At 41.7% G+C, this 72,089-nt stretch overlaps 3 protein-coding genes across 5 annotated transcripts in view; 2 read left to right on the top strand and 1 right to left on the bottom strand.

The window, feature by feature from the left end:
- The window catches only part of CDK19 (cyclin dependent kinase 19), a 121,069-nt gene extending 114,979 nt beyond the window's left edge, over positions 1–6,090 (bottom strand). Inside the window, exon 1 of the mRNA XM_035321388.1 lies at positions 5,817–6,090. Coding sequence (XP_035177279.1) covers positions 5,817–5,944 — 128 coding nt within the window. The 5' untranslated portion in view covers positions 5,945–6,090. The remainder of the gene's footprint in view (positions 1–5,816) is intronic.
- Positions 6,091–34,598: 28,508 nt separating this feature from the next.
- AMD1 (adenosylmethionine decarboxylase 1) lies at positions 34,599–51,493 on the top strand. The gene is made up of 9 exons (XM_035321413.1): positions 34,599–35,051; positions 44,127–44,213; positions 45,693–45,819; positions 46,306–46,408; positions 47,216–47,258; positions 47,347–47,491; positions 48,494–48,586; positions 48,670–48,825; positions 49,343–51,493. The coding sequence occupies exons 1-9, from the start codon at positions 34,921–34,923 to the stop codon at positions 49,481–49,483; spliced, it is 1,026 nt and encodes a 341-aa protein (XP_035177304.1). The 5' UTR covers positions 34,599–34,920; the 3' UTR covers positions 49,484–51,493.
- Positions 51,494–71,046: 19,553 nt separating this feature from the next.
- Positions 71,047–72,089, top strand: part of GTF3C6 (general transcription factor IIIC subunit 6) — a 7,370-nt gene continuing 6,327 nt past the window's right edge. For all 3 annotated transcript variants that reach the window (XM_035322017.1, XM_035322016.1, XM_035322015.1), the window contains exons 1-2: positions 71,047–71,189; positions 72,021–72,089. The exon at positions 72,021–72,089 is cut by the window's right edge and continues 12 nt beyond it. In XM_035322017.1, the coding sequence (XP_035177908.1) occupies positions 71,127–71,189; positions 72,021–72,089 (132 nt within the window). In that variant the 5' untranslated portion in view covers positions 71,047–71,126. The remainder of the gene's footprint in view (positions 71,190–72,020) is intronic.

Genomic DNA, 72,089 nt, shown 5'->3' with positions numbered 1-72,089 from the left:
TTTTTATATCATGCGTGAAGTGATAATCTTGAAAGTAAGCTTATGAAAAACAACTCTACCTACAACACAACGGATTAGATAGGATGACCCAGAAATACACCTACATGTTAAATTTCCATGTGAGTTAGTTCACATGACAAATATTTAGCCCCTTTTCCATCTTGATTTGCACATTTTTACCAAGTGGGGTGCCAAAAGCAATCTCTTCTCCCTCCTCTGCTCTCACTGTCTTTTCCTGTAGTGTTATTAGAAAACTCTTAACCGTCTTCTCCCTGTAACAGAAAACTTCTTCCAAAAAAAAAAAAAAAAAAAAAGGAAAAAAAAGAAAAAAAACTAAATCTTGAGAGACTTTCCTTCATAGCTTATTCTGGGCTACCTTATGCATGAGTCCTCCTCTGCGTGGCAAAAATCTTCATCTGCTTCTCTCTCAAACCCAACCTCTTCTGCTTCTCATCACCCACACTCATCATCTCCTTTCTTCCTCAATCTCCTACCACCGCCCCAAAGCCTCTGCACTTGCCCTAGCAGAAAATGAAACACCAGATGAATGCTGTTTGCATTCTGACAGGCCATGGGCCACACAGCTCATCTCTGTGCTCAGGGCAGCAAAAGGACAAAATCGCTATGGGAGAGGCCATATGCGAGAGCCTGTGGGAAGCACTAAGAATTGCTCATCACCACTCACACTGTCCTCCTGGGCAGGAAGCAGAGCCACCAGTGTAGCTGGACTACCAGCTCTCAGCGTGGCTCAATTATGAAATACTAATGAGCTCTTCCTACTTCAGGGGAGAAGGCATTGCAGACAACTAGTTAGACAGGTTTGTTTTAATTCTCTTTCTTCTCATATATGTTAACAGCACTTGCTGCTATAAAGCGTTGTCAGGATTTGCATGTAAGCCTCGTATTTAGGCTTCCTTAGCTAGGAGAGATCATAGCAAGGCATGAACACCTTTAGCCATTCTATCTTCCCCAAGATGGCAAGTTTCGTCAAGGGGGGGTAAAAATGATGAAAGTAAGGAGCAAAACACTGCTCCTCACATATCATCCCAGGTAGAGATGTTGCTGCAGAGAAAGGTAAGTGTTCAGGATCCATCACTTTCTGACTTTGGTCAATATTCCTGTGACTGAGCCTGCCACAGGACTGTAAGAACAGCAACCACCACTGACCATTCAACTCACATAAGTTCAAGACAATGTCAAGCAAAGATACTGAAAATTAAGTAAATAACACATCACAGGCTTTCAAACATCTTACAAGCACTTACTTGCACTGGTACATAACTCTCCCGTTTCACATCCAGGAGAGTATAACACTTGCCACATCAAGGAGCTGCCTCTCTCAACAGTAGATGTAACGGCAGTATCTGAGCTCCCGGTCCCCTGTGATTTTTACCCCCAGCACTGCTCATTTGTAGCATTTAGTCAACTCAGGTGCGAGTTTCATTTCCTGACACAGTTGTGCTCTATTACTTCAGCAATTTAAATGCTGAAGAATAGCAATATGGGCAGAACTGTACACAAATTATTGCTATACTGATATTGATTTAACAGAATGAACAGACTGCCTCTGCCTGGTTTGCATTGATGTTTTCTGCCACCGCAGTGATCTCAGCCTTAAGTGTGACCAGAGGCAACCTCTGAACAATGCAACTCCGTTCGCTGATGCCACAGTGAGTCGCAGCAGGAGAAAGGCTGCTTTTCCAAGGCGGCTGTGCCTTGCAGCGTTCCTCTTCTCTCTTTATCAGTATTTTTCACTTCTGCTTCAAGCAAATAAGATTCATCATATAAATAAATAAATGAAAACGAAGGTTCCTTGGCTGGCACCAAAACCAGCATTCCTAGGTTTGATTGATTGGCTACATACACTCTTGCTATGCTCTTGCTCTGGCTACCGACTTCCCCTTCCTTTCTCTTCCCATGCCCTTTCCCTGAAGTTCACCTGACCTTGGGCAGACTTAGATGCTGTAAGTACTTCAGATCAGCTTTAAAAACTTTACGTTCATGCTTCTACACACCAACATCACACAGAAGAGAACAGGCTCCCCTTTAGTTACAAGTCTACAACCCTCAAAAATGGGGGAGGAAGGGTGAATTTATTCATTTCCCCCCTCCTATGCCTGTAATTTACAATGATGATTTTGAATCGGTGTCACTGTTCCCCAGTTTCCAAAAGTGGATTCTGTACTTGGCAGTTAAGGTGGAGCCTGTTTTATACCAATTCTCATTTGAAACTTCAGTATATTAATAACAGTACAATCTGACAACTTACAAATAGTGACTTCCTTTTAAAAAGTATATTACTCTATCAGCACATAAATCAATGCTCTTCATTCAGCAGTACACTGTATTAATCAAGAGTGATTTTATTACTGCAGCAGAGCATGGGGCAGTGCCAAAATATTTACACTTGCCAAGTATTAAATGGCAGGATGGTCATTGCCATCATTCCCTCCACTTACATGCTTTTTAAAAGATATTTTGAAACACGAGGATTAAAAATATTATATGCATTATTTAGGAAAAAAAATATATCATTCCTAACTGTATTTTAGTAACAGCTCTGTTGCCCAAACCCAGGTAGTGAGCAAAAGAACAATAACGCAGCCACAGCGTGAGTGAAAGCCAACAGCTCCGTTGTTTGCTTAAAGGTAAGCAGGAGCAGCAGTACTAGAAAGGTTTTATTCACATGGAGCACTCAGGACCAGCTTTGGCTTTTACAAGTGTTACATCTGCTACTGCAGAACTAAGAACAGAGCGGACTGTTTTCCACTTGGATCCTGAATCCCATTATTCCCGGCGTGTTCCTGAGTAGTCAGCAACGGTACCTTTTCAGCTTGCTGGCTTGTGCAAACATCCTCCTGCAGGTGAGAATTCAGATCAAGGAACAGAAATACTCTGCACTGGCCTGAACTTAGACTGATCTTTCCCAAAGGGTAAAGGGAAATAATTCAGACACATACAACAAAAAAACAGGAATTCTAACCCACACTTCATCCCAAAAATTGCCTCCCATCTGATAGAGGTACATGAAGTCAAACAACAAAACACACTGGCTGAAACCGTGACCAAAGTTCCAGCAAGGAATGTAACGGGTAGAGGTAAGACGTGAAACTAATCATACTTTCCTAGCCCTGACTGAAAATATTGCATTATTTGTTTTACTGGACAAATACGAACCAGTGTCCAAAGAAGCATTAGCAGGAATCAGCATGACGTATTTAAGGCAATACGCACACAGAAAAATAACAACAGATTTTCCAGCTACATGAAGTGCTAAGCACTTAACGTTGGCAGCTGAATTCCCATCACAAGGTTTATCCGTGTATCACTCACTATTCCCCCTCCAGTGAATTCTGAAACAAACCATGGGACAGCTTATATAGAGACTTGTTTTCTAGCCCAACTGGACTACAGAGATATTACTGTAAGTTTTGCAAACCCAAGTGCCTAATTTAGCTAAATACATAGCAAAGGTAATACTCCAGACCTTGCCAGACCACACAAACACTTCTAAAGTAAATAGAAGCTACAGGTGCTCGACATCTTAAAAAAATACGCTCATTCAGTACATGCAAATGTCAGACCAACATTGTTCAAACCTGACTGCCTATTAAAAAAAAAGTCTTTTATAACTTAACCTTCACAGGAATCAATCGGCTCACTAGAAACATGCCCACTGATACTGCATTCTAGGCTGAAAAAGCCAACTACATTGTTACTTCATTTAAAAACTGCTTTTATGCCCAGGCCATTCACTGAGATCTAAGCAATGCAACCACTTTTTTTTCTAAGCAAGCATTTTATCCAACAGCTTGCCAAGCTCCATATAAACACATTTTACTATTTCACAAAGTTTATATGCCAAGTTTTTGAAACATGAAGTGACAAGATCTCAGTGGAATTCCTGCAGAGCTACATGGTTCTTATTGCTCTCAGCCCCCTGAGACTGCAAATTGACTATGCAAAGCAAGTAGCCAGGACCTTTTCAGTTGATACAAGAATGCTTCACAAACTTGAAATACTGAAACAATCTATGATCAAGCAAAGAAGAATCCCTTTACATGTGCCTCAAAATCCCCCAGTGATCAGCACACTATAAATATGCATCACTGCTGGGTTTCTGTTGTTGCTAGCACTGGAAAGAGTTTCTCTCTGTCATTAAGAAACCCTTAAGTTTAAGAACTAATGGTAAATATGTTCTGCTGCAAAGAGATGTGTTAGGTAGTTTTATTTTGTAAAGAAATCACCTCATCTTAATTATTTAGGTCGTTCTCTACATTTTTCTAATGTCACATCTCCCTTTCACCATAGGTCCTAACATCACACAACAGCAATTGAGAGCGAACTTACTGATGCTGTAAAAAAGGGGGTAACAACCCAGTTTCCATGCTTCATGAAGTAAAACCTCTGACTACAAAGTACAGTTGCATTTGTGGCACATTATATCACATTTCAGTCAAATTGACTGCCTACTGAAACTTTTCACTTCCTTTTACCAGCAGGCCTGCTTACAGCTCAAGGTCTCTCTTAGCTAATCATTCAGAGCTGGAGATAATCTATCTTTTTGCCATGTTTACTTTTGGTTTATTACCCATTTGTATTTCTAATACTATTATTTATGGATTTTGCAGACACGTTCTTCATGGTGCTTCACAGCATCCATGCAATCCCTGCAACAACGTTCCATTACTACTGAAGGAAATGAAGCAGATAAGTTACAGACAGACATCAAACTTCTTTTTTTTTTTTTTTTGTCATAGAGTAAACTCAAAGTTCCAATTATTTTACGTTTTTCTTACAAACAGTAATTTTAGCATTACTGCATCAGAGAGCAGCAGCAAATATTTTATCAGCATTTTGGGTATTTTTTACTACTGCTTCTTCTCATATAACTTTTATATATGTAATATGTTCACATGTGAATAAATAACTTAAAATTAAAAACCAAGAGTACGAAATCCAACATTATCAGGAGAACTTGGGGGCACCTGTAATGCCCAGAAAGGCTTTAAAGTTTCTTTTTAGAGTTTGTTATGCGTAATTATTTTTTTTAGGTTGCAGAGCCAGTTACAGTCAGAACCAGAGCTCCGTTCTCAGCGTTCAGTCCTCCACCTGAGCTGGCATGCTAACTTTCAGTTACTGATCTCTTTGACACTGCTTCTTCTTAACTGAGGGCTTAAAGTCGAGACACACATGAACATAATTTACTCCTACAAAAAAGAAAAAGAAGAATATCTGGGTTTTTCTGTTAAGTTAAGGCAGCATTCCATCAATCACTTCCAGAACTTTGTAAAACAAACAGAAAAGGTTTTTTTTTTTTTTTTTCATATTGAGGGGTTTTCTCTTTCAAAGTTTCAGTTGCCTAGAGTGGAAGGCTCTTCAGCTTTCTGCCTGAAGGGTATCGTGTGAGATTTGTAAGCATGTTTTGTAAATCTTTACACAGCACGGTTGGCACACTTCTACAGACACGGCCTATGTCACCGCAACGGAGGGGAAGCGCTCAACGGCTCTTGTGGAGGAGAAGGGTCACTGCCAGCCCCTGCACCTGCACGGGTGCCTTTCCGAGGCCTCAGCACCGCTCCCAAGGACCCGGCGGTGCCGGGGAGCCGCACCCCGAGCCCGGGGCTGCCCCCGGCCGCCCAGCACATGGCCGGGAGCCCCCGCAGCACCTGCGGGAAGGGGGGCGGCAGCCGGGGGGGGGCCGTGCGGGGAAGCCGGGCACCCCGCAAACTTCGGGGGCCGCAGGAGGAGGAGGATGAAGGGGGAAGGCGTGAGGGAACCCGGCGGCGGTTGGCGGTTCCCGGCGCGGCCCTTACCCGTCCTTGCGGCGGGCCTTGTAGACGTGCCCGTAGGTGCCCCTGCCCACTTTGCAGCCCTCGTACTCGAAGAGGTCCTCCACCCGCTCGCGCTCGGCCGCCAGCTTCGACTTGAACTCGTAGTCCATGTCTCGCCCATGGGCAGGGCGGCGTGGGGGGGGGAAGGGGGGGGGCCGGATCAGCACCCCCGGCCGGCGGAGCCCCCTCCGGCCGCCGCCATTTCGTGGGGGTGCGGGGTGAGGGGAGTGTGTGGGGGGGGCGGTTTGTTTTTGTTTTGGTTCGGGGCTCTGCGGCGGGGGGGGGGGGGGGGGGCCGCGCGCCGCCGCCGCCCGCTTCAACTCGGCTCCCGGCGGCGCGGCGCGGGGGGTGCCGGGAGTCGTAGTGCGGCGGCTCGTGCCGGCCCCGGCGGCTGCGGGCGGGATTTTAAAGGGGCGGGACTACAACTCCCAGCATGCCCCGCGCCGCCTCCCTTCGCTACGCCTCGCCTCGCCTCGCCTCGCCTCGCCTCCCCTCCCACGGCCGGGCGGGCGGGCGGCGTCGGCGCACTGCGCTCCCCGGAGCCGGGCTGAGCGTGTCGGGGAGCCCGCCGAGCTGCCGGCGCTGCGGGGCGGGGGCAGGAGCGAGGGGAGCGCTGCCGAGCCCGAGGCCTCCCGCCGGGACGGCGCCGGGTAGCGCGGCCGCTTGTTTACCCCGCCGGCTGCCACTCAAGGTTTAGCCCCGCCTCCCTGCTGGATACAGGCTCCTGATTGGTCGGCCCGGCCCCGCCCCCGCTGCCTGGCCTCGGGGAAAGGCTTCGCGCCCGCAGCCGGGGCCTGGGGGGCGGGGCGGGGGGGGGGGGGGGGCGGCCGTTGGGGCCGTTACGGCAGTTGGGCCGCGCGGGGCGCACTGAGGGGATCGGAGCGGGCTCGGTGTTAGAGCAAGGGGCGCGGGGAGGGGCTCACAGGGATCACACAGTGACCCCCTCTTTGCCATGAGGTGTGGTGGTCGGGGATCCTGACAAAAAGCTTCAGTTACCAGCCAGAGAGATTTGGGGGCAAAGGTGATGCTACCTACAGGTTCACGTGTATAAATCACATTTCAGTCAATTAGCCCTTTTAAAATCACATTTCAGCCACTTATCTCTTTTAAAATAACATTTCAGTCAATTACCCCAGGATTTCTGTGTAAAAATACTACTCTCACGTCACAGAGATGAGACCTCATCCCGGGGTTATTTTCCTGGCACGCGAGCAGTGGTCCCTGCCTCGTGTGCTCAACCCTGCGTCAAGACGGGATGAAACCAAACGAATCAGATGAAGGAGATAGTAGAAAAGGAGGCTGCACATTGACAGAAACCATCCCTCGCCTGGCCAGCCTTAGCTGGTTACCTGCATGGAAAGTTTTTCCGTGCAGGACGCTGGCTGGGAGGGGTAGGGGAGCTGAAGGGGAGCTGTCGCTGCTGACGAAGCACAGGGAGGGGTCCGCTGCTCGGCGAGGCACTGTGTGATTACCAGCACATAGCTGAATCATGAGGTCCCAGCCAGGAGCTTGGTTCCCAAACAATAGCAGGAGTATCGCCGTTCTGAGGTGATTATTTCTTCCAGAAGGCAATGGCTGGTCCAACGTGCCGGGTATCTAGCAGTCAAAATTCTCAGAAAACTGTCACTCCGTCACCAAAGTAATATTTGCCACAGAACTACAAGTACTCTTTTTTTTTCAGCTGCAGATATGGATCTTTCTGAATGAGACCAGATCATGAGCTGGCAATTATCCTAAAGACAGCAGAGAGAGGGCCATTTATCTTTCAGCATCAACGTTAAAGACATTTGCTAAAATTAGAGCTAACCGTTTTAATTTTGCAAAGCTCTCACATCTTTAGTCACCTGGTAATCAAATCCAACATTGAGAAGAAAGGGACACAGACTCACAAGGCCAAGCATGTAGCTGCTGCAGAAGGTTGTGCTACCTAGGTGCATTAATCCAGTCTTAAAGTCACAAGGATTAAGGAATACCTTGCTGTCAGTAATAACAAACTCTACGAGTCCCCGTTGCCCTCAAAGTAATAATTGTTATTTCCCATTTTCATCAGTGACATTTGTTTTCTTCTCTTTCCATTACACCAGGCAATGAAAGTCTGCTTCTTGCTGTAATTCGCTGCATGCCTGCAGCCCTGGTTAAGAGGCCTGACAGCACAGCCAGGTACAGAAGGTCAGCTAGGCTGACATTTGTAAGCCAAGGCAGCTTAATTCCCCTCTAACCTGTACAGTACCCGGCTCCTAGTGCTGCAAATAGTTTTATCATTTCTTCCATAAACTGATCATGCGTTGGCAGTCAGTATTTTGCCCCTCACTGCTGCTCCTGGGAGCCTGCCTGACAGAAACCTCTCTGCCAGGTGGAAGCCTTTTTTTGAATTCCAAGCCTGCGTTTCCTTGTGACCAGCCTACGTCCATCTTTTCTTCCCATGCAAACACTGCCCTAAAGTAGCCTTTCCCTCTCTCCTGTGTGTATTCCCTGCCAAAAGTATTTATAGACAGCAATCTCATCCCCCCACAGCCTTTATTTTGCTGGACTAAACCAGCCGTGCTCTTCTTATTCCCCTCGTTAACTCCCGACCCCTCTTCTTTTGATCATCCTGTGGTATTTGCCAATCCTGCTAAGGAGGATTTACATTAAACATTTCATGTAGCAAGCACGCCATTACATCTTAAACGTACGTTTTGTTAGAATCTGAAATGACCTTATGAATTCTCATAGAAACAGTTAAATAAAATGCATTCCTTTTTATTTAGAAATTCATTTTCACTCATTTTACCCTTGAGAGGTTTGTGTCTGTTTAATAATAACACAAAACGAGACTCCCTCTGATCACTGTACCAAAAATGGGAGTTGGGCTGATTCTAAGCCAGATATGTAAAAAGCAAAATGTTATCTGTGCTCCCGTTCCTTCTCTCATGGCATAACCTTACTTCCAGTTTCTGAAACCTTCTGCTGAAAATGTAAATGAGCATTTAAAGCACAGCATCAGCTCAGCATCAGCTAAGATTAGGCCAGCTCAGAGGGCAGTAGGAACGAGGGTACCTTCTGCAGAGGTTTTATCAGTTCACGGTTAGAAGATGGGCACATTTGTCTTGTCTGGAAGTCGGGGCACACGGCAGGATTCTGCCTCAGCTCCATAAAGATGGAGAATGTCGTTGTCCGTCTGGCACAGCCGCCACGCTCGCTGCAGAGCAGCTGCTTGGCACCCCGTCCGCACTGTGCCCCGCGGCGAGCAGCCCTGAGCGCATCCTGCGGGCAGCAGCAAAGGCGCTGAGGGAGGGAGAGCGGTGCTGTGACACGGCCGCTGCTCTTCCTCATGTGATGGTGGTACGGGTCATACGCATCTTGCAGCACTCACTTTTTAAAAAAAGTCCAGCAAACCAGACTTTGGCTGAGTGGGAGATACGGGTGGGAGGTAAAAAGAATCAGATTGTATTTCTCCCCTGCTTGGACAGTCTCCAGTTACTGAACTCCACTTTGACACTGATCCTGTTCTGAGAGACTGTACTCCCGTGGAAATGGCTGTTCCTTATTCAAAAGTTTTTTCTACCCTTCTTGAATCTGGTTTATTATCATGTTATTCACTTCTAATCAGAAGACAAACGAATGTAACACTTTGAATCCATAATGCCCTACCCTTTGCTGATTGTGCTGATGCAGAAATTCTGAAAAGCCACATCAAAAATGGGAAGTGAGAGGCTTGCAGACTGCAAGCGTGATTCTGGGGGGCTGACAGCCTAACTGAAGATGCAGGCCTGTTGCTTGTTAGAATCACCATTTCTTCAGTCTCAAGCTGCTGAGGCTAAGGAGTGCCCAGGCTGCTGGACAGGAAAGGTGTTTGAAGCAAGTCTGAAAGCTGAGGAACTGCATGTTCTCACCAAGTCTCTATCCAGTTCTCCCAAACAGTAAGACATGCATTTCTAGTGAAAATAATAAAAATAAAATAAAACAAACAAAATAAAATAAAAAGCAGAATTTGTTTTTTAACCCTTCACCATCAAAAAAGTGGCACAGAGCATTTTTCTTTTATTCAGATTTTCTTTTATTCAGATTGCCTTGCACTTAAAATACTCTCCACCTTGTTTTAAATTAATTCCCTGCCTTATTTAGTTGCATTTTCTGTCTTAGCCACCCACTTACTCTTTCCTGTTTGTGTATTGGTGAGACCAAAAAAAGAATAGTTTTTAATTATTATTTTTCTAGGCTACATCTGGAAGTAGTTGCACCTTTTGTTAACTTACTCTTTGTAGATTTTACTTATTAATCCAGTAAGAAATTTTGGATTTTTAGGGATCAGGGACAGATTTTTTTTTCCAGTACATCTTGAGTAGGACATTAATAAGTGTATAGAAGCAACGTTTACTTATGTCAGTCACTTTGGAGTTGATGCTTCTCATGTGTCTCAGAGACTAAAGGAAATAAGAGTAGAGAAAATTCAAAAGGAATAGCAGTCTCACATGAACTGCATTATTATTTCTGCAGAAGCAAAGAAAAACTAATGGTTCTGCTAGAAAAAGTATGGAAATATACTTGGGAATTTTAAACATAGTGGCATGAAAGTGTGACAAGCCTAATGAGAGGCTTAGAGCATGACAGAGGATTTTTGGTAGGCATAGCTTAAAAAGTCTTTGGCTGTAAGTTTAGGTGTTTTAATTCACAGAAAAACTCTGTATTTTGGAACCTTTTATGTCAATTAACTTCAAATCACATATAATAAAAATGTTAACTTTATACATTTAGAAAATAAAGTACAGCACTAAGGTGCTCTATCAAGATTTAGCAGTAAATCTAGAGTGTGCTAGGAACGGATGATGGGAGTCCTGACTTCTTCTCCCATTATATAATTATTTGGCTAGCTCTGTGTTTTTTAAATTTGTTTTTTACAGTACCTTAATCCAAATACTACTAAAATAGAAACCTTGTATTGCTTTTCTTGAGTATAATCCAAGAAACTGGTCTCAAAATAGGCAGCGCTGCTTTTAACCTTTTTTTTTTTTTTTTTTTTTTTTTTTTTTTTTTTTTTCCTTGAGAAAAAGAGAGCCCTCACAAAAACTCACAAAAGCTGCTCCCTACCTTCTCTTTACAGACAGGCAAGACTGAACAGTTACCTCACAGAGACAAAGGAGTTCAGTGTTCAGCAGGTAAAAGAGCGGGACACAGCAAAGTAAAAGCAAAATAATTCCGCATTGCTTGGTGTGTAACGACGACTCAGCCTTATCACTGACCCACCAGTGTCTTAGCATATCCACTCACTCCCTGTGAATTGTGAAGCAAGATGCATTGGCTTATTTCAGCTGGAAAACATAGCATGAAGTATCGTGTGCTTGCTTCAGTTTGTCAGAAAAGGCAACAAGTCAGAGGATACAACTAACTAATGCCATCACGTTCACATAACGAGCCTGATAGCTGGTTTAGAGGGCCAGTCATTACTACCAGCATAAAGCAGGGATTTAGAGAAAGCCTTGAACTCTAAAAATGCAGAATCTGAACTTAATTATGGAGAAAGCATAAACTCCAATTGTGAATATAGCGGCCAAAGAATTGGAACCGGGAGCCATGCAGTCAGTATAACTGAGTTTCCTCAGCTTTTTCAACCTACTTGCATCACTGGCATTCCAGCACCACCACATCCCACCTACTACTGCTTCCCTGACGTTGGTCACAGTTTTCAGAAGCTAAAATCATTCTCAACATCCCTGTAAAATACACCATTTTTTTTCATGAACTGGGAAAGATGGTAGTGTGTAATGAAAAATGAAAGATGTTTCTTTAATTTCTAGGGGAAATACACTTGAAGACTACAGAGGAGAACACATCAAAACAGCCCAGTGGGACAGCTTTCTGAAGTCAAATCTGTTCCCACAGAAGAAACAGAACTCGGCTAAACAACATCAACCTTATCAGGTTCTAGTATTCCGACACAGTCGTAACTGTTATGTTTTCAGCTGTTTCTGCTGAGTATAGTAAGTTTTATACCAATATACCCATCCTATGGATGGACAGCTATGGCTATCGAATGGTATTTCATGACAAGTCTATAGGACAGTATTTAATTTTTGTATTCCTTTTACCTATATAGATTTTGATGCCCTTACTACAACAAATGTTCAAAAGGGCTTTAATAAATCATCAACAGACAGCAGACAGTAGACAAAAACGGACAAGACGTAACAGAATTCAGTTGTACCAAGTGAGATTTACGTATAGGAAAACGTCTGAGCAGTAAAGATATTTATATACTGGAATTTTCTGGAGATAGTCTGTAATCATTAGATTAAAATCAGGAGATATTTTTAAGAAAAGGTTAGATAAACCTCAGACAGAAATCTTGTAGGTAATGAAGGTCAATATGATGAGAGGAGAGGGGATAGAATTCTTGCCTTTTTCTTGCCTTTTTTTTTTTTTTTTTTTTTTTGTCTGGCCCTATTTTTCTATGACACTCTGATTCTATATGGCATACGAAGGAGTGTCATCTCACGGACAAAGTTAAAAGACAAAAGACAGAAGTAAACCAGAAGTTTCCATGACAGAAAGGTTATCCCATACGGGTTGCTTGAAGCTGAGTCATTCACAGCTCATAAATGAGCTGGGAAAAGGAATGAATGATGATGTGGCAACATTTGAAGAACATATATAATAATTCAAATCTAAAGCTGATTGAAAAGTGCTGCAAGAGAGACTCCCATGACACCGTGTGAGCAGTGGTAGCTGAAAAGCATTATTCCAAAGTGCAGTATAATGCACATGAGGAAAAGGAAAACTTGCATACGTGATGATGGACTCTAGAATAGCTAGTAGTAGTCAGGAAAATGTCCTGAAGTACAGAAGGGGTTATGGCTATGTGCTTGCCCTTTTCTTGTTCTCTTTCATTTTTTGCTGGACGGACCACTGCTGTGAACTTCTACAGCTGTTCTTATCATCCAGTGAGGAGAGACTAAATAAATCTGGACCAGCTAGATGGGAAAATAAATGAATAGGGGGTGATGAATGATCAAAAACTAGAAAGAGGCTGGATAAACTTGGTTAATACAATGTCATTTGTGGCTATTATATACAGTGTTTCGGAGGAAACTACCGGCTCCAAACAACTCAGCTTGGTAGAACTGGCAAAATAAACCAGCAATTCAAGAGCTGATTCCATCCTTCCTGGGTGTGATTTTGAGCTTTGTGAAACTATGGTGGAATTAGACTTAAGAAAACCAGAGAAGAACTATGTTGAGAGCCTTGATATGTTACTGAAGTTCTGTTTTTCTTCTCTAATTTTATTATTACCTAATTCTATCCATGTCTCAGTGGCAAAATCCTAAATTATCTAGGTTCCAGAACTATATTTACAGCCAAATAGGAAATGACAGAATTGGCTGCTGGCTCATTATGCTGAAGAAGTTGAGCAACTCTAAATTTTAGAAGAAAGCCAGATGGTCTAATGGGAGCAGGAGCCAGAAGTGCCATTGCCATGCATTCTTTTATTTCTTTTGGGTCCAGGCTTTCTATCTGTAATACAAGGCAGCGTACATCCCCATCTTTAGGAAAACTTCTGGATTAAAGTTCTCCCAGAACTGTCACCTAGCTTTACTATCTATGTCCATCCACCAGTAAAGAATTTGCAGTAGGCCAAATGTCAATCAGTCTGAAAAAAACAACCGACCAAACTCTTCTTACAGTTCAGACTGTGATCTTGCCACTACAACTCAGTAAAAAAAATTCTCCCGAGGCAAATGCCTATTGCTAATGCCATGGAGAGAGAAGACTAAGCACCAACTATTGGAGCAAAACTACTTCTTAAAGCCTTGCCACCAGACCCTCAAATTTTTATTGTCAAACACCTGCAGTGCTTCACACTGGGTGAGCTATCAAGGAGAAGGTGCCTGGTGACTTTGGCCTGCCAGAAGGTGCAGAAACAAAGGTTTATGCAAGAGAATGTGTATGCAATGCACATTAACAAGGGTTTATGCAAGAGAATGTGTATGCAATGCACATTAATGCTTCTCTGATGTATAACATGCCCTTGGTTCTCTATAGCCTGTGAGAGTGTTCTGCGTCTGGCTGGGATGGAGTTAATTTTCTTCACAGCCGCCCGTACAGTGCTGTGCTTCAGATCTGTGACCAAAACACGTTGATAACAAACCCAAGTTTTGGCCATTGCCGAGCAGTGTTTGCCCAGCATCAAGGCTTTCTCTGTTTCTCACTCTGCCCCCGCAGCGAGCAGGCTGACCCCAACTGTCCATGGAGATATTCTATGCTGTATAACGTTGTTCCCAGGAACAAAAATGGGGCGGGGGTGGGGGGGGAGGTTTTGCAAAGTAGCCATTGCTCACAGACTGGCTGGGCATCAGTCTGCGGGTGGGAGGTGATGAGTGAGTGCCTTTGCATCACTCGTTTCTTTTTTCTTTCTTTCCTTGACTTATTAAATGTCTTTATCTCAACTTTTATCGCACTTTTGTCCTTTTAATTCTCTTCCCTCATCCCACTTGGAGCAGTGAGCAAGCAACTGGGTGTGGGTTGAGCTGCTGGCTGGGGTCAACCCACCACAAATGTGCAAGGTCTGGGAAAGAATGAGAAGGAGGGGGATGCATCCTACCTGGCTAATTGCCTTGCCTGGCTCTTGTCTTCTGCAAGGTGTATGGGAACTACCAAGTCCCTGTTATTAGGATTGAGTGGAAGAAGTCACAATTCCTTTTCTCCTTCCTATCTGCTGTGTCAGTGAGAAGACAGTATGGATCTCAAAAGGATTCACAAACTGGTTGTTGGGTGAAACAACCAAACAAATGGGCTGCTTCTTCCAACCTCTAATGCAAGCGTAGGCAGCCTGTAACTCTTAAATCACATGAAGCTTCTGTGCAGCTTCTGCAAGAGCTACAGCATATGACAGAGAGCAGGCAGCGTAAGTACAGAAGTTCCTGCAAATTCTGTATGTCCAGCTGTTTGAAAATGCAAACACCGGAGCTGATGAATCTGAAATTACCCTGTTGCCTCGAACCTAGCTCTACTCTGCGCTGAAATGTCTGTAACAGACAAGTCTATAAAATCATTTTGCAGTTTGACCACTCCTTTGGCATTGACAAGATGCCAAGTGAACTTAAACTTTCATCTCTCATATTCCTCATCTGAGACTTTCTGCACAACCACACTCTGACCCCATGACAGCCAAACTACAGTCCTCCTCTGATGGAAGTTTTCTTATCATTAGGTAAACCTGCAGCAAAATAGGCTCCTCCACCAACTCCGTGACTCCTGATGAACTGTAGGAATTTGGATTTTATGGGTGCATGAGCTTTTCAGGACTGTCTGGAAGAAAACAACAACAACAACAACAACAAAAAGTGGAAAGTTTGGAGATCTTTGTTTGTTTGTTTGTTTGTTTGATCATTTGTTTGCTTTTTTGTTGTTTGGTTGTATATTTTTCCTCAGAGTGAACAAACTGGAGGTTTAAAGAGTGAAATTCATACAGTGAGCTTCAGTAGTAACTTCTTGGAACTGCATTTAACCAGAGTCTATTCCAAACCTCATTTTTACCATTGGAAAACTCCATTATTCATGTTTTGGTTCTTGTGTCAGTAAAGAGGAACAATAGAAATCCTTAATAGGACTATATAAATGTAATTGATAACCTTGGACAGAAAGCTCAAAGCTCAAAGTATTAAGCATTATTTTATTGCTATTACTTCATTATGGCAAAACGATAGTTGGTAGTGCAAACAGGACTTCCTTCATATAACCTCTAAGTCCAACACTTACGTTGGATTCTTTGGTCTAAAACAACACAAAAGGAACCAAAACCTTAATGTACTTGTTATAGAAACAAGCGTGGCTTGACATAGAAATCAGTGCGATATCAGTGGTAATGAACAGTAACAGCAGACAAGTATCAAGGTAGCAAATTGTTCAGATGAGAGGTCCTGAATATTGCATGTATTGAGCTGGATGCTAATGGAAAAGAAGATAAACTAATAGAAAGAAAATTTGCTTGAATGGTGACCACTGTGCTGGTTACACTAAGCGTCCTTTTTGGGTGTCAAGCCCCTTCACTCTGTTTAATTTCATTGTGCTGCTTTTGACTCGGGTCATTCCCATTCAAGTTGTGCTGTTACGAAGAGGCAGAAGCGAGGCCCTGGCTTCTCTGGATCTGCGTGCCATCCTTTGTCCCTCCCCTGTGCCACGGCTCAGGCTCCTGGCCCATCATCCATCTTCCCTTCCCCCAGTGCCCCCAGCTCCCTCCTCCTGCCTCCCAGCTCCCAGCTGGTGACAACCACTGGGACGTGGCTGCTTTCTATCCGGGCATGTGCTGGCTGGCAGAAAAATAAATACAGTAAGTTTGCAGCTCAGGCAGCAGCCTTTCCTTCACGGTAATAATTGGAAGGAAGTGATCTTTCTTTTACGTTTCACAAACATGAAGGAATTTCGGTTTCTGTTTCAAATGAAGTTTCCTGTTTCTGTATCAAATGTAACTGAAATAAGCTTGTGGGTTCAAAAGTTATTAGAGAGGGTCTGACAAGATCAGTAGGCATACGGCATTATCACTTAAACCCTGTTTCCTAAGGCTTACAGTCACGGAGAAGTGCCCTCTGATGATAAAACAAATACAATAACATTGAGGACAGGTCTGGGCAACAAGGAAAATACTGGTCTCTGGAGTTTCCAAAACATTTAGAACATTCAAGGGGGATCTCCAAAACCATTTAGAGGCATCACAGCAGAAAAACTACAGTTGCTTTTGTTTATCAGGATTAATACAGAATTTAGTAGAGACCAGGACGTCATTTCAGGAGCCAGAACTTGATTCTTTGATAAATGTCTCTGCATTATTTCCCAAACAATAAAATTGTGGTTTGTTGTCAAAACCTAGGGCTTTTTATTTGGGAAAAACAGAAAAAAAGAAAAGTGTTCATAGGTGCTGCTGTTGGGAATGTAAAGATTCATTGGGAATGAAAGATTCCCGCTGCCTTTAGAACTTCCTGCATATGAAAGATCTTCTACTTGACCATCCATAGATGAGAATCATATGCTATGTAAGGGTGTGTTCTCTGCCTTTATTAAGTGCATTCTTCTTTCACATTGACAACATCCTAGACTGTATCCAGCTTAAATTCAGATACAAAAAGAGCTAGTTTTGGCACAGCGCAGGTAACAGATGGTACCTGTTCTATAGTATGATAAAACGGAATGCTTTCTTTTGTGTTTAATCTCTTTTCCTTGGTATCACTTAAATATTGATACCACATGTCATCATTAACCCTCCCAGAACACATTAAAAGCGAGGGGGAAGAAAAGCCAAACATCAAATTCACCTTGATACGACTTTGATGGAAACAAGACAGAGAGACTACATGAACTTGGTGGCTTTAGACATTATTTTATTTTTGTCTGCCAATAATTCAGTTTCCGTTGAAAGTCCGCCAGGTCACTGAAATGGTAGAAAAAGCCATCTAGTGTCAAAAAAGACGTTTAAGAAGAACGTAATGTGTGAAAGTAGTGTCGTGGTTATACCAATTATGGATGAACTGGAAACAGAGAGGTAGATGCCATAAACTCCTGATAAGCAAACAGTACGCAGTGACTACAGCTCGTATTGGTCGGGTAGTCAGGCACATAATACACTTTCACAGGAAATTAGATAATTAAAAAGTTCTGAACATCTACATGAGAAATGCTGAAAATAAAGATAAAAGATGGAGGAAAGCCCCAGAACATGGGGAATTTAATTTCCCAATTCAGTCTGGTCATGCAAAAAAGAAGATCCTAGGGCTATGATGTGAACACCGCAGAACTTGCAGTGGGCCAAATCCTATAAAATCCCCTCCAGAAACTCTTTCCTACATCCATAAGCTATATGGAGTAAAATGAAGCAATATTAACTAAAAAAGTTCAATTGTTGTGTGTGGTTTCTCTTCTGTTGACTTTAAGCTGTTTGTATCTGTTTATTTTAGAATTACACCTTTAGGCCAGAAGCACCAAGTAAGCTTGCAGACAATTGTTCCCTTCAGAGATGCTCCCACTCCCTACCTCATCCTCACCGACCTTTTGCAAAAGGCCACCAAGTCCTGCAGCTCCGCCAGCCTGCTCCAAAACATGCCAGCCTCTGTCAGAGGAGCAGCTCCCAGTGAAGCCCCCAAGGGGACAAGCCAAGGAGCACCGACACAAGCCCAGCCACCAGCAGATGGGGATGAAGTAACCTGCTGCGGGGGTGACAGGCCACAGGATGTGTTATCTCTTCAACTGTGCCAGATACTTTGGGAAGGGAACAGCAGCCCACTGCCCCGCTGACAGCTAAACCAGTACAAACAGATCTAAACCGTGCTAAAACCTTGGCTACACACAGCTCTGTGTACTATTCTTGCCATATTGATCTGGAAAATCAATACAGCTGACCTGGTAAACCCCCCTTCTTGCATAGAATACTATAATAAAACTTATTTATGGTATTCTACAGTGATTATTTTTTGTTGTTGTTGTTTGTTTTCTTCTTTTTTCCTGATGTGATTTTCCTATAAATCTAGCTCTAATACAATGTTATTTTACCATATTCTACAGCAGGAGGTTGTGTTGCATCCTAAGCCAGTGCAGAAACATCCTAAGCCAATGCAGAAGCACAAAAGAAGATGAGTATCTTATTTTCACTCACATCTTTTTTGTATCTATCATCTTAAAAGACATTTTAAATTTAATCTTGTCTTAAATTATACTGTAACAAGTACAAATTTAAGCTGTCCTAGGAGGTCCTTATTACCCTGATGCACAAAAGGAACAGCAGGAAAGCTGCTGGGCAGGGCCAAATGAAGCTGCAGCACAGCTGGCAGGGGCTGCGGGTCGCGAGGTCGCTCCCTGCTAGGTGGCACAGAGTGTGCCCGGGTCTTCTGAATGCCCACTGGTGGCATTGGAGTGGATACAACTTGAAACCAAGTAAAACAGCAGAAAAAAATACTAAACTTCTCATCTTAAAATCGTTCAGTTACACAACATATTTCTAAATGATGCTCCATACTTAACCAGTATCTCTTTCTTGCGAAACCTAGCAAAAGCCATTGGTATATACAAATATGTATTAAATGCATAAATGCCTGACATATACAATTATTGCATTTCTCTAATTGTAAAGTTTCATTAGCAGGGCTAAGATGAAAAAAAGGCTCCTTACCTGCTCTGATTCTTCTATCTGTACATTCACTTTGAGGGTGTACTCTATGGTTGTATTGCAGGTTATCAGTTTTACAGCTGCAGGGTAATTGCCCAGATTGTAATCTCCAGGTGCAGTCTAGCACCACGCCACCCACACATGTACGTAGTGTCATCAGGGTCTGCTCTTTCCTTTCAGTTTCCATGAATCATGTACTCCTCAGGACTTATCTTCCTGCAGAAGGAAGTGAGCTGTAAACTATACACACACACAACAGACCCAGAGAAACAATTCTTAAAGGCAAGTAATGAATACTCAAGCCCTTGTCAATGCCTGCGGCCACATAGTGGGCAAGTAATGCCATACTCAACCCAAGTTCCTAACAGACTATGAACTGTGTGACGGTCTTCCCAAGGGCAGCATCAGAGTTAGAGACTTCAGAAATGGCTTTATACTTGGTAAAAGCTCCACCTAGGCACTCCACGCATCTTAGGAATTCGAGCAATTTGCAGCGCTCTGTTCCTGGTAGGAGGTTCCTTTTAATCTCATAACAAATCCAAATGCAATCATTTTATCCTGCGGGACAATTTCCGCATGAAAATAGCAAACTCGGATATCTTTCTCAGTCAGAGGGTTTAGAGCTTCAGTCATTCTGAAAGCCCACTCTAATTAGGAGAAAAAAGAAAGTGCCTGCTTGGCACCCAGCATATGCAAGCAAGAAGCTTTTTTTTCTTGGTTTAAGTAATTTAGATAGAGCAGCAATTTTATTTAGGTGAGACATAAGAAAAATCATACATGTAGACAGGAATCCATCTGCTATTTCTATCCAAGGTTCAGTTTACCAGAATAAAAGCATTTTGACAGGTAGGTACCAAAAAGTGGTGGCATGAGGTGATACCCTGGTAATGATGGCATATTGTATCAGGGTATATCCCACCACAGAGGCAACTTCTGGGACTGCATGCTGAGAGCCATAATAGTTATTTAATCCAGAATTGCTCTGTCTGCCCTTGAGTTAATGGCATTGCCACTACCCTTTCCTGTTTTTTTCCTTTAGAATAACCTTGCGTAAACAGAGAGTTTGATGGAGGGTGTACATAGCTTCCCAGCTCAGGAATCAGAAACACATGAGAAGGACCCTGAAGATAAACTACCCCTGCGGCAAAGATCTAGCACTTCCTGATAAAATCCAAGATACAAAGAAAGCTTGACATAAACCTCATGTCGGAAAATGTTTGACAAATCTTGACTCCATACTTCCTGTCCAGTAGCTGGAAACAACTGGAGCATTTGGTGCTCAGGGTGGGAGGAGTGCAGGGGATGGCACTGCCTGTGCACTCTCTTGCATTGTAGAGGGCACTTTGCACCACCCTGTTTGTTGATAGAAAACAAGGGAGGGGTATATCCTTTAAATGAATAAAAAAATAAATAAATAATAATAAAAAAAAAGATCTCAGCTCCTGGCACAGGACATTTCTCTGAGTTCAAGTAGATCAACGTGTGTGCCATACCAGGGACAGCAGCCCCTGAGACTGACCTTTGTCTCTGTGAGATGCTTATCTGCCACTGCTGCGACATTTATGCAGAAAATGTAGGAACTCTCAGCAGCTTGTCCAAGGAGTGTCCCTGAAAGACATAAATACCTTGTAGTCACTTGCATGAAGTCTTATGTACTGCATTTAATCAGTACAGGCAGACTTGTGCCCCAGAAGAGCTTAACAAACCCAACGTTGAGAGAGCTGAATTTATACAAAAGCTTTGCTGTTCCTCGAAAGAAGTCCTGCTGGAGATGTGGTTTGAGAGGAAGATAATCTGTTGTTTAACCGGCAGACTTACGGTGCATGAGAGTCAGCTGTGACTTCCAGAAATTTAGCATGAAATCGATGCTGGTGTATTCCATTCTATGTACTTGTGTCATTTAAAAAAAAAAAAAAAAATCAATAGCTGCATTATCTTTAGATTGCCTCATACATATCGTGGCACTGTGAGAAAGTAGGTGTTGGAAATGAAACCTTAAGCCACCCAAAGCCACTGCAGTTAATCATATTTAACACCTGACTAAACTGGGCTCACCCAGAGCTTTTGGGAGAGTTGGGAATAAACAATCCTGCTCGGGTCGCTCTGCTATATTACCTGAAAGCACATTAGTAGCTGTAGTTTCTATTAAAGCTGTATGTAATCGTAGAAGCCATGGGCCCTGATCAAGTGTAGGACAATTTTGCACTTCTCATTCCTCTGTTCAAGCACACAAATGATACAGCAACTCTTGGAAGGGCCTCCCATTAATTTTTCTATGACCTACAGACAGACTGCTATTGATCATAAATCCATTTACTTTTAATTAATATATTTTAATTAATATATCATTATGAAAAGTACATGAGAGGAAATTGCAGAGAGTATGCTCTGCTGGTCAACCTCCGTAGCGATGCCATAGCACCCAGTTGCAAAATCTCGATGCTTTGAGATTTGCTCGGTTGAAAAAGAGTTGTTTACTCTCTTTAATCTATAATGTAAATGCACGTACTCTACAACAATGTCCTCCAAACCGATATAAAAGCTCATCTTTTGTGTTGCCTGAATGACATAACTTCCGCAAACAGCTCACACTTGAAGAGGAACAGCCAAAACCCTCCGAAGAGCTCAGGGGAGAACAAAGTGCCAAGGTAGGGCAGGCACCAGTGTGGGGAGCCAGTTCTTTGAAACAGCATGGGACCAGAGACAGATTCCTGGAAGAGTCAAGATGAGTACAGCAAGGAAAGGGGACAGGAGCTCAAGGATTTCCTGTTGCATTTTAATTTGAAATGTATGCTTTTTCATTCGCAGTAGTGCTTGAACCTGACTTTTTCCTCTCAAAAGGACTGCCTTTTCTTTTTTCTGTGGCTTAGCATAACAAAGGGATAGGCTTTTAATAGCAGCTGGCTTTTCTTTGGCTTTCAGACAAGTGAAAAAATCTGATTACCTCCGAATATGTATTTTAACCGTAGAAAAATGTCCTTTTTATCCTCCTGGATCCTTACTGATCCCTTCCCATACTCGAGTTCCCAAGCTGTTCTTATCTTTCCTCAGTGAAGAGTAAACTTGGGCCCTCGATACTGTTGAGGACATTATGGTGGCCATAAGCACTGCTTCCCGTAGTAACATTGCCTCCACTGCCCCAGTGCTCATACTTCAAGGTCCCCTATATCTGTTCCCCTTCTGTAGGACTTCGGGCTCACAGGCAGTCCCTGGCAATTTAGCATCCCCGTAGCAAGGCCGATACCCGGAGCAAGCCGTCTGGAAGGAGACAGACCTTCTGTCTTCTATCTGGAAGACCTTCGTGCAGGGAAAGTTATCTGAAGAAGTTCCAAGTTCCTTCTCCTTCCAGTTAACGAGCAGATCTTAACGATCTCTCATTTGACAGACGGTCCTAGAAAACGACGGCTTCCGTAACTGCTGAAAGACTGACATAGATTAAGGGGAAAAATGGGTTAAACAAGGGATAACGTGCTCCCAGAGCCTCTTTATTCCACGGAGAATGATGATACAGATGAGCATACACAGCAGAGGGACAACATCCTGGGGAGATCACAGAAAATATCACGTTGCTGAAAAACAACATCCTTCAAGAGAAACAGCGAGGCAGATAGGTGCATCTGTTATCAATCAGCTCTTCAGACAACAAGTTCAGGAGTCATGGAGCAAAAGAAACAAGCCTTCCCCCCAGGCTCAAATTCCTCCTTGGAATTTCTTAAATTTTTGTGTCTGCAGAGCTGTATTTCCTTGTCCACCCCGTACACAGCAGCTATTGCCAGCCTCTTTTCCAGCTTGACTGCCCAGCCAGGGAAACCAGCAGCATCTTGACAACAAAACTGGCTGGCTATGCAAAGACACAACTGCCTTCACTGTACATTAGCAGCTTTAGCCCATTAATCTAACAACCCCAGAAAGTGTTGATCTATTCCCAATCACATACGTATTCAATCATTGATTTTTTTTGTCTGTTTTCAATAAGGATATTTAAATTACAAAATCAGCTTCCTGTGAAGTTGTCCATAGTACCAGTTCGGCTTTTTCTCCCTGAGAATGTAAACCGTAGAGTACATTACCACTGCACCGAGCGCTCATATATTCACATCAAAAACAACCAAAACCCAGCAGTTTCCTTAGTGTAAGAATAGGCTTGCTTTGGAATTCCAATGCTAACTGAATAGCAAAAATTTCTGTAAAAACCTCTGCATTTAAAGCTGGAACACAGATATTTGCACTATTTGTAGTCTTTAGGCCACTCTGTTCTGGCTCCCAGCTCCCTCCTTGTTCCCAGCTGCCGCAGGTACACGTGTAACCCTGTCCCTCCCTCCAGGCAGCCCAGTTTGCCTTGCCCTCTACTCGTCCTTCCCAAATTCCTGAAGGCAATGGGGGATTTCTTGCTGGGAGAACGGGGCCAGAAGTGATGAGCTCCTGGGAGGGGGAGTGAGGGGAAGCAGACCTCAGGGAGAGTGGCTCAGCCATATGGAGAAGGCAGCTGCATTAGCATGTGGTTTTGGAAGTGGAGCTTGCTTTTGAAAGGAAAATGTTGATTGTCCCCGTTCCTTGTGCCTTGCTTTGGTACATGCTGTAGTCATCCTACAGTACACAAACTACATTTCTATAGGCTAAACTGTGTGTGAGAGTGCACTGCGGGAGCACACATTGTGTTTTTTGAGGGATATTCAGTCTTGGGACCAGACTAGAAACAATCCAAAAGTAAAGACCCCTGAGATTCACATAATCTGGATACTGAGCTGTCAGAACCAGTTCTTTTTTTCTGCACATCCATTCCCAGAGGTGTGCCTTATGGCCGTGTGTACATCAGCAAGAGCGGGACCTCCAGCAGTACTGAGTTGGTGCTGTGCTCCCTTTGCTTCCCAAGTCTGTTCTTTTGCTCCTGGATATTTCCAAACACTCCTCCAACGTACGGACTCCAACCTCAAACTGAGGAGAATTCAGTAACGAATGTAGTTAATTTGAAACTGATTATTTTTTCTAAGGTCAATAATGGGAAAAACTACTACCAAGAAAGAGCCCTCCTGAGAACACAATACTACAGGGATCTAATGTTACCCTTAACAAAGCAATGCTATAACAACTAGCCTGACGTGCACCTGCTCAACCTGACAACCTACTGCCAAGCTTTCGCTATTGCTTAAAGCAGGCTTCACAAAAACAGAACTAAAAGTACCCAGTGGTTGCAACAGCATGCTCTCTTCACTGCAACTAGTCTTAATACGATGTGTTGCTTGTCAGTTTTAAGTCATCCAAAGTCACCTTGCATTTGCTGAAATGAGTGTTGAATCTCTTGAAACTCCTGAAAATGTTTCCTGTAAGTATTGAATGTCTTTCTTGATCAGCCAGGGTTTACATCATGGACAAATATTCCTCTTTGTATTCAGAGGGTGCAGACTCAGGATGTGTCCCATCTATTTCCCTACCACAATCTCACCATCCCCTGCTTCAGATTGCTCTGTTCCCCAGGCACCACCCTGAGTCATAATCTTAGGAAAGTAGGAGATACTTAATGGTCTTGCAGACCTGCATGACAACTGTCTTTACTGTGGATTTTCCAGCCCAATTGATCGCCCACTGTCTGGTAAGCCTGCTAGCACTGCAAACTTCTAGAGCGTGATTGGTATTTGCTTATCTGTCGTCAGAGTGGCTCTCGCTCTGATGTCTCTTTGATGAAGGGCCAGAGCCACTACCTCTTCGGCGTGCAATTTCATTTTTGTGGCTTTCTTCATTCTGGATTTCTTCATCCACCACTCATCATCCAAAATCTGCAACATGTACTTTCACCCTCTGGTGTGTTTTTCAGGCCCAGAAACATTATTATTCCGTGGTCTGAAGTTATTTTTTTTCTCCTCCCCAAATTTTTGTCATTCTTCTCCCATCACTCATCACCATTTTAGAAGGGGTTGCTGAAGTCCCACACATATCAGAGATATGCAAAACAGAAATGTAAGGTCCATTAGCCTTTACAGATCTCATGCTGATGGCAGAGGGACAAGATAGCAAAACATGAATTTTTAAAAAACTTTTCTAAAAAAGTTTCATTTTAGAAAACACTGTGGAATTGGGGGAGACTGATTCAAAAACCTTGACACTGGAAGAATTCTGCACAGAGAAGTGAAGTACAAGTTGGTACAAGGATGCCTCCTGACATTTTGCTGTGGCTCCACCCAACACAACCACACATAGTGAGGCTGGGTTGTGTCAGGCTAAGCGGCTACGTATAAATGTACTCTGATGTTGCAGCGTCAGCTGTTGTAGGCTGACAGCATACTTGCTCGTGTAGTCATATCTTTAAACCTTGGGGTTGTCAGTTACAGACTCAAGGTCTAGAGAACTAGCTGAGACGCAGACATCAGTAATGCAGACATCTCAAGGCAGATAAGACAAATTCCAGTGCTGATGTTGTAAAGGCGGAAGACAAAAACTCTCAGATCAATGTAGGGATGTACACCTGAGCAGGGGTGTTTGTAGCCATTCTTCATAAGTGTTCTAAGAAACTGAATATGATTTTCTCTCCAGCAAAAATGTATCAGTCTTCCAATCCCTGAAACAGAAAGGCAAGCTTTGATGCAGCTATTTCATGCAGCATTCATGCAAGATCCTTGGCAATTTAAATAGATTATATTAATAAAATAAATTCTCAAATATTTGTTATTTATTATAACATAGCTTGTAGTGCTCTTGAAAATGTGTAAAAATATCTTTGCTGTTTCTGCATAGGAAGTTAATTCTCTGCTCACTCTTCCCAGACTGGCCATTGAGTTTCAATACCTCCCTGATGCCTACTCTTCCATGGTTTTAAACCTTTTGTGAACCCTTCAAAAAAAGCTACTACAGTCACAAGAAACTATTTGTGGGACTATGCCTCATTTCTGAACATCAGCAAACACCACTCTATTGAAAAAGATTTGAATCAACTGTGACACTTTTCCCTGTTTTGGGAAACTGCATGGTTTCAAATTAAACTGAAAATAAATGCCCCAAAAACTAAGTGATTGTATCCTGAAAGAAATGAGAGAAAGTTTATATGCTGTACGGATGGACCTGTAGAACAAGTAGCCCCTTTGGTGTACCTAGAAAATTTAATGAAACCTTGTCTAAAATAGATTGGGTGATTCATGTCCTGGACATACCTGTTCTGCGCTGACCACCAAGTGAAGCCCTGGGTGACAGGCTAAGTTATCAACATCTACATTGCATATGTAAACTTAAACATCATGAGTTTCTCTGGTTGCATCTGTAATCACTTCAGACATTTCCTAGCAAAAGAGAAACATATGATGCCTTCCAAAGAGACCAAATGCATGGCTTTTGAAAGTCAAGAAAGGACTTGGAAGTTCCTTGACCAAAGGGAAATATTGATCAACTTTTTCATGAATAGTTTTGCCACAGAGCAGTTGGACATCTTATAAGTGTCCACAAAGTAAACAGACACAGACAGTGTTGAGAAGAATACTTCAACAGGGAAAGGTGCAGAAATATGGAGCAGATAATCAGAGGCAGAGGAATTAGGCAGAATCTGGACAGAACTTATTGAGGGTCTCTATAAACAGTATTTTCTATTTTTCTATGTAACTTTCAATATGTGAAGTTTCTCAAACTAAAATGTGTTCTGTTCTAGGCTAGAAAATTAAACTGAGAAACCAGTAAACTTCGCCACTCTACTAGTCATAGGAAATGACATAGAGATAGCATGCTGAATTACATTATTTTTCTGACAGAAACAGATCTGATACGGATATAGAGGAAAGTAAATAAATTCTTAATTACTTGTCTAAATCTTGCCTTTTTTCCTCATAAAACTAGAGATTGAAGAGAATAGCTAAATTAATTCAATTAATTCAATTAATTCAATTAATTAATTCAATTAATTTAATTCACAGAGAAATCAGAAGAAACATTTTTTTGCTTTACAATTGATGCTTTAAAATTTGAAGAAATAATCTTAAGTTATTAACTTCTTGTACTCCCAAGCACATCAGGTGATTGTGAGTCAAGAAAATGTATACTGTCTCCTACAACCGTCCATGTACGTCACTTACTACAAGGACCAGATTTCCTTTTCTTGGGCAAGTTTGGTTATATAGTATCCAGATCAGAGGAGTTCAGATGAAAAGTCTTGAATGCCTTGTTGAAATATGAATGAAAGAAAACAGAGAGAAAGTAGGAAGGAGATGAAAACAGAATTATTATTTTTTATAGCATGTCATATGTTGCAACAAAGGTTTATATATATATATATGATTAAAATGACTATATTGCTTAAGATGTGCCTTTTTTTCATAAACAGACAGCATGTAATCTATCATTACACATGAAAGGAAATTGCTAGTAAGAGATACTCTAACTGTTGATCAAATGACAAAAAGACCCTTGCGCTTGCCGTCAGTAATATGTGCAAAAAAGTTCCATGTGTGTCATCTACCACAACCAGCCTAGCTGGTGCACAAGTTCAAAGCTGCAGCCAAAGAAAGTTGTGCGTTACAGACCTTAGCTAGTATTTTGAAAACATAGACAGAAGGGTAGTATTAAACTACTAAAGAACATTCATGAACATTAAGGGCCCAAAGTACACGACAGTTTAACTGATCCATGGCAAAAAGGGAATGGAGACATGAAAAACTAGTACTTTTTGCCAGAACCTTACTGGATATTATCAGCAGCAGCTCCACTTATGTACAAGCTTTGCCGTTCAGTCTTCAAAATGGATAGATTACTTCTTTCTGTCATACAAAAGTATGACCTCTGTCACTATTTATCCTAGACCAACTTTCAGAAATGAGTCACAACCTTTGTTTAAAGGGTGTTGGGTTTTTGTTTTTTTTTTTTGAAATGCTGACACAAGCTCAGCTACTGCATTGTCAACAGGGAACACTACTGCAGAGAGACGTAAATGACAGTAGCATAGAGTAGAATAAATTAATTCAATTGTAAAACAGCCAATTATACATTAAATCTGGTATCTACTCTTCTTTGTTATAAGAAAGCTTCTCTTTGTGCTATGGATGAAATATAGCAGCCTGCATAAAGCAGTGGTAGAGCCATTTTGCTTTTATCATATCAATATTGTTCAGAGTCTTATTTTAAGGTCTGTATTTCTATTCATGTTCCATTCATGCCTCATGTTTTCTTTTGGCTTCAGTTTCAGAGTTTTAAAATTTTGCATGCACACATTGAGAAATACCCCAGAGGTCAAATCCCAATTTATTGATGTCTGAAATCTCATTATTTTAGAACAAATCTCATTAGTTTAAGACCTAACTGGTGATTTTTTATTCTTAGGCTTATTAACATTGATAATAATATAACTAATGTATATCTCTTCTTTATATAAATGAACACTTAGAAACAATATAAGCAATTGCAAGCAATATAATTTTTTTTTCATTGCTTTTGTGACAAACGTGATGAAATTTTCCCTGCAGAGGGCTGATGATAAATCAATCACAATCGGATGTCTCTGCAAAAACAACAAGTATGAAGAGGAGGCAGCCTGGTTTTCTTCAATCGATTCAATAAAGAATGAACATGCTTCACCGCCAGCACAGACTACGTGAAAACAAAAGGAATATTGTCTTAAACTGAACTTTGGGCTTACCTGTGCACTCTTCAGGAGAAACATATATTTCACTGTTTCAACGATGATTTCCTGAGAATCCTTTTAACTTCAACTATAGGCCTTGCATGGGGCGTCATAAAAAAAATAGGGGGGGGAGGGAGGGGGAGGCGTGGTGTATCTTTGTTAACTCTGTGTAAATAAAATTCCTCCACGTGGTTGAAATTCCGTCCTTCCCAGGCTGGTTCCTTCAGATAAAGCTCTTACAGTCCGGACTGGGTATTTGCAAAGTTGGAGTTTTGACTTTTCCTTGAAGTATAAATATTTTCTGCACTTTTTGCTGAACCAAATCATGTTTTTTCTTTTGACTTCTACAGCTTTCTTGGTTTAGCTGGTTATCTGAAGATGATGGAGAGAGGTCTCAGATACAAGCTGGTGGGAAAGTAGATGCAACCTGAATTCCTGTTGTGAATGCAATTCCATTCTACTTATTTTTTGGAAAAAAAAAAAAAAAAAAAAGTCAGCATTCATATTCCTCCGTGGAAGCCCTCTTTGAAGGTCACCTCTGATTATCTTGTATCCTGATGACAGAATATTATAATACTATAAATTACCCTTTTTTCCTTTTAAGAACCTAAGAGAAATCTGCTTTTCTCATTGTCATCCGTGCAAATACTTCAATACATGAATAGCATCATAGATTTGTGTACCTCTATTGACTTCAAATTAGTTTAAATGTTAAGCATATAAATGTTTGCAGAAGCAAGGCCTTTGTTTGCGTATTGACCTCCTTTAGACTGGAATCTCATGACCGATATGATTGGGGCATCTGGAGATTGTGTTTGGTCTTAAAGTATGTAAGATTTCTATTGACTGAAAGCTTTGTTTTCAAGTGCTATAGGAAGACTAGGGTCATAAGGAAAGCTGTTGGTTTTCCTCTTTCAGTAAGGTAATCTTGGATATTTTTAGGATCTTAGGTGATAATTTTCTTGCTTTGTAGCACTGACTGAAAATCAACATTGCTTCAAAGTTACTACTGATGCCATACCTCAGAGTGACGGAGGTTTAAGAGTGTCAATTTATTTTCAGGAACACAACTGCAAAACTTCTCAAGCAGCAGTTTCTGTACAGTATTTAATTATCCAAAGGTAGGGAATGATACAAAGTTTTCAGAACACTGAAAAAATAATATGACCATGAAAAAAAAAAAAAAAAAAGGATGATTACCTAATTACTTTTTTTAGTCCCTCTCTGAGGAACACCTATAAATGCAAGCTTAGAATATGGTTAAACAAGACCACATATTTAACAGAATATGGTTAAACAAGACCACATATTTAACAGATTAAGTATATATATATATATTTTTTTAAAAAAAAGTGAAGTAGAATATAACTACAACTTAAGTAAAAGCACTTATGAGCAATCTTCATAAAGACTAAACATTTACATTGTAATCCTTACATTGTGAATTACATTCATCATTGCATTCAGTGCATTATATTAATTAATCAAACGTGTATAGGCATGATAGTCACTGACTAAAAAAATAGGTGTTCAGATTAATGACAGAAGAGGGCTACAATAGATAAAACAATTTGCTTAGGTCAAAATTCATTTGGGGAAAGATGGTAAAAGCTCCCACTCCAAGAGTAAACAATAATCTCAATTTCAAAAAGACAAGCTTTGATAAATCAAGGGAACTTACCTGTGAAGTCAGGGACTGAGGAATCCAAATGCTGAGGTTAATGTAATTATTTTCAATGAAAAGGATCATGGTATGTAGACTTTTTGTCTTAAGAAAGCAGGGAAAGTTCTACAGAAGGGCTTCAGAGCCAGTTCAATAAATAACCATAAGTAAAAACTGAAACACTTAGAAAATGGCAAAGAGGACTAAACACAAAGGAAAAGTTATCTGAGGGATCAAGAAAAGGAAGGACAAAATGAGAATTGCCAAAAGTCAAGCTGAGTTAGACTTCAAAAAAGATAAGAAAAGCAAACAACAACAAAGACTCTTCATCCCCATAAACAAAAGAAAATAAAAGACTCTAGCTGTAGGAACTGGAGAGAGATGGAAGATAATCTTGGCAAAAGATAAATTGTGCTTTGCTATTGATCTGAAAAAAAATAGTGTGCCTCAGTTTTTAATGAGGACAATGACCAATCATTGGAGCAAAGATGGTTTAGATAATAGCAGGAGTATGGAAAAGCATAGTTCAGAACAAAGCAAAAATAGGGAAAATTAATGCAGTCTATTCAAGAGACTGCATCGTGACTTCTCCATCTCCACTCCATTTTTGAAAGGAACTAGCACGTAAACTCAGGGGTCTAGTACCCAACGAATGGAGAGAAACAAATTTCACACCTATCACCAAAAAGGTGGATAACACCTGCAGTGGTGATTTTGTAGCGCATCACCATGATGTGTGAACACAAATAAACTAATATCAGCTACACTTTAGGTCAAAATTGAAATTCTTAGCCTTTCATTCACATTTTCAAAATGGAATCAATTGGTTATTCTATTGGGCAAATATTTGCTCTTAGACATTTAAGCTAAACTTTGAGAATCCTCAGTAATATAATACTGAATTATTATATTTTATATATAATATATAAATTATACATATATATTTTATAAATTTGTAATACAATATAAAATAAAAAATAACATACAATGTCCAAATATTAAATGAACATTACCTCTGCTGTTGCTATTCAATGTATACAAAATTTTACAAGAATTAATTAATTGTCAAAGTTTTCTGGTTTTGATCAGCAACTGCCATTTGTCGACAGACAAACTGAGTATCAGCACTACACGTACAAGTTCTATCAGTCAAATCTGAGCTAACTGCAGGGGAACCCATAATGGCATCCTGAGAAGGATTTCACAGCAAGACAATTTTTGTATTTATTTTTCTCATTTAATTTAGATGGATATTTGCTGGTTGTAGACGAGAAGTAGGAAATAACCATTTGAGATATTTGTGATCCCTATTTTGTGCTAAAAATTGCTTGAGTTACTAAAAGGTTGGTGTTACTTGTTGCTTGTTACTATAGTAAAACAACTCAGAACTTCCATAACATAAATGAACAGCCCAGATTTACTACAAAACTGTTCCCAGCTTTTGACTCACTGAAATATGAAGTTGGCTGTTGTTGCCATCCTCCCTGCAAGCAGAAATCTGGGAAGCGGGGCAAGTAAATTGAAACAGGAATGGAGAAGCAGAGCCAACTTGGCCATATTAGAGATGAATGCTTTTGTTTTTTAAAAATCAAGGGGGAAAATGTCGTGAAAGTCGTGCATTCTCTGGGCAAGCACTGGCTTTCTAGAAACTCGCTATTTTGTTCTTTTTGTAGCAACCATCAAACTGATTGAGGAAGGCAGCAAAGGTGCTCCTCCTCACAGCACACTAGTTTTTGCTTCTCGTGGTCACATACCAGGGTTGCAGAGAACTCACGTAACATTAACCTTTACATAAATATTACAATGAATGTTCTCCTTCACAAAGAGCGAGCATGAGCCTTTGCTGCCCATTGGGTGGAGGGCTGGTAAATGAGGCTTTATTCCATATTTGAATTTTCATTATTCTTGGCAATGCCTCTCATCTAAGTTGGCAGCTCAGAATTACTTTGCTGCCACAGCCCCCTATGGATCGTTGCAGCAGCTCAAAATAGCTGTTCAAAGTGAGGAAACCTCTGCACAAGGAGTAGCCTCGAGGGAGAAATTTCAAGTACTCTACAGCCCCTTTGTGCTACTGGAAACGTGTATAGAGACTGGGTAAGAATACGGAATTCATCGTTGTCCTTTTGTTACAATAAAACATTCATACTTTCTCATCTTTCTTTCTGGACTTGGTTATTTGTTGACACTAAGCTTGCCAGATTCAAGAATATGGGTAAGAGCAAAGACTGCTTCTTGCTGGCTCTGGGAGCTCTGTGTCTGGCAGCTGGTTTGGTAAGGAAAATGGGGAGCAGCTTCAGCGCCACACAAGTCTGCATCCTGTTTTGGACTGTCCCGAAGCTCTGTTTTGGCAAGCAGGAACTCTGAATCATGCTGACTGCTGGGCTCGGTTACACACCTAACAAAAAACAAAGTAAAACCAAGCTGATACAATGACATCAGTTTTGTACTATACACAAATTCCTCCTGTTTACAGGGTAATGCACCTGGCCAGTTGCAGCCTGCTGCACCAGCAGATCACTACAAAGGAACCAGATCATAAATAATTTTTGGCCCTATGTCTCATGATCATATGATGATGCCTTCCTGACTTCCAGAGCCTGCCTTCCTCCAGATTCAAACGTTTGACTAAGGTTATTAAATCAATTTTAAAACTGCTGTGGTTAAATTAGTACAACCCCTTTGAACAGATATTTTGAAACCTGCAAGTCCTTCAGCTCCATTCCCATCCCTTATCTGTGGGTAATCTCACTTGTAAACATGAATTCAGCTACCATCTTTCCAATGATGACTCACAGAACCTCTCTCTAATCCACAACAATCTCCTTCTGTCCTTCCTGAAACCCCAGCCTGTCCGTCAGACAATACTTTGTTCATGCCTACTTGTCAGTCAGGCTGAAAAAAGGGCTTTCACTGCTCTTTTCTCTCCTCCACCTGCTCTCTCTGTATCTTTCAGCAATCAAGCCTCTCATGAAGGAAGGCCTGCAGCCTTCAGCAGTAATATAAATCACTCTTTAGGTGTTCGTACCCACACTCTCTGGCTTCAGATATTCTACATCGCCCTGCTGCTTTTCCATTACGTCAAAAAAGTACTTGTCTTTGTTTCCAAATTCTTTCACGGCTTCGTCTTACTCAGTGTTGAGATCATTTCCCTCCTCACATCAGCTGGTGATACTGGGACACATTGTCGCTCGTTAAACTTTCAAACCAGTGCTTTCCACCGCTTCTTAGCTTATTCCCTCACACTGAGATGCTTCCTAGAAATAAGAAAGAGTTGACTTTTTCTGTTGTTGTTTAATATTGTCCTTTTCTGCAGTGTCTTAAAAATAGTCTTATGGATGATTGCTGTGCCTTAAAACCAGGAGACAACTGCCACAGCTAGTAGGATAGGCCCGCTCAGACTACCGTCTGGTAGCAGGTGGGGAGAAATTGAAGCCCAAATTGGAAAAGTAAGAGAAAGTGGTAGCTGAATGAGGCAGACAAGAACACAGTGAGCCTTTGGGAAATGCTGGAGATGGTACATCCACACATGGTCCGAGTCATGGGGTGAAACTACACTGCAGTCAAGGGTCAGCAAGGCAGGGGCTCCAGCCAAGACAAGACGATGGCACGCCTGGTTGGAGCAACGCCACGGGGACCACGTGCAGACAGAAAGTGGGATCGACCAGACCACTGAAAACTAACATCAGACTGACAGAAGACGGGATCTGGGATTAGTGTGATGGATGCAGAAACAAGTGTAGGGGGACTAGTATTAAAAATAAACAGGGGCTGGGGCTGGACAGAGGTCACAACCTCGTGGCTCGGTTTCACAAGCACTTTAAGGTGATAAAACCTTAGAGCTGATTATCACTTATATATATGACATAACCTTTATAACTACTGGAACAAGTGGTCCTGCACTCCCCACCCGAGGTTTCTCGTGCATGCCCAAGCACAGCCTCTTTATGCCCGCATGAGCACTCACGCAGCTGGGACACTGACCGGCTCGGGGACCTGATGCAGGCTAAAGCCGATCATGACTAAAAACTATTAACCGTGATTAGAACCGAGCCGTGAGCATCCAGCCTGACGCAGCGGGGAACACACACAGGGCGGAGGGGGAGATCTTTATTTCACAGCGGTGACAGCTCGCACCGAGTTACCCGGGCCCGCACCGGGGGAGCTCCCCCTGTGCCTGAGGAAATGGCACCGGGGAGCGGCCCGGCCGCTGCGGCGGGTGGGGCCGGAGGAACCGGCATACCCCTGACGGGCGTCCGCGCCGGCCTATGAGAAGCGGCGGAGGGCGGGCCGGAGAGGCGGTGGGCCAATAGAGAGCGCCGCCCCGCCCGCCCCGCCCCCGCCGCCCCGCGGGGTATAAAAGGGGCGGAGTGCGCGCTCGGCCCTCGCTTACACAGTATGGCCGGCGACATTAGCTAGCGCTCGCTCACCGCTCTGCTCTGTAACAGGGGAACGCACGGACTGCAAGGAACCGCACCGCATCGCCCGCGCCCCGCTCGGACTGTAACCCCCGCACGCACGCTCACGCCGCCGCCGCGCACTCCGGGTGGCTTAAAAAAAATAATAATAATCCTTCATCTTTTTTTTTTCTTTTAAATTAATATTCAAAAAAAAAAGAAAGAAAAAAAAAATCCCCCCCGGAGGTGAAACCCGCGGCGGGGCGGCCGTTAATTTCTGTGGTTGTTGGTTGCCGAGTTGTCTCACCATGAAGGAGAACGGTGCACACTTCTTCGAAGGGACCGAGAAGCTGCTGGAGGTGTGGTTCGCCCGGCAGCAGCCCGCGCCGCAGGAGCCGCACCAGAGCAAGGGGTCCGGCGACCTCCGCACCATCCCCAGGTCCGGTAACGGCCGCCGGGAGGGAGCGCGCGGGGCGGGCGGGGGCGGGAGTGAGGGGGGAACCGTTGACCGTTGGTCGCAACGGCCGCGCTCGCGCCCTCAGGGCTGCGGAGCTGGCTCTCCGCGCCCCCCCTCCCCCCCATCCTTCGTTTTCCAGTTAGTGACAGCGGGGGTCACCTTGGGCAGCCCCGCGGGGTTCCCCCCCTTCCTCCTCCTCCGAGGAAGGGCAGGAGGCCGCCATTCCGCGGCGCCACCGCGTGCGGCCCGGTGCGGTCCCTGCTGGCAACATGTGGCGCCGCCCGGTCCCCGTCCTTCTCCCCCCCTCCACACCCCGAAGAGCCCCCACAGAGCCCCCCAAAACCGGCGGTATCGGGAGGGGTACCCCCCCTGTGACCGGCGCTGGAGGGGGGGGGGGATCGCCCCCTCCTCCCCCCGGAGTGCGGCTGGAGCGGCGATTTACACGTGAGTTTCTTGGCGCTGCTCCCAGACCGCGCCGCCTGGCTTTTTTTTTGCCTTTTTTTTCCCTTTCCCCTCTTCCCCCCCCTCATTGACAAGTTGAAGCCAATGAGAGCTGGGCGCCGCCGAGGGGTGGGCCCCCGCCTTGTCACCCAATGGGCATCTGAAGAATGTGCTGGCGCTTCTTTCGCTACCACCCAGCGAGGCAGGAAGAAAGGCCCGCGGCCCGCACGGCCCCGGCTGCACACGTGTTCCCCAGGCGGGCCCGAGGGCAGCCCCAGCCCTACTTCCCTAGCCCTGCTCCCCGGGCCCTGCTCACATTAAGCAGATGAGAACAGTTGGAAGGCTGCGCTTCTGTCAGTGGTTCGTTATCAGGCTGGCACCTGGAGGATCTGGTGTCCTCGGTGTATCCAGATTTGCATGTGTGTGTGGCTCTGATCCAGTGGTGTTTGGTCAGGGAGCTTGCAGAAGATCTTGTGATGCATTAAATGTATGGACTACCATAGTAGTTTCTACATTTGAAAGTACATACTTAAGAAAAGACAAATTTCACGTGCTCAGCATCTTTCCTGTGTAAATGTATATCTAGAGATAGCTGTCCAAAGATCTGAATCACCTGTGGGCAGATAACCACCTTTCCTGAAATAACGTGTATCCCCTTTGTGCATGTCTGTCAGAACAGACTCACAGAAGCTTAATTTCTGCCACGACAAAAGCAGTGCGTAATACATGTTTAGCTCTGACCTGTTGCTGTGCAGTGTTCTCGTATATCTGGCGTGCAAAGCTGTTTAGACCTCTTTGGCTTAACATTAGTAACATGGCAATGATGAGATAGGTGGTTACACAGTTCTTTGCTACATAGTGGTACAGCAGGTACTATAAAGTTAGAATTTGTGGAGTTAATGTCCAGGCAATCCTGGAAGAGCAAATTCTTGCTGAAACATGTGCTGCTGATCTGAAATATTACATAGTCACTTCAGGGTTCCTGTCACATTTAATCTCTGTAAATGTGAAAGACTCCAAGGCTTGAGTTGTGCTGGTATTGGAATACGCACATCTTCTAGTTTAGGGATGGCATTCTGCAAATGCTTTCCTCATTGCCGCATTCATACTTTCTGGGCTGTTTGTGTTCTGGGGCTCCCATTAAACCAGCGAACTGAATTTTTAAAATTGCTTAATACAATTTAATGGATTTGTAAGGCAGGTACTTCAGCAATTCCTTTACGAGCCTTAGATATGGCTGTAAAGTTTTAATAGGGCAGATACAAACTGTTAACTGTTGCACACGTGGCCTTTAACACAGTTTGAGAGCTGGGAGCAAACTTTGAAGGCATTTGTGTTAATTGGGTCTTAATGCAAGATGTTGATTGAAGCCGTCTACCTTTTGGGTAGGGGGTGCGACATGTTTGAAAACTGCTGTTAACCTGTGTGCAGGAGTAACGGTGATACTGTGTTGCTAGCATAAAAGAGAGTTTCATAAGCATCCTCTTGTACGAAAATGTTAAAAGGAAATTATTTTCACTACAGCTAATAGATGCAAATGAGAAACTTCTGAATACAGTATACCCCACTATGCTAATTCTGTAAAGGCAATTGAATAAGCTAGTTTGTTGAACAGAACTTGAAATCAAAGCTGAAACTGAGAACAATAGCGAAATTAGAGTCAAGTTGCAAACCAGTTGAGCTCGCCTTTTGTATGGTAATACCTGCTTAGTAGTGAAATGCTAGCCATTCATCTACTGAATGACTAAGCTGGTGTTCAAAGCCAAAAATTTCCATGTTGTGTGTGCTTGTTAGAGATGAGATAGTTTCAAGTCTTTGCTGGATATTACCAGCTACTAAGGAAAAGAGTTCAAGCACTAGTTAACTAAAATTTCTCACAACTTTCTCCTATGGGCAGGCCTGTGTTTAGAAGAATAATTTGGATAGAGGTGTTTTAGAAATTGTTTCAGAAATTGGCCTCTACTTACTGTTTTAGTACATTCAGTTAAAAGTCCCAGCTAAAAACTCAAAGAAAATGAATTATGGGCTTGGCTTTGTTAAGATTTGGGGGCTTTTGGTTCGTTTGCTCATCAGTTCTGCAAAAATGTCTTGTGGTTGAAATAATGGCCAGCATCTGAAGATGCCTACCCCACTCATACCGAGAAGTGGAATGAAGTTAACGTTTTTGTGGTTTCAGAATCATTTGCTTTAACTTAGTGCGTGTTCTCACTATGCTATGTAAAGCATGCTTGTTAAAAATAGTCTTCACCTAAGGATGAGAATGAGGGCTTGCTGGAAACATGATGAACTCGCTGTGAGTGGAGTTCTGTGATGACTGAGTAGTGCCTTCACTCTCCCCAGAGTAAAGAAAGCAGTTTATGCCTTTGGATGATTGAGCAGCTCTGCATTTCCTCATTTCAAGGCTTATGATCTTGATTGTACAGTCATTTGAAGCCATAGGTTAATGATTCTGGTATTTGGGAGTCCATTTTTCAAGCATTCAAATCTGAAAGATATTCTGAAATAATTTATGGACCTTTAATTTATTTCTTTGCACATATATTATGTGGCCATGTGATAAGACACTGGAAAAAGAACAATGCAGGAATGAGCAATAGGGAGTGACACTGATACCGTGAGATTCTCAGCCTGTGCTAGATGAGAACTGCTAAGCGACTGTACAGTCAAGTATCTGAACCAAATTTGTACAACACCCTACAGCCTGAGTCAGCTCACTGCTGTTGTGCCATAGTACCTCCCTCTTCCCTCTTCCCTTGGCCCTACAGACCATAGCAGGGCTTTTTGCGTGTCTCTCCATGCAGTGGGGCACCAGGAGGCTGTAAGTCGGTCCTGTTGTGCTTGTGCTCTGCCAAGCTTCTCAACGGTGCAGAACTGGGTGGCACCTGCGGAGGGCAGTGCGGGGAGGCGATCAGGGCTCTGTTACGGTTCTTTCTGAGCTCTCTTGAACGCAGTTGAAAGATAATGCGGAGAACTTTATCAAAGAATTCAGTCTTCCCTTCATCAAACTGATATTCTTAGAAACTAGATTTTTTCAGACAAGTTCAAAGTTACAGATAAAATAGGATTGCCTTCAACTCTCAAATGATTGAAGCAAGCCCCTTTACACTCAGTACTAATTGTGATACTGCTTGCAGAAAGCTGACTTGCATGAAGGCTTTTTAATGTTTTCCCACCCGACCACTGAAACTTCAGAAGGACTTGGTTAGTCACTTCCTGTCAAAGATCTGGTCCCCCAGTGATACTTCATAAAGTATCCTTTCAAAACATGTGGCTACTTGTATATTAAAATGGCTTTCCTAATGGCTGTTTTCTCAGCAAGGAGAACAGGAAGATTTGAGGCAGACAGTTGCTATCTGACAGCATGTTCCTTCTGGAGAAGGTTAGACTCGCACTTGCCCTAAATGTTGCCCGTAAGACTTCAGTTGAAGTTCTGAGGTGCCTTTTGGGGCTTATGTGTCCTGAAACATGTTGTGTGTCAGGAGTTTTCTACTTCGATGGAACAGATGTAGAACTGCCCCTCACATATCTGTGGATGTAATGGATGGAGACCTACAATAGTAAAGGACCTGTGAGAGTAGCAACTTGCAGCCTTTAAAACAACAGGATTCTCTTTAGTAGTTGGCTCAGGATCCTGTAGGCAAAGAGGATGTGGTGGGGAGTACTGCTCAGAATCACTTGTGCTGTGGATGTCATTTGCCATTCAAGTGCTTGCTTTTAATTCTAGATCATGTGCATGCCCCTGGAGAGTTTCTTAGGCTTAAGATAAGGGAGATGCAGATGTTTTTTTCTGTGCATCTGTGCTCAGAGCATAGAGGGTGTGTAGGTTTTGTGCACTCCACAGATACTGCAACAGTAAAATTATCAAGTTGCAAGTGCCTTGTGTCTAAATGCAGGGTGGATACATGATTCAAGGTAATCTATATTCAACAGCAATTTATAAACTAAATTACAATTATAATAGGAAATAATTCACATAATTCACATCTGTTAGTTTTCAGGGGAAAAATGTCAGCTGCTAAGAGATGTTTTAAGAAGTTTGATTTGAATAGTTGGCCTGTACTGCTTCTGCCTGTTTCACAAATCCTCATCAGTAATGTTGCAGCTCCAGTACTAGTCTTTAGTCAGCTTCTGTGCTCCTCACCTATAGCTCCTTGTGCATAGGTGGGTTAGACAAGGCATTGCATTTTTGACTGTTCTGGATCATGGTACTGGTAGGAATTTGCCTCTTGAACTGTAGCCAGTTAATGAGGTAGCTAATGCATCTGTTGGCTCCTAAAAATACTTAGGGAACAGGTGAGGGAATGAAAGGTGTTACTCTAGCTGAATGCTTGGCTCTAAACAGGGTCTGAACAGTCAAGTACAAGATAAAAATTAGTTACTTGATTACTACAGACTATCGAGTTGTCTTACTGTAACTGGAAGTTTTACAGACATTTTCCTTTGAATTCCTGCCTTACTGCAGAACAGTTCCCCCCCCCCCCCCCCCCAATGCTATCTGGGTTGCACTAGCAAGGCACTCTGACTGGAGGGGGAGGTATATGTTTGTGGAGGCTGTTCTCTGTTTAGAAGAGCAAGTGCTTGAGATGGTTCTAGATCTGTTAAATTGCTGGTAGCCCCTTCGTAGTTGGCCTGAAACACTGTGAGCAAACATAAAGGTTTAGAGCTTTACTGAGATGGCTGATGGACTATTCATTTCATTGCATACTAAAGCATATACCTCCTAAAACTAAAAATACTTTGGAGTTCTGATAGGATTTCCTTGCTGACAAGCCTGGGTGGCAGATTGAAGGAAGTTATTTGCATTCTGGCAATGAGTCCACTGATAAGACACTAAGCTTTGCAACACAGGTGTAGGAGTAGATTGCTAAACCTGATTTTTTCCTTTTTAGTATATTTTGCTATTCAAGTACAGACCAAGTAGCTGGCTATCATTTAAGCAGAGACAGTTATTCATGCTTGAGCACATGTATTCTGGTTTCATTTCATATTCTCTGGTCAGGTGTGACCATTTAAGAAGTATATTGCTTGCCTACAGGAGAAACTTTTGGACTTTCGGTGGGCGTCAGTTATTTTGTTTGAGAAAGAGGATTTTACAGCTTTGGAGTGGGTAATAAGTTCCTGTGACTGAGTAGTTGGTTTCCAAGGCTTTGTCAGTTTGGAGTTACAGTGGATGCAGGTCTGCTACAGAAATCATTTAGCTGCCAATGATACTCAGGCATCATGTTCTAATATATTTAGCTCAGTTATAGGGAAGCAGGCTCCAAACAAAGTGTCTGGGGTCATCCCAATGGTACCTGGCAACAGGAAATGTAGGAAGTAGTAATGCAGTCCTTAGCTCCATTGAAGGAGGAATTTTGAGGAGCAGAAACCTGTGATGGTGGCATCTTACATAAAAAAGTGAGTTTTGCTGCTTTTTCAGTTGGAGGTTTTGCTTCACAGTTAAAAGTTAGTTAATGATGAAATAGGATGTAATGTTCTCAAGTCTTTCACAGTTACTAACTTTGAGGTTCTTTTGCTTGACAAAATCAAATGGGATACTGGTGATACTGAAGTGCTGTTTTAAGGTGGTGTATGTCTCCAACCTGAAACACTTAATTCTACAGATTAGCCAAAAGGAAGAAATGCAAGAGTCAGAATTTTAGCAGATGCATTCTATGTGGTACAAAGCAGTCCCAGATGTTCTTTATCTCTGCTTTAAACAATGGAAAATGTCAAATACTAAGGTCATCTTGTTTAAATAGATTATACTGAGAAGTTTAATATCAGTTTTCTGTAGTTGTTTCCTGTGCCTAACTTTACTGGCCTGTATCTACATGCATTTTATCTCCACAAAACTCCACAATGTGGCCAAGTCTCATCATGGCTGCTGCAACCTGGTATTATTTTTATGTATGTTTCTGGATCAAGCTTTTTATCTTGTGTATTTCTCAATATGAAGGCTTTTTCTTTCTCAATGCAACCTTTATCAGATCAAATCACAAACTTCATTCCCGTAAATGCATAAACATGTAGCATATGCTTAGCTATGGCTTCCCTACTTGGAGTAGGGAAGAGTTGAGCAAAACTTTAATATTCAAAGATCTTGTGCAACTATGGTTTTTGGCAATAGAACCTAAATATCAATTACAGTACTAACAAACATAAGGTAGGCATGCTATGCTTGGGGCTTAACATGCAATATTGCCATGTAAGTATGCTCTACTGATCCCGTCACTGTTGGGCTTCTTGAACACCAGAATTAGTCTTCCACTAATATGACAGAAACTTAGGTAAGCCATTTTCCTGAAATGTACAGTGCTAGTTAGAAAATCATTTTGCCTACATAGTGTTAGGGTTTTGACTGACCAGGTGTAAGTAGCCTGTGAAGGCAGAGATGTATGCTTTTGTAATGCCTGAGATAATTACATATCATTAATGCTCAGACGAGTACAAAATCAGTTCTGTAGTAGTGTACCTGTAGGCTTACTGCAGCTCAGCATCAGGCAGCATGAGGGATCTATGCTTCAGCTTTTCCAAATGCTGTTAGATGCTGAGTGTTTCTTGAGTGGCAGATAGAATATCAACAGGAGTGCTGCTGAAATGTTTTGAACGGTTATTCCATGATAGCAAATACAGCTAACACATCACCTAGTTCAGTTTCCAAGAAGATTATAGTAGGATGTTAAAGGAAAGATACTAAAGCTAGCAAATGTATGCAGGTATGCTGTAGCTTCCAGAGAAAACCAAATCCTAAAGTCCTTTTCTCACCGAAACTGCCTGGCTGTCTAGGATTTTTTTCAAGTTTAATATATTTTTTTTTCAGTCTTTGCATTCGCCAGGTTGCTCAAAGATGAGCAGACTGTTGTATTTTCATATACACTTGAGTATCAGAAATGGGCACAGCCAATAGCAAAAGCGTAGGATCTAATGAATGTGTGAGTGCATTAAAAATAAGCTGGTTAATTTGATCTGTACATCTGAGTGGGCTGTACTTTCATGTCTCTCTAGTTGCTGAAAAGTGTTTCATCAAGGTTCACTAACTAGAATGGTAGGGAGAAATTCATTTTGAATCTCTGGATGCCTAAAAATCAGTTTATAAACTGATTGAATGTGCACTTAATCATGAGGGACTTTAAGGTGCAGAGAATTCTTTCAAACTCATATGTAATAGCTTTACTTTATCTGAAAGGAGGCTATAGAGAGTCTGTAAGTTAAGTATGTTCTGGTTGACTTGTATAACTGTTTAGCCTAATACAGACTTTAGCAGGGAAAAAGTTCTCAAGTGTTAGTAGCAAAGGTACAGAGTTCAGTTGTAGGAAGTATTCTCAAGTGAGGGAGAAATGAGAGGTGTTTTTGTTGGGGTGTTTATAAAAGCAAAGTGCGTCTAGATTACAACTGAGATAGCATCTAATAGTTCAACTTTGCATTGAGGTTTCACTTCAGTAAATCAACCGGTTTTCTATGGGGAGAGATTGGTAGCTACTGGAGGAATCCTGCCGAAAGAACTAACAGCGAGTGCTTTGTCCTGAAGCACAGCTACGAAGCTTTTGCAGTCCCAATCTAGGCTGACAATTAGGTGAGCAGCTGAGCCAACCTAGGGGCTTGCCTGGTGATCAGAAAACATACCATTTTCCCTTGTCTCCCAGCTGTGAGGAGTCACCTACCTTCTGGTTGCTGGTAGAAGGGTCTTCAGTTCTCAGTTGGTTCAGCTCTGTAACCTGGTGGGTTTTATGCTGGGTTAGTCAATTCCTTGGCTCGTGACAGGTCTGAGCACAAGGGCCAGCACAAACCCACAGATGGGATAGGCTGTGGGAAGGGAGAGACAGGAGAAGTGAGAAGCTGACTGACAATCTTGTAATTTTTTGACTTCAGGAAGGTGTATCTGTTCCTGCCTGTTCTGTAGCAAACTTCTATATTGGACTCTACTAATCTTTGTAGGCAAGACTGAAATGACATGCATCGTTGTTGAAAGTCTATCACTTCTCATGAGTAGTTGGGAGTTTTCTGTCTCAATTTGAGCCTTTTGATTTTCAGTTTGTTAGTAGAATTCCTTGTAGACTGAATGACAGTAAAGAATTGAAATGTTAAACATAGTACTGTAGTGAAATCTAGAAGTGTAGATTCAGTATCTTCTAGTGGTAGAAGGAATTCTGTGATCCAGATTGATCAAAGAAGAGTTCAGGTCATTGAGATGTACTGGTTCTTAGGGCTGATTTTCAGTTAAATTGTGAATTTGAAGCTGTACAAATAGAACCTATTAATGTTAACTTGCTGTTGTATTAATAGCTACCAGTGGCTACTGAATGTGAAAGTATGTGGATATTCAATTTAAAGCACACATTGCTGTAATAATGGATTTTATTTTCCTCTGCATAGAAGGTAGGATGAGGTTTATCCTGACTTGTCTTTTTAGAAGCTTGGTATTACTGTTTGACAGTTGCACTCATGCAGCAGAACTGGACATGTTGCTGTGTTGTGATACAATTCCTATGTAAAGTCTTGAGTTGCTAGATCTGAGAGCATGAAAGGTGTGGATGGGAGCTATAATCACATTTGAGCTATGTTTTTTTTTTTTTTATCAGTGTTCCAAAAAGCTTCAGTTTAACCTGTTTGGGCTCTTCTGTAATTTCTTTACAGGATTGAGTGGGACAAACTTCTGGAGAATGTGCATTGTTTGATCATAAGTGTGACAAAAACTGACAAGCAGGAAGCTTATGTACTCAGGTAAGCCAGGGGTGGCGGCTTATAGATTCCCAGAGGTAAAACACCTAAAGCTGTTGTATGGGATATGTTTGGCTAAGAATCCAGACTTGGGTTGAGATCCTGCTGTTAACAGCTGCAGCTTGCAAGGGCCTACTAATCATAGTGCTGTCATGCTTCTGTTCTGTAGCAGAAATGTTTTCATAGTAATTAGTGTTTGTACTTTAACTTTCCTAAACAGGATTAAGGATGGGTATTTCTGCACCTGATCATTGAATTTTTGTCCTGGGATAAATAATTCTTCCCTAGTTAAGAGTCTAAATTACGGAATTATTTTCAGCAGAACAGTACATATAAGTATTACTCTTAAATGAGCAGAAACTATCAATAAATTGGCTTTAAGGCCAGATAATGCAATCAGTGGAACAACTACTACAGCTGAGGTACGGACATCTGTAAAAAAAAAAAAAAGTAGCTTTCCTGAAATCGTGGAATTCTGGTCTTGTGCAGCCTTTGGTCATAAAGGATACTACTTTTGCCATGTGTTTTTCATCTTGCAAAATATTTCCATGCTTTTTCTGTGCGAACTTTACAGACATTGACATTTTCTGCTTTACTTCAGATTAAAAAAACTTAAGCTTTTGTACTCTGAAAGACTGCCTGCAGGGCAAGGTTGGGTTAACAGTAAGCCAGTCAAAAATTGTGCTCAAGTTTTGTTTCTGCAAGCTTCATACTTAAAACCAAATTCTAAAGAAAAAAATGTAACAGCTAACTTGGATAAAATACCTTTACTTTGCAATCTTAAACAGCATTCCAAACTGAATTAAAGCTATTTAAACTAGACTTTTCCTACTGTCTGGTTACTTGGTGAGAAAGTAGTTGCTATACACTTTAGCACTGATGCTACACCCACTATGCTTATCTCCAGTTCAGTGGGCCTGTAGATTTCTGTAAGTCACAGCTATATGAGTACTTTATCTTATGCATAAGACATATGATAGAGCTGTGGTTATACTCTGGGATTTCCTCTTCCTGTGGACAGGTGCTGATTTACCAGTTTCTAGTAGTTAGTTTTCTTAGAAGATGCAGCCAGACATACTTAGTTCTGTTAAGGATTTTGCCTTCTCTGAGCTGACTTTCTCAAATGCCTTATTTCAGCTGAGAAAGTCAGCTTTCAGGTCTGATCCTGTTCTACAGCTGGGTTAAGAATTTCATGCTTAATGTGTGCCCACTTCACAGCACCTGTGTGTTTCTTGGGTGGATTGAATACAGATGCTACTGTGGTGTGATAACTGTGATAATGCAGGTAGATTTAGGAAATCATAATAGATCACATGCTTATGAAAATTAATAAATTTGATCAATTTCCCATTGTGTGTATGCATTATATGCTGAATGTTCACTTACAGTAGTGCATTTGGTTGGGATGAGAACCATGATCTAACCATTTTCTCCTGGTTTGTTTTAAGAGCGCTTAATACATTCTTCTTGCATCTTTTATAGTGAGAGTAGCATGTTTGTCTCCAAGAGACGTTTCATTTTGAAGACGTGTGGTACCACCCTCTTACTGCAAGCACTGGTTCCCCTGTTGGAGCTTGCTAGGGAGTACAGTGGGTTTGACTCAATTCAGGTGAGATCCTAAAAATACATTTGCCTTGGAGTGTACAAAATGTTTTTATTAACGTTTCAAATTCACTTAAATATTCTGAAAGTTTTGCCATTTGTGTATGGATCCTGTAATAGGCTGTATATGATTTGACTGCTCTGCTATGGGATTTAGCTCTTTATTTGCCTATTAAAGGATGACATGTTATGAGTGCTGCTGTGTTAAGGTTACTTGAGCATGAAAGACTTCAATGATTTTAGCACTTATAAACATGGGCATAGATTGCTTCTTCTGGAAAATAAATTTGGAAGTAAGCTGTCTCTTTTTGCTTCCTAATCAAACTAGGAATAACCGCATTATCTCTGAAATGGAAGTCTTAAATACAGGTAGCAGCATTTTTGACAATGAAAACTTCTGTCCTGTGAATGCTTATATTAAATTCTCTAAATTTTCTGGATTTCTAGGTGGACAGATATACTTAGTATCTAAAATGCATCTTTACTTTTTCAGAGCTTCTTTTATTCACGTAAGAATTTCATGAAGCCTTCCCACCAGGAGTACCCACATAGGAATTTCCAGGAAGAAGTAGAATTTCTTAATGAAATTTTCCCAAGTAAGTTTATGAAACTTAAGCAAAGTTGCATAGCTTGTGTAAAGTGTTAATATGAAGTGAGAAGTGATAAGCAGTATGATACAGAGACTTGTGAGGCCACTGATTTAGCAGACCTTGCACGAGGTTCACCTGCATAAAAAAAAAAAGCTATACGTAGTTCTTTGCTCACTTGCCAAGATTGAACTTTAAACCATACTAAGCTTGACACCTAGCACCTTCTTTTAACAGATTATATTCAGACTTCTAAAGGGAGTATAGTCAGTAAGCCTGCAGAATCCAGCTCATGCCAAACCTAAAAGCCTCATCACAAAGGCAGAGTGGTAATGTAAGGTAACTAAGGCACTGAAGAAAAATGTAAGCTTTGCTCTAAAGAATCACTGCACTAAAGATAGAATTCAAATTTTAATAAAATCTAAAACCTACAAGAATAACCTTGAATATTAACTATTGGGAGAAAAAAAAATTGAGGGATTGTGGAAACTGTAGCACTTACCTAAGTGTTTTGAAAGTAGAAACCCTACTGGTCTTGAGCATCCATCTGTGCATAGCTAAAGCTGTAGTCTGAATTTCCTGCTAGTAGGTTCTGAACTGGGGGTGCTCAGGCAACCTGAGGGAGCCTGTTTTTCTGGCTGTTGGCTTTATGCTCCTGAAGTTAAATGTCTTAGTTGATACTGATGCTAGGTGTATCAGTGAACCTCTTAGTGTCCTGTGAGAGACTTCAACTTCCTTTAAATATGAAATGAGGCAAGTCTCTTACATAAGGGATCAACTGTGGTACGTTAACTGGAGTCTTTTTGTCTTATCTAGATGGAGCAGCTTATTGCATGGGACGTATGAATTCTGATTGCTGGTATGTATGATGAGACTGAAATCTTCAGGGGCTTAGTAAACTTGGTGCTGTTAGTATTTATTACATGAGTGCCTTATCTCATATATAGGTACCTGTACACCCTGGATTTCCCAGAGAGTCGGATATCCAATCAGCCTGATCAGACACTGGAAATTCTGATGAGTGAGCTTGACCCAGTTGTTATGGACCAGTTCTACATGAAAGATGGTGTTACTGCAAATGATGTCACTCGTGTATGTTTGCTTGAAAACTAAGTACTTTTGGGGGTGGTGGATATTAGGTAACAGGGTGCTTTTCTTGCATTTAATATAAGCTTTCTTTTATGGTAGGAGAGGTCTTATAGAAAATGTCAAGTTAACATTTGGGACTTCTCTGTAATTTTTCCATAAATGTCCTTGCTTTAATATATTGAGAGGAGTAATTTGCAGTGCTTTCAGTGATCGGAAGCTTATTCCTCTGGAAAATAAAGGAACAGGCACAAAGGCACAATTGAGTAGCTTCCACTGAAGGATGGAGATGACAAGGAGTAAGAGTTAGACTGAAGATAATGCATAGCAAAGGAGTCTAGCTGTCAAGATTAAATCACGGAGCTGCTTGTATGGTTTAGGATGTAGTATGAGGAGGGTTAAGGCTTAAGCATAACTTGATGGTTTTGCCTCCTTTCCTTTGATTTTTTTTCCAAACAGTCAAGTCCTGTTACATGCATAAGCTTCACTACTATGTATGTTGACTTGATCTGTTTTTTTCCATCTCAAGCTTTGATTCTTATTACTGTATTTGCTACAGAGATTTGGCTGTGGTTCAAGTACTGTGCGGGGAATCAAAGTGCTCGGGATTCCACTGTATTCAGAGTATAAGGCAGTATGTCCATACTTGAGTAAATGTCAATGGCCTTCATTTTGTGGATACTTGTTGATCAGGAGCTCCATTTTAGTGGCACAAGCACTTCTGCTCTATAATTCTAGGCTGCTTCCTCTTGGAGCTATGCAGCTTGGTTCCGTACGTGTCAAAATATCTGATAGCTTGCATGCAGCTCAGCACTTACCAGCTAAGTGACAGCATGCAAAGTAGGTTTATCTACAGTGGTACAAATTATCAGACAGACTTCATTGTTATTGGAAGAATTCTGGTGTCATAGCTTCTAAATTGGTATTCGTTCTGTTTGAGTTAAACAAAAAAAACAAGCCTAAGGATATGTGATAAATCGAGTGGTGTAATTTCAACTTCTCTTTCAGATGAGTGGAATTCGTGACCTGATACCAGGTTCTGTTATTGATGCTACAATGTTCAATCCTTGTGGGTATTCAATGAATGGGATGAAATCGGATGTAAGTTTTTTTTAACCTAATGAGAATTTACATTAAGTTTTAATTATTTGGTGGTGATAACTTGCTTTTTTTTTTCCCTTCAGGGAACTTACTGGACTATTCACATCACTCCAGAACCAGAGTTCTCTTACGTTAGTTTTGAAACAAACATAAGTCAGACTTCTTATGATGACCTGATTAGAAAAGTTGTGGAGGTTTTCAAGCCAGGAAAATTTGTGACAACCCTCTTTGTTAATCAGGTGAGTACCCTTGCAGCAGCATGTTAGCTCCTGAAATGCATGTGGAAATGTGAAGTGCTAGAGATGTTTTTACCAGGGTACTAGTAGTCTTCAATTTGCTCCTATGTTTGGATACTAATCTGTTTGGAAAATAAAAGTACTCTTCAGTACTGCTTTGGCATGCTCTAAATCCATTCTTCAGCAAACTTAAGAGTTTTTAAGATAAGGCAGTCCAAATTTAGTGTTCCAGTGATGTCCTGTAAAGTCTTGTGTACTTGCACTTTTCTGAATTGGCTCCTTCAGTCAGTTGTGGGAGTGCTGCTACCAAAGGTAGTGCTGTCAGCTAATGATTCATAGACAAGCCAGTACCCTAGGTAAGGAGCAAAACGAGTGCTTGGGACTGAAACTTCAAGCAGCATTGCCATGCAACAGTTGGAAGCATGTTAAGTGTCACAAGAACCACACATTAAATACATATTGTGCTAGTCTTAAAGACTTGTGCTAGATTAAAACCAAGTGTCACTTTTTTGTTTTCTAGAGCTCTAAATGTCGTACAGTATTTTCTTCCGCCCAGAAGATTGAAGGGTTTAAACGTCTTGATCACCAGATTGCTCAATTCAGTGATTACAATTTTGTTTTTACCAGTTTTACGAAGAATCGCCAGCAACAGCACAGTTGATTAAGAATGAAGAAAAAGCGCAAAAAGAGATCCCATAGAGAAGGTGGTGGTTGCTTTCTAGTTAATGATTCAGGGGGCCATGCTTTCCACTCCCACCACCTTGTAGTTGTGGAAAGCCCTAGGTGTAATCATAGTATAACCATTTTGAATTGTATGCATTATTATATCAAGGAGTTAGATATCTTGCATGAATGCTCTCTTCTGTGTTTAGGTACTCTATGCCACTCTTGCTGTGAAATTGAAGTGCATGTAGAAAAATCTTACTGTATGAAACTTAACAACACTTGTAAAAATGATTCAGGTAGAATTACACACAGTATAGTTTTTCTCCAGGTATCGCCAAAAATTCCCCACAGACAAGGCTTTCGTCCTCATTAGACTTCAGCCTCAACCTACTCACTGGGACAGTTCTTTGTTAAATTGTCACTTTTTCATCTATGTTGTGACTTCAGTCTAAAACAATTTTTGACAAACTTGTGTGATTTGTAATGAAACTGATTCCTAATACTTTCATGTTCAGAGAAAGTTCTTAAAAACAGTTACAAATTGTTTTGCTACTACAGGTGGTGGTTGATTTATTTTTAAATCAGACTGACTTTTCATGCTCTAATCAAGCTTATAGGAATCCGTTCAGCGCATCTGTTCAGCTGTACTGTAGCACTGGGCTAATGCATTGGTCTTTCACCTTTTAGAAACTTGAGTACAGGTACTAATGCAGGTTAAACTTCATCTTAGCTTAACGCTGATATTTAGCTGTCCACATCTCCAAGCTGTCACATCGCTACACAATGGCAGAATTTGAAGGTCAAAGACTTCATGGGGGAGAGCTGAGTCAGGATTGAAGTGCTTTGGCATAGTTGTGTGACAGCTTTGCAAAGTGCAAGTTCACATTGGCACCAGACATTTTTCTTTCCTAATCACCAGTTGTGAATGACTAAGAAGCTGGTGCTCTTGAGTGCTGGCAGGTAGATCTATCAAAGGAGTGGAATTTGCCAGGCTGGTGTATTGATTGGTTTAGATTTTCTCGGTAAAACTTCTGACCTACCATTTCTGACTGTAAAGAGTGCTTCTAAACTGCTTCAGTGTTACTTCATTTTGTTGTTCTGAGCAAAGCTAATGCCTCTATCTTGTGACAGTCCTGTGACATTGTTGTGCATGTGACTTACGTTGTATTTGAGTGTTGTGACTTCATCTGTTTTTTCTTCCTAATTTCTAAGGTGGTTCCTCTTACTGTGACTTGAGGGCATTAAGTGAAGGCATAGAACAAGAACTGTCTGGCACACCTGGACAGAAGTGAAGTAGAATGCTATTCATAGACCATGAATAAGTGTGTAATTCAAAGTCACTTTAATGGGTATTGACTAAAATGCAGACTTGAAAAAGCTGGCAGACTTTCAGCTATGCAGTTTGCAAATACTGGGATTTTAACAGCTGCGAGACCAGCACATTAACTACAAAATTGAGGTTTTTTTCTATTGTCCTTGCAATGTTTTGACTCGTTCTGGTTTGACGCAATGGTTTTTTGTTCCTTCCGTATTTATAAATGAAGCACTTTTTCAGTGCTTCTAAACTGAAGTCTGCTTGGTTAGAAATCAAGTGGTTGGAACATTTTGAATTTTTTTTTAAGCATATTGTTAATGTTCTTTTCCAATGTTATCAATTACATGCTGTAAATGGCACTAATGCTTTTTGGTGTTAATATTGAGGACCAATATTTCAGTGGTTTTTGTTCTTAAATGTTGTCCCAACTGATCTGACATATGGCTTGAGGTCCTTCAAGTAGACTGAAGATCCCTTTTCAAGTAATACTGAAATACACATTTTATAAATAGAAGCATAAGCCTCGGCTATAAAAAATGAAAGCTGTTGAACGGATTATTGAACTATCTAGGGTGATCAGGATGGGGGGAGTATGGTGTTTATAATTTCTGTGGTGTTAGACTTTGATCATTTAAAAATATCTGTACCACAACTTAATGCTTCAATAAAAGTTTGCTTAAATTGTTTGTAGTGATGATCCAGCAATTTTGCCCCATGCACTCACATGCTTTTTGGTACCACTTGGTTTAATTCTGAAATAGGTTTGTGTATTCCTTATCCTGAATTACCTGACTAAATTCACTTTGCCTTTGTAGCAGATGCATCTCAACTGTTCATATTGGTAGCTTAAAGTGAGATGGCATGTCAGAGGAAACCAAATGAAAATGTTTAGCGGCTCTTGAGGCTAAAAATGTCTAAATGAACACAAAGATTTGATCTGTCATAATCTAATCTGTATTTTTCCTTGGCATTAAATATTTATAATACTCTTCTGAATTAAGCCAATTCCTGCTTCTGCTGGTCTTATGTAACAAGCCTTGGCATGCATTTATGGTACTTCAAGCTTAGACTGACTTTGAGAGTTGAGGGTGAAGTTTGTCTCTTGAGATGAAGTAGGCATGTACCTAATCTGGAGAGTAAACTAGACTGGAAGCTAGTGGTTAGGATTCTCATTGCTAATCAGCTGCAGGAAACACTTAGTGAAACTTCTGCATTCCATGTGAACAGTTCTATAGAAATAGCAGCATCAGTTTAACCCTACTTACAGAGCTCTAGCAATTCTGATATCCACAGCAATCCCCTAGGTGTTTAACTGAAGTATTTAACACTGAACACTGTTGAAAATGCCTAACTAAGCCTCTTTAATTAAAAGAAGACATTCCAGGTTACAGCACTGAGTTTGTCTAAATCAGAGTAGTCTCAGCTATGACAAATTAGCAGTAACTTTGCTCTGAAGAATGTTTTCCACACTGATGTCTCCAAAACCGAAGATCTATCTCCAATAGTCAGTGTTTTTCTAGTCTGGCTCACTTTGCCTGAAGTTCCCAGATGTCCTGTGAAGTTATTTATCTTCATGTTTTTCACTGCTAGTTGGTTCTCAAAAGCACTTTGACAGTAACTTTACTGTCTGTAAATGGTGCTGGTGCCTGACAACAGAATATGGTATCTTCATCATCCTACTTTACTGCAGCAACACAAAGGTGCAATTGATAGACCAATAGAAGAAACAACTGTGGTTGCAAGTCCATGTTTCTTCTACTGTTTTACAGAAGGGACCACTGCAGAGGGATGGATGTCCTTGAGGTAGCAAACTGGAAGACAGTTAAGCTGAGCTCTGTTTTTAACTCTTAGTGTAACTCTAATATACTGGGAAGAGTGGAAAATGTTGTAAGGGCTCCCTGTAGATCACCCATTCTTAGATTAATTCCATCCAGTCTCATGGGTTTGTGCAGGTCTATTTTTAACAGTCTAACTTGATGCCATCTGTAGTGTAGGGAGAGTATCACTTTATACAAACTCTGCTACTAGGCACAAAGCTGTGTGGTATGAGGAAATGGTCTTGAGACTGTCTTAGGTTTTTTCTGGTGCTGTCACATGCTTGATTTAGCAGTTGAAGAACAACTTGGCATTCTTTGTTTCATTTCCGCATGCCTAGGAACTTCCATCTTTTTTTTCCTCAATAACCTTTCTTTAGTTCCTTATCTTGTGGACTTTTTGCATTAAAGCCCCATCCAACCTGACCTTGGCTACTTCCAGGGCTGCTCTTAATCTATTCTCCAAACTGGATTTGTGCTTGGGACTGCCCCAGCCCAGATGCAGGACTTTGCATTTGGCCTTGTTGAACCTCATGAGGTTCACACAGGCCCAAGCTTGTTAAGGTCCCTCTGAATGGCATCCCTTCCATCTGGTGTATCAGCTGCACCATCTGTAAAGGTGCTGAGGGAAGGCTCATTCAGGTTCCTCAGTTAATGCATATTCAAATTGTTATTAAAAGCCACCTGTTTTTTGGTCTGAGGTCTCCATCTTAATGTTTTGGCCAAAATGATGGGATATGCTCTAATACTCTGCTGTGAGTGCAGAACAACTCTGTAGAGGGGTACCTATCACTCTAACTTCTGCAGTCGTGCAGGATTAGCTATTGGCAGAGAAATGTTGAATTGATTACTTTCTGTTCAGGTTTCCCACCTGGGCTGGTACAAACCTAATTTGCCTAGTGATAGTCCTACAAGCAATGCAACATGCCCAAAAGGCACAAGGCTTGGAAATGATGCTGAGGATCTTTTCCAGAAGTGAAATGTTCTCCCAAGATGTACCACCAAAACTGTTAAAGGTGGAAAAAAATGCTTCCAAATCCATTATACATAATGTGAAGCCTGCTGAAGTGTTGAAGTAGAGCCTGCAGCCAAAGCCTAGAAAGAACAGGACAGTTGAGCAATGACCTGCGAAGTTCTGTGCAACCACAGTAATGACAACTCAGTAGGAAGGTTAATGAGTAACTGAAGAACTGCTCTGACTCAGCTATAGGAGACTATGCAAACAGGGCTCTTGTGAAAGGAATGCGGAGGATCACTGCATCTTCTTAAATACACTCAAGTAAAAAACATTCTGATTTCATTGCAGCTCTGCAAGCATTTGTGATTGTACCTACAGACAAGCACTTTGAAGAGAAATCTGTCACTAAAAAGCTACCAAGACACACATTTCTTGGAAATTTGTTCCATTTGACTTTCAATTCCAAATTTCATTTCAGACTAAATTACCGTTTCTTCATTTCGTGCTGTGGAATTACTCCTGATGTCCTAGTCCAAGGGGTGTTTTGCATATTGAAGTTCAGGCAGGCACCTGCTTTTGGGGGGAAATTGGATTAGTGTAAAAATTGCTTACAATATTTGATGTTAGTACATTCCATGCCTGCAAGAAAGTACCACTGGGAACAGTAAGGTTTAGCCAAATTCAGAGTTAACGGTTCAGCTTTCTCTTATTTCTTGTTACCCACCGTACTTAACACCAGAGCTGTTGTTACATTAAAAAAATAGAGCAGGCCCTAGAGTTGCTTCTGCAGCTGCCCGAGAGCTATATCTTGATAAAAAGTTTATCTGCAAGATGCTAAACTCTGCCCTTTGGCAACTGGCATCAATTTTAAATACATATATACACATATATCTGTAGTCACATTTCAGAGCAAATTCAGACACACAAATATAGTTTTTGCCTTCTTCATTCCTGGATTAGCTGGATCATGAAGCCATGTTTTTGCTGTTACTTAGCTCCTATCGTGCATGTTTCATTTAAGCTGTAAATTTGAGTTATGTAATCTGAAACATCCCTGTTATTTTCCCCACATACTTTTTTTCTAAATTATGCCAATTCACTCAGTCCGTTGCTCTAACTTCATCTTAAATATTTAAAATTTATGGTGCCTGCCCATCTGAAGACAGGCACCTGAACTACTGCTTTTTAAGCCTGGAATGAGCAAGGGTGCCAGGGTGAGGTTGCTGATGTTCTGTCCAAACCCAGAAAAAATCCATTAGCCCCAGGAGAAGTCAAACTGGATCCTTAGCCAGTGACCTTTCCAGGCAGGGAGCAACGTGTTCTGACTGACATCCATTTATTTAGCAACTTGTCGGCCTCCCTAAGAAAAAAAAATATATATACTTTGTCAACACATTCAAAAAAAGAGCTCAGTTTGCTGCCAGTTTGAGCTGGGTTCATTCCAGCTTTAAATTTTCTATGGTCTTAAAAGATAAAAAGTGCAACTTCTTCCTCTCCTCCATTCCTGCTATCCCGATTTTTACTTCACTTGTTTTAATGAGTAGCAGAAACTTAAATTTAATTGCAATAAGCAGGAGTCCAGGTATAAATTTCAGATTATCTATATTACGTAACAATATTTTCTGACTTGAAATGTTTCGGACTTGAAATCTTTTTAATTTCTCTATTACCACTTGAATATTTTATGTTCTCCAATATATATATATTATTGATTTATAATATGCCAGGTGTTTGACCTCAGAAAGGCTAAATTAGAAATCCATCTGTTTTTCAAAATGTTCGTCCACTCTACATTTTGCTAGACTGACTGGTACGTGAAATCTAGTGGACTGAAGTATCACCTGTTAAACATAGCTGGAGTAAACACGTAGATGCTGGCACATCAAGTTACTGTAAACTCGTAAACAGCAGCATGGGTTAATTAAGATAATTTTTTACTAGGCTACTGAGAGGATTGCTGTGATTGTGCTCATACTTCACAGTTAAAAGGGAATTATTGTGCAAATGATTTCTATAGACTCACTCCTTTTTACCTGTAGATACATAGATACTTGCCTCCACATTAGAGTTGTGGTTTACAGTTGGTGAAGTGGCCATAGAACTGGAAGTTTTGGCTCCATTTGTTTAATTCCCCTCTGTTAAATCTCATTGTCTTTGTGGGCAAAAGTAAGTATTTAGAACTTGTTTTACACTTTTACAAGCTTTACCAACAAAGCTAGAAAAATTGGGAAAAGCAGAACAGGGCTGAACAGAGCTGTTGGTTGCAGTTCAAGGACTAACTTCCATCCTCGCTTCTGTGTGCGGTCCGTCTGTAGAGGGGAGTTGAACAGACAAATGTTGAACAGACAAAATGTTCCGAGTCCATTTTTCTTGCTCATAAGCTTAAGCCCTAAGGGGCCTCTTTGTCAACGGCTCTTTCAGATGAGGCACTGGCCTCTGAGCCTGGCAAAGGTTAGTCTAAATGCAGTGCATGTCGGCCCCATCCCCACAGCAGGCATTGTAGCTTCACGGCCATCTCCAGTCCTGAAAATTGGCTTGTATCTTTCCAAGAGGAACTTCATGTGAATCTGTCGGCTTTGCTGGATTCATCTTTAACAGCACATGATATTAGGGGTTAGAAACTGTTTACTTTAGCCAAATTCAAGGTCAGATTTCCAGTTGCAAAGTTAGAATCCAGGTTATCAAAAGGCAAATAAAATCAAACTGTGCTTAACTAGAAGATTCCTTCTGAGCTGCTCTGGTATCCCACAGCCACAATCCCTAACAGCTTCTGCAGCACTAACATGCATTTTCCACACCATTTCAGGATGAAACTTAAAACTAACCAGGGGGCCTAAGCCCTTGAGGGCCATTCTGTGCTGGTAATCCTCTCTAAACTGTCTCCTCTTTGTTTGAGAAGACTCTCTCCTGTTTTTACTTTATAATGTTCTACAGCAAAGATAGCACTGCTGCATTACCTGAGAGGAGGGAGGAATGTGGGGTTTTTCGATTATCAAGTCATTCCCAACACTTACAATATCCTGTAAGGCACTTACGATATCGAGAACTCCTTACATGTTCATTTGCCTGGCTGGACTTTGAGATACATTCTTTACGTGCCACTTACTGCCTAAAAGCAGTTATTAGTACAGTTGCAGATAGGATGTGCTGTCCAAACCATCTCCCTCGCAGCCCAAATTTGCCAATTTTAAGGATTCTTACTGCCTGTATTTTACAGAAGTACTCAATACACACATATATATAAAACAACAGAAAAAATAAGGTAATCAAAATGACTTGTTCCCATTACAGGAGATACATTGTACCTAGTGCGCTGTTGCACTGTTGGGAAAGCTGGCACATTTAAGACGATGACAAAATACTAAAGTCTCCAGGTTGTACCTGCTGAAGCTCCAGTACCTACAGCTCATAGATACTGAGCGTGACGTTAACAGGACTAGTGAAAACAAGCAGAAATGATAAAAATGAACATGTGAACAGCCACTGCTGTAATTGGCTGTACTCTTTGATGATTAATATTGTTTTTAATGTTAGTATTTAATTTGTTCAGCTGTGCTTTTACTGGTTTTAGCAAGATAATCAACTGTAAACTCATAGTTCTAATATTCTAGTTTTAAACTGTATAAAAGGTTTATTTGCAGCCGTACTATGTTATTAAGTGCCATGACAAGGAAAAGCTGAACAATTTATACTGGTGCCTTTCAACTCTTCCATTAATGTGCTGCTACAGAACAGGAGGATACGTTTTCTGACTACCTGCTCCCTTAACATCGTAATCTCTCAAATACTTCATTCCTGAAATATTTCAGCTATGCAGACCACCCAGAAGGGCTCAGCAGACAATAAGTTACAAACCAGAGACTTTCTCTTCAACTCCTCATGTCAGTGGGCCAAGCAGTAGGTAAGAAACGAATCGGCTCCTGGAGAAAGCTATCAATTTTTATTTTTAATGGAGAAGCTATCAGAGACACATAGAAGTCACGCTTAAACCAGCTTTCATAAAACTGTCCCATCTAGCCCCTTTTTAAAGAATGGTAATCCAACTGCAAACTTGGACAACTGCCATCTCATTTAGCCACTTCTCGGTTTCTTGCAGCAGTAAAGCTTGACTATAGGATTTTAGTGTAAAAGCCGACCTATGGATTACATTTGTTTCCTGATGTTACAGATCTCAGTCAAGCAAAGCCAGGAGAGCACTTCATTTTATACAACATAAATACACCTCTTTGTATGCTGGAGAAACATGCTAGTACTGTTTTTAGTCAAGCTATATTATTATGCATTTGGTTAAAAATGTCAAAACCTATGTACAATTACAACAACTCCTTGTCCAGGTCAAGAGCTCTCAAAATAGGTCACTGTCTAAAATAAACATGCATCTGTACAGGAATGGAAGGGTGTAAGTGGAGGGTACTGCTTGCCGTGACTGCGTGCATATATTGAAGAACCACTACAGAAATACCTACAGGAGGAACAGCCAGCCACAGTCACAGCAGGGCCAGTAATGACTCAAAGAGAAAAACATAATGATAAAACTATTAGGCTGAGCGCTAATTGAAAAAGAATGGAAGCTCTGAGAAACTATTCTGCTTGATCTCTCCTGTGTTCAGAGAAGCAGGACTCTGTATATCCTTTTTTGCAATATTACATACAAATCCCTGGGGAATGTGGCAGAGTTGGGAAGAAGAATTAAATTGCAGAACATAGGTGGTTACAGAAACAGGTGGTCAGTTCATACTGAATCTCTCAGAATATTCTCTTTCTTCAGTTCATGTGTTGGTGATTCAAAAAAAAATGAATACAATCTCTATTCCACGTGATACATATTTTAGGTTTAAAAAAAATACACCTGCATATACTTATATATAAATATGCAAACTAAAAACATATAAACAATTTTAATATACTATTTGGTAACAGTTCATCGAGTGTTTTGTAATTCTTAATATTTGAGATTGTTCAGGACTGAAGACACTAAACTGTTTTGACCTCTCTGTCTGCAAATCTAACCAAATTTCCCCAGGCAGTAGAGCCTGATCTCTAGGACACTGATGTGAAGTTGCTGTTACTTCAGGAACCGTGCGCCCTGTACAATGAGATTTCTGAACAGACCACTACCCTTCTGCAGGAAGATAGACTTTTATGCATCCTGGAACAGAAAGGGAAAACTTAAAGTTAGGCCTTTGCAAATGATGGATCGTACTTTCCACCACCACAGGGACCCCGTAGGGGTGTGAGGAACGGTGGCCTGTTTGCTGGTGAGAACACAAGCGTGATGTGCATCTCTCCCTTGAAGAATAGGCTGAGTGGATTCAAGCTCCCAAGGAACTACATAGCATGAAGCAAAAGTACAAGATGCCATATAATCCAAAGTGACATGCAGGACTTCACTCTGCTGATAGGCATCCTGAAATACAATTAAATCTGCAGCCACCCAGGAAGATGTACAACTATTTATCTGTTCAAACTTCTCAAGGACCAAATGGGAGTGAGGCATGACACATGGGTCTTCCTTCACCTTGAAACCCAGACTTGCACTGAGTCAGTAGGACTGTCTGCAGGAACCAAAGTCCTTACTCTTTTCATGATTTTATAAGCCGGTTGGTCAGCATGGAAATAAGGATGTTCTACTTCACTTGACAGAAGCACCAGTGGCAAGCAGGATGCTAAAGAAGTGGCAATATGGAGAGGCTGAATGAAGTGATCCTTCATTAGCAATGACCCTGTCTTCCCAGTGTGATGAGGATTCCTTTGATAAGACAATCTTAAGGCTACATAAGAATAAACACATGTATCCTGAAGGTCAAGAGGCCTGATGCTCTCTCTTCTGAGAAACCAAGGTGACATCGATCGAAGTCACCAGCCTGAAGATGTAGAGGTCGACATTTTTGGAAGTATAAGAATAGATCATCACCATTCTCCAGCACCAAAGATACTCATCAACTCATCAAAGTATCTCTTGTTTCAGAGCCGCATGAGGATTAGTTTCTAAAATTCTTGAAAACACTTCCTGGAAAATAATTAATAATAAATAAAGGATGCAGCTGGGGAATTCCAGTAAAGGAGCAAAGCCAACTACACTGCTGGTCACTGTGCATCTGTTAACGTGGGAGGAAGAGCTGACTGGAAAGGCACAGAAGAAGGCATGAGACATTTTCTCTTCATTTTTTGCTTCTAGTCACAAATTCAGGGCTGTTTCCTGCAAACTCTGAGCTGGTTAGAGAAACTGAAGTAGTGAGAGATGTTGGCAGTGACCACTGTTCCTGCTGGAAATGCCAGAACTGGCCATTCTGTAGCTCTTGCCAAACACACAGTCCCTTGCCCAGACCAGTCCAAAGTTGGACTGATACCAGCAGAATCTTTCCATCTGGGTTGTTCCCAAAATGAAGACGACAGAAGGGTTTTTGTAATGCTTATAATGCTTTTTGCCTTGCGTTTTTGTGTTTGCCAGAACAGTGAGGGCTGAACAAGCTTGAAGAAACGCAGATGGAGCCAGCTACACAGATCATTACGTGCTTTAGCACACTGAATATAAGGGAGAGCAAGTCTAAGATGCTACTTTGTAGCTTACACAATGGGAAAAACTTTTCTTCCAGGTACTGGTCATACTTTCATATATGTATGCGTAGTAGAAGTGTATGGAATTACTCCTGAAACACAGAATGTCTTGGGTTTTGACATAGCACCTTTTTTTAATGTCCCCTTCAAAATGAAGTATTTTGGTGTCTTAAAATTGGTAATTAGTGGGTTTGTCATAAGATCATCTGCATCTAAAAGCCAACATAGACTTCAATTTATTAAAACAGATGGAAAGAAATCTCTTTCTTCTTTTCAGGGGAATCCTGAGCCCATGATAGATAGTAATAATGGACCCAAATGCTAAAAGGTTCAAGTCTGACATTTGGAAAGCCCTGCTCAGTCCTATAGGGAGCTTAAAGCAATAATAACAGATCAAAACACAGATACGTATGGCAGTTTAAGTTTAAAGGGTATTTTCTCTCATCTGTAATTCTGTTGCTCAATTGCAGTGCAAAGGCCCTGCCAGATAAAGCAGTACTTAATAGCAGTCTTGTAGTATTTCTAATAACTCAGGTACCATGTTTAAATGAATGTACTTCAGTATCAATCACCATTCAATGAACAATATTTTATTCAGTAGAAACTACTCAGAATGCAATAAATGCAATAAGAAGGCATAAAATTAGTTACAAAAGAAGGTATTGGAAGCTTGCCCACTGGGGAGTGAGTCTGACTACAATACATGCTTACAAATTTAAGTAATGCCTGTTTTAAAACTCTGGTTAAAAGGATGTACAACATCTGCAGCTCTGTATTATTTTTACTTTGATAAAGTATCAGGTTAAGGTTTTCTATCTCTACATACAAATAAAGTACCAAAGACCAAGGCCAAATCTGACAAGAGTGTTTCTAAATGGTCTGTTTTAGAAACAGCCCTAGTGGCTACACGGATATTAAGTGTTCCCTCTGCATGTGTCCCTCTACATCTTATCCTGAGAAAAGGATTTGTTGGTGTTAGACTAAAACTCATTTTTACTTCTATCAAATACCTATCAATGCATTCCCATTTCCAGGAGCAGGGGAAAAATAAATCACCAACTTAAAGACAAATTGCAGAATTTGGACAGCAGAATGATCTTGTCAAACGAGAAACATCATACACGACCTTACTTAGAAACATAAATGCAAATGAAACTATCAAAAAAATATTATTATTATTATTACTATTATTAAGAATAATACTCAGTATCTAAGAATCATAGAATCACAGAATATCCCGAGTTGGAAGGGACCCACAAGGATCACCCTGTCCAACTCCTGGCTCCACACAGGACCACCCAAAATCAGACCATGTGTCTGAGAGCGTTGTTCAAATACTTCTTGAACTCCAGCAGCTCAGTGCTGTGACCGTTGCCCTGGGGAGCCTGTCCCAGTGCCCGACCACCTCTGGGTGCAGAACCTTTCCCTAACCCCCAGCCTGACCCTCCCCTGTCCCAGCTCCACGCTGTTCCCTCGGGTCCTGTCGCTGTCCCCAGAGAGCAGAGCTCAGCGCCTGCCCCTCCGCTCCCCTCGTGAGGGAGCTGCAGGCCGCCATGAGGCCTCCCCTCAGCCTGCTCTGGGCTGAGCATACCAAGGGGCCTCAACTTCTCTTGACACATCTTGCCCTCCAGACCCTTCACAATCTTTGTAGCCATCCTCTGGACACTAATAGTTTTATGTCCTTCTTATATTGTGACACCCAGAACTGCACACAGTCCTTGAGGTGAGGCCACACCAGCGCAGAGCAGGGCAGGGCAATCCCTTCCCTCAACCAGCTAGCCGTGCTGTGCCTGGCGTACCCCAGGGTAAGGCTGGCCCTCCTGGGCACGCTGCTGGCTCGTGTTTAACTTGCTGCAGACCAGAGCCCCCAGCTCCCTATCTGCAGGGCTGCTCTCATTCAAGTCCTGCATCCTGGTCATTTATAGAAGTATTGAAGAGAGCTGGCCCCAAAATGGAGCCTTAGGGAACCCCACTAGTGACTAGCTGCCAGCCTAATGTAACCCCATTTACTATAACCTTTCAAGCCTCATCTGTCAGCCCATTGTTCGCCCATGGTACCATGTATTGGTTTAGCTGTGTGCTGGACGTTTTGTCCAGAAGGATACAGTGAGAATCAGTCCTGAAAGGTCTGCTGAAATCCAGAAAGATTACATCTCCTGCCTTCCCTTTGTAGAACTGAAGTGGGAAAGAAGCTCCTGAATTAGTGATATGTAGGGGATATAATACATGTTTTGCTGCTGACTATAAATGACGGTCCTAAGTGTAAACAACGTGCCTCCAGAATCTCCATGAGAGCAAATAAAAAGAGCTAAAAAGACCAGCGCCAAAGGAGCTCAATATCTTACATTTTTATTACAGAACTGCATAGAGTGGCTGAAGAAGTCTATTCACTGTTTAGAAATCCTCAAGAGAAGTTATAAATTCCTCTGTCCTCAGAGCAGATCTCCACAGCAAGAAAAGAATCAAATCATCAGTAGGTACTGCTGAGGTATTTTCAGACAGCTAATCACTCCTCCAGAGTTCCCTAGGTTCAATTTGGAATCTGAGCTCTCTCAATTGCTTGCTGGGAAAAAACAGCTATGTTTCCCTGCAAACATAAGTAATAAAGGATGGTAAGATCTCTAAGCCTTAAGGGTAACAGACCTTTGGTTTTAAAGAGTTCATTTGGATTTCTAGGGAAAAAAAATCTTTAAAAGGACACTTTAAAAAAGAACACAATTTTGTATCAAGTTCAGAAGCCAAAAGTGTACATTCCTAAGTACTGAAAAATATCACCAGCTTACTGTTAATTGAAGCAGTTGTCAGCATTGACTTTTTCATTTCTAAATAAAGCCAAAAGCCTTGACAGCAGCAACAGAAATACAGAGAAACTCCCTCAGATTTCATCTCCTGACCTGCATTTCTGACTAGCTTGCAGACCGGCACATTCACGTCTTTGCTCTACTCCTGCTTTGAGCCAGCTGGACGGAAGACCAGCGCCTTTCCAGAAATCATGTGGCCACATTAGCATGGTTCTGAGACCGAGCTAATACACCCTGCCTCTCAGCCAGCCTTATTAGCTCAGGCTCTGCAACTCATGCACCACGGCTCCCAGCTGGCTGGCTCAGGGCACAGGCAGAGAGAAGGCGTCACTGCCTGCACCCATCCATGTAGACGTACCCTCACATGACCCTGGGCATTGTGTGCTGTAACAAAAGCTTTTTTGTCTGAAGTGGTTCTCCAAATAATTGCGCTTTAATTACATAATACAAACCACATTGAAAGTGAAACAACAAAATCTCACAGGATATGGTAGTGTGATCATTCATGTCAAAACAGCCACACCAGCGTGGTACCTGGGTGTGTCTATGAGCCAAGTCAAAAAACACTGAACAGAACCATTGACTTGCTTTATACCTTAATTATTACTGAAAATACACAAATGTACGTTGTCTTGTATAGGAAAGTGATACCTTTTAGAATGCTACATTGCTATCTAATACTTGAGACCATGTCATTTCCATTGTTGCATTTGAAGTGTTACTTCCCCCTCTTAAAACAGCACTACGTGTAAAATATTTTAAGATCTAATTGGAATGGAAAAGATTATCACGTTGCATTAGTTTCCTTGCTTTTCAAACACATCATCTATCAAACAAGGCAAACCAGGAAAGCCAAGAACTACTGGAGGAATGTGGTAAACTATGGCAATTTCCCTACTTCAGCTTTTTGTTTGTCATTTTTTCCTCAAGCAGTAGAAATGGTACAGATTTGCTACAGATTCAGTTCCTTCTTTCCCCTCCTTCCTTCATCCTTCCTCTTAAAAACAGAAGTAAGATATGCTGTCAGTGGCTCAATGCACTGGGTTTGCATTGGACAAAGCCAGCCTAACTCCTCAAGATTACTTTTCCAATAGCTTCAAACCTTCAAAATCATTCCCAACAGTACGTGTCACAGTCTTCCTCTACAGAATTACTTAAGAGCTCAGAAAGAGTCTTTGCCAGGTAGCGATGCCTTCTTAAGTAAAAGGCAGTAATTGTAAGCATACCAGCTGCCACAGTATGTTAAGTGACAGCAGGATCTTTGCAGTGATTTCCACCTTTCATTCTGTCATCTACTGTGATTTATTCCTCTTCATCTACTGTGTTTTTTTCCTCTGCTTCTGTACAAGTTGCGTTAAGTTGCAGGAAAGAAAAAAAAAAAAAAAAAAAAAAAGAAGCTGCTGAACAGAATCTAGGAGCAGATACAAGGGTTCACCTCTGGGTCTAGTGAAGAACGTTAAGTACACACGGTGAACTTCCAAATATACTCAGCTCAGTTACGTCCTGAGTCTGGTAAGATCTGGTCACTTGCAGTCCCCAGTGGAACCTCTTTGAAGTACTTGTCCAGTCTCCCATTGAGTCCATTTACAAATTTAGGAAAGGAGTCTCACAGGTCTATTACTGTTTTATTTGTTATTCTGAACCAAATACTTAAGGGCCCAAAACAGCCACATTTTGAGCTAGATCAAAACAGCCACCAAGTCAGTTAAGTAACTTTGTTGCCTAAGTCAGCCCATGCTGAATGCCTGGAAGAGAGCATGATAACAGGCAGGACCAGCATACAAAGGTATTTCACCTTGTCAGCCTCAATCCTCAGCAACCTTTGGCTCAATACTTCCTAAACCAGAGAATGGCTGAAATTCACCTGCCATTTTATCATCCAGGCACTCATGTGCAGGTCTTTGCAGCAGGCTTTTGTTTGTACAACCCCCAAAACACTGAGTTATCATCCAACTTCAGTACCTCACTTTCCACCACTTCATTTTTCTTTTTGTTAAGTAATTTAGGAATATGTTTAAGAGTACAAATTCCAATAGAACTCCACGAATGATCTCTTCATTTTGAAAACAGAGCATTTACTCCTACCTTTTGTTTCCCACCTTTTAACCATTAGTCAATCCCTAGAAACAACTTTGTATTACAAGGCAGCTTGATTTCTTTTGATAGCCACAGTCTGCAGCACTCATTAATGAAAACAAATCTCCATTGTGGTGCAAGAGTATCAACTGCAGGTACACTCAGACCAGTATTTCAGAAGGGCTCTTTCCATAAAAGCACTTTGAAGCTGATCACACACAATGGTGATCAAGAATCAAGCCCAGTTAGTTTCCATCCTGTGGGTTCCTTCACTATTCCCTCCAAGAAGCCTAAAATTTATGGCACCAAGAATTTTAGTCTCATCATCCCAATCAATATGACATTTACCTAGAATACTCTAGAGTTCTTCCACAGTATTTTCTTTTACATTTTCTTTTTTATAATGCTTGATTTTCCATATCAGGGGGTGATTAGCACCATCTAGGCATTACATTCCCTGTAAGATGCTTTTTCTACTTAGGAACAGAATTCCAATTCACAGCACTTATAGATAAATTGTTTCTAAAGATGTATTTTAACTCTGATTTGACTGAACATTCTTCAGCAGTGCCAAAGGCTGTTTTTACCATCCCTACGTGTTTTATACAGTGGTGTGTTTCAGTGGTTATCTTCCCACCATTAAATGCCTAACACGCATGCTATTGCATTATGTTGATTTAAGAACAGCTCTTCCTATTCTGCTCTGGATTTGGGTTATTTTGGTGCTTATGGGGCAATGGATTTTTAGTACTTACAGAGATGCACGCACAGGTAACTCAACACATCCTTCCGTATGCTGCTAAACTGGACTTTGTTCAGAGGACTCCACTTCCTACTTCACTTTTGTCAGTTCTGTCCTGTTCTTTGAAAATAAAGAACATTTATGAATTCACCCACATAGTATGAACTAACATTTAAAAAGCAACATTCTAACACCTTGTAACATCATAGCAAGAAAAACTAATTCATAAACCATTTACTCTCCCTCAGGCTTAAGTAATACGATTCTTACTTTTTATACTGGGTGAGAAACACTTTCTGTAGGTCACTGGACATACCTACAAAAGCACTAAACTACCAAGAATTCCAAATTGCTGCCAAGTTACACCTCAATAAAAGCCTACTGAATTAAGACTCTGATGTTTCTGATGCAGATTGACTAATAAGTACTTTTTATTTCCTGAGCTGCAAGCCACTTTGGCAGTTCTTGAGGTGTGGGAAAAAAATGCTTTTAAAAGCACTTCACTAACAGGCAAAGCAGTGTTCATGTGTAACGAAAACAAAACACAATTCAATAAAAATATTTCACATTCATAAAACTAAGCCCTGGAAGCACTGATCAAAATCAGTAAATAAATATGGAATATAGTCTGCTTTTACATAAATTATATATATATATATATAAAAAAAAAGCCAAGTGCCTTTTATATCAGTTTGCTTTAAGTATTTTTAAACAAATACAGAGAAGCAAGCTGAGGCCGTAAGAGCCTGGCCCTGAAAAATAATGAGTATTCCCAGTGACCTCTGAAGTCCAGGGCATTCAACTGCTTTCAGCCCAACAGGTGTAACAACTTATGTTTATGTATCTCAAATAACTGATGCCAAATAATCTGAGGTCATGCAAAAGATTCCAAACATTAACATTTCACAAATTAACAAGCCACTTCCATAGAAAGCCATCCTCTTCTGAGTCAGCTGGATAACAAGTAAACATCATTTACTCTCCATTTGTCACCAGTTGCTTCAAGAGATGATCAGCTGCTGAGTTTTAATGGAAGGGATCAAAATGAGCCATCTCTGGCATCTTCAAGGATCTGCTCAGTGGAGTCCCAAGGGAAAAGGCCGTAGAAGGCAGAAAGCTGGTTTATATTCAAGGGTCACCTCCTCCAAGCCCAAGAGTGATCCATCCCAACAAGTAGGAAGTCAGGCAGAAGACCTGTGTGGATGAAAAAGATGCTCCAGCCAAACTCAAACCCAAAAAGGAAGCATACAGAGCATGAAGCAGGGATGTTTAACATGGGAGGAATACAGAGACATTGTCCAAGTCAAGCAAGCTAGAGCCCAAATGGAATTGAATCCGGTCAGGAATGTAAAAGGCAACAAGAAGTGCTTCTGTAAGTACATAGGTGACAAAAGGAAAATGCGGGCCCATTGCTGAGCAAGTCAGGGGACGTGCCTTACACAAGGCAGGGAAAAGACTGAGGTACTGAACATCTTCTCCTCTATTTGTATTAGCAAGACCTGCCTTCAGAAATTCAAGGTCCCAGAGACCTGGGGGAAAGGTTAGGAAAAAGAAGATGTACCCTTGGTAGAAATGGATCGTATCAGGGAATATTTAAGGAAACTGTAAGTACACAAGTCCATGGGCTCTGATGGGATGCACCCACGAGTGCTGAGGGAGCAGGCAGGCAGATGTCATTGCAAGGCCACTCTCTGTCATCTTTGATCACTCGTGGTGACTGGGAGAAGTGCCTTAAGTCTGGAGGGGAGGAAATGTCACTCCTACTTTCAAAAAGGGCAAGAAGGAGGACCCAGGGAACTGCACGCCAGTCAACCCCACCTCAGTCCCTGGCAAGGTGAGGGAGCATCTAGTCACTGCTTCCAGGCACATGAAGGAGATCATCAGTGGTAGTCAGCATGGATTCACCAAGGAGAATTCATGCCTGACCAACACCATAAGCTTCTGTGATGAAATGACTGTTTTTGGTAGGTGAGGGGAGAGCAGTAGATCTTGTCTACCGTGACTTGAGGAGGGCATTAAACACTGCCTCCCATGGGATCCTTACAGAGAAGCTGCTGTGGTACGGGAGAGGTGAGCAGAAGGGGAGGTAGATTGAAAACTGCCTGAAGAGCCAGCTCCAGAGAATAGCGGTGAGTGGCACAAAGTCTGCTGGCAGGGTTACCTGGGGGTCAATACCAGATGATCCTGATTAACATCTTCATTAATGAGCTGGATGATGGGGGCAGAGTGCACACTCAGCAAGTTTGCTGATGACACAAAGCTCGGGGGGAATTGGGACAGCCCACTCTCCTCTTTGAGAAAGCTGGGGCTGTTCAGCCTGGAGAAGAGGAGGCTCAGGGGGATCTCATCATAAATACCTGAAGGGAGAGTGCAAAGATGGAGCCTGGCTTTTTCAGTGGTGACAGAACAAGAGGCAAAGGGCACAAAATGAAACACAGCAGCTTCCATCTGAACATTGGGAAACACTTGTTTTTACTGTGCAGGTGACTCAGCAATGGAGCAGGCCGCCTGGGGAGGTTGTGGGGTCTCCTTGGAGATCCTCAAAAGCCACCTGGAAATGGTCCTGAGCAAGCAGCTCTGGGTGTCCCTGCTTGAGCAAGGGTTGGACCAGGCGGCCTCCAGAGGTCCCTGCCCACCTCAGCCATGCTGTGATCTCACAGGCTGTTACTTGGATTATTTTTTTCATGGGTTGTTTATGGTAAACTTCCAGATTAGGAGTGATGAATTTCTGGCAGTGGCAGAAACTGAAGTGCACTGTCTTAGCTGCTGAACTGGTTATAACTTTTAAGGAGCTACAAGTACATGCTGGAATCTGATTCCAGCTAAGAGAAAAGCAGAAGCCCAGCATAACATTGTAGGATCACTTGTGCCCAAGAATCCCTCCCAGATCCTCTCTCCCTCCTCCTACCATGCTCTTGGTATGCTGATTCCAAGACAACTGGATTGAGAGCACCTAAATTAAGAACGTGGAATAGAAAGGACTCCCTCACTCAGCTTCTTCTCTCCCTCCTACTGTGCTGCATCTCACATCTGCCTCCGATGAGACATACTAAATAGAACAGACACCGTGGAAATAAAACACCCCCTTCACTTTACTACTTTTCCCTGGCTGTGCTTTGTCTAACAGGGTTGCTAGGATTTCTTTACATGATCTGTTAGGGGCTTTTCAAAAAGGCAAAAACAGACACAAAGGAATCTGGCAGACTTCTTTGGTGACACCCATAAGCAGGTTTGGCTTGCAAATTCATAAACAAAGAGGCTCGTCAATGTAACTTTAAGAAAATTAAAATAATCCTCTGTAATACTATCAGCAATTTACTTTTGTCCCACAACTGACTTACGTTTTGCAACCCTGACCTCCTGTCCAAGGTCTACAGCCAGAAATACACACTAGTCTCTTACAAGCCTTCTTCTGTGTCTCTTTGCACCTCACAGCACTGCATTTAGCCATTTCACACAGAAGTATTTTACTGACGAGTCCGTTCTGGTACTCACAAGCAATCAGGTTTTGTCACATTATCAATTTCAGTTACATTTCCAATTTAAAATAAGCCTAGAAACTACAATGCTCTTCTCCTGAAGCAGACAATTCTGCAAACAGTACAAATACACTGACCATATGTATATATACAAACACATTCACATGTATACCTAAATGTATAATCTATTATCATTTTGGACTACTAAATTCTGTCTTTTTTCACTACAAAATACAAAAGGTTTTTGACCACAGGCATACACCATCTAAACAGACAGATAAAATTCAAAAAACTAAACAAAGACTCTCTCTCATCCTGTGTTTTTAGAGAACATGTAACTTTTTACTTAGACAAACTACAGCCAGGGCGTCGCAAAGAAAGTAAGTGTTTAGGAGGGAATGAAGAAAGGGCAATTGCTTTCTGCAAAAGGATTGGGAAGGAATTCCAAGCATGAAGATAAAAATCAAAAGAAAACGGAAAAACAAGAGAAAGTAGAAAGCCAGATTATGTGTTTCAGTGAACTTTTTGTGATTTCCTGTAAAGTAACTGCAATAATGTTTATTTGCTAAAAAAAGGAAGTCCAAGTCTCTAATCTATGATCTTCCACAACTAAGGCGTGCAAACTTAGATAGCTCAAACTAAAATATACATTAACATGCTTAAATTGCAAGTAAACCCACAGAAACTAGTGCATACATATTAGAGATGTAGATCTCAAATGTGATTGTTTAAATTTACCATTTGGTTGTCACTGACTCAACCTGACATACGTACCACCTAGGTACTTGCCTCTTGCAGCATGCACACATAAATACCTTCAAGTACTGACAGGATTGCTAGCTGAAGCCTCAGAAATCCAAACCCTGGATCCTCAAAACATATATTTCTGTATTTACCTCATCAAGCAGTTCAGTCTCCCTGGAGTTGAAATATGCTTGCCAGGATATGATAGACCAAGGCAAATCACTAATGCCCATGGCAAGTTTAGCCTGACAATGAGCTAGAGACTCTTTTAAAATACATTTAGCACTAATGCACCAAAAATTTCCCATCACCCAGCTGCACACCCTGACTCAGAAGACTGAGATGACCCCAGTTACTCCATGACACTGAGGCTGGTAATAAAAGCAAAGCAATGTACTGGCTCCTTTGTCAGCGCTTCATGCCAGTCTCTGATTTACACAGGCTGATCCGGCCCACATCAGCATTCTCATAAAGGCTTTCATCACTTTTAGAAAGTCACTTAAATTAAAATAAGGCAACACAAATTAATCAAATGTTATAGAAGCTCTGATAAATGTTATAGAAGCTCTGCTAGTTATGATGATGTTTAAATGTGTATTCAGAATAGGGTGTTTATTCTGATTTATTTGGGCAGATTTTTTTAGAATTGCACTGATTTTATCTGAACGCATAAAGGCCTTGTGCAAAAATCTAATTACCGAATACAACCATTCAGTAAATAGAAAACAGTTAAGAACCATTAAAAGGCTGGATTCACTACACATGTGCTCATATTATGCAGCATAAGGTACATCTACATACACCTTTTAAAGCTACAAGCTCATTAAGGAACTCTCCCAAAAGCGTTCAACGAGCTGTCTAAGCATCTATTTATCTATCTCTTTCTAGTGGCAGAGCATGAAATTAGATACTCAAAACCTCGTTTTTATTTTTCTGAAATCCTTAAATTCAGCAATCCATACCACCCACCCAGCCCACTGCCCCCTCAGCCGCCAGGGGGCCGTTGGTGCTGCGCCGCCATTTAAGGGCCGCCCAGGCGCCCGCCTCCTGCTGGGGGCGGCGGGAGGCGGGTCCGCTCGCCCCCTAAGATGGCGGCGCCGCGCTCACGTGGTGCTCGCTGAGGGGGAGGGAGCGGGGCGGCTGTGGGCGACATGGCGGCGGTAGAGGGAGTGGAGGGGGGCGAGAGGAAAGAGGAGGACGAAGAAGAGGTGGAGGTCGGTCAGCGCGCCCCCCGGGCTTCACCCTTCCTCGAGGCGGTGTCAGGGGAAGGGCCGCGGTGTTGCTGCTCCCCTGCGGGGCTGCTGTGAGGAGAAGCGGGCTGTGGGGATGGCGTCCCCCTGAGGGCTGCCCGGGCCGCGCTGAGGGAGATGGCGGCTTTCTTTTTCTCCTCGTACGTCTCTGCGGCTTGGGGAAGCCGCGGGAGGAGGCCGGGCGTGTGAGAAGGACCGGGGCGGCAGCTGGCATGGCTCCCCCTGGCTGGGCGGAGCAGCCGCGCTGCCCGCAGCCCGTGGTGTTGTTCTCCGCCTCCTCGGCGGTCATCTTTCCGAGTTCACATCCGTATGGTTTTACTTAAAGTTTGCTGGAAACCAGTGTTGGCAGAAAGCACTCTTCCAGTAACAGTTGCTTCCTACCCCTGTAACGTCTGAAAATACGAACTATTACTTTTCTAATCTTACGCATATTCACATTTATTCAGTAGCTGATGGTTCTTGAAAGCTTTGCCCTTCAATAAAAATGCTTAAAAGCTTTTATTTTCTTGTTTTCTTTTTGAATTTTCCTCACCCAGACATTAGGGAGTTGCAAATAGTAGTTGATTTCAAGACAGTGTGCTGTAACATGTTAGAAGTGGTCATTTCATGCAACATTTGCTTCACTTAACCCTTCACTATATCATCTTACCTGGGTAAATACTGAACTTTTGGAAAATGTGGGCAGTGCAGAATAAGTTGCTTTGGGGGTCTTTATTCTGAAGGTCTGCGTCTTTGTATTTTTTCAAGAGTTCAGATGCATCAATTACAGATGCGTGTTATAAACTTATCTTGTAGGAGCAGCTGGTCATGGTGGAGCTGTCAGGAATTATCGATTCAGACTTCCTAGAAAAATGTGAAAACAAA

This window comes from Oxyura jamaicensis, chromosome 3 (genome assembly GCF_011077185.1).
Source record: "Oxyura jamaicensis isolate SHBP4307 breed ruddy duck chromosome 3, BPBGC_Ojam_1.0, whole genome shotgun sequence".
NCBI classification, from domain to species: Eukaryota; Metazoa; Chordata; class Aves; order Anseriformes; family Anatidae; genus Oxyura; species Oxyura jamaicensis.
This window is presented reverse-complemented; position numbering and strand designations above follow the sequence as displayed.

Bases quoted from the DNA above. Each gene is read 5' to 3' on its own strand.
- AMD1 (XM_035321413.1), top strand. From the start codon at position 34,921: ATGAAGGAGAACGGTGCACACTTCTTCGAAGGGACCGAGAAGCTGCTG. The intron at 35,052-44,126 runs GTCCGGTAACGG...ATTTCTTTACAG, and splicing joins GACCTCCGCACCATCCCCAG to GATTGAGTGGGACAAACTTC. The intron at 48,587-48,669 runs GTAAGTTTTTTT...TTTTCCCTTCAG, and splicing joins TGAATGGGATGAAATCGGAT to GGAACTTACTGGACTATTCA.